This window comes from Martes martes, assembly GCF_963455335.1.
Source record: "Martes martes genome assembly, chromosome: 3".
Taxonomy (NCBI): Eukaryota; Metazoa; Chordata; class Mammalia; order Carnivora; family Mustelidae; genus Martes; species Martes martes.
Window position 1 is genome coordinate 66,766,135 of NC_137890.1, and position 54,634 is coordinate 66,820,768.

Sequence of the window (54,634 nt, forward strand, 5' to 3'; positions counted from 1 at the left end):
TAGATTAATAGTTAGACACAATCTTTATAAGTATAGCTTCTATATTAGAGTGTCCCAGAGAAACAGAACCATTAGGAGAGAGAAATAAACATGTGCATGCATGTGTGTATATAAAGAGATTACGAGGAATTGACTCACTGTTATTTCTGAATAGCTTGTTTTCATCAAAATTTTTTTCTATTCATATTTAATTTTTTTCTGTTCATATTTAAAGATATAGAAAGCTGAATATCTTTAAGAACATAGATTAGGTGAGGGGGAAAGGCCCCAAATAGTATCTTCAGATGTATTCTATGCAAAAAGTTGTCACATGTGAAGAAATAATTTGATCACCCTGAAAGCTGTTCATTAGAGGAAACAGTGACTAATGGCAAGTGTCCTCTACACAGGCACATACACACACACACCCCAGTCTGTTTTGGAAGCCAGCTGAGGAGCAAATTGCTAGAGTGTGCTGTAAGGAAGCAAGATCTCTGTGAAAAGGGGGAGGGTCCTAGGGGTGCCTGGGTGGCTCAGGGGTTAAAGCCTCTGCCTTCAGCTCAGGTCGTGATCTCAGGGTCCTGGGATCGAGTCCCACATCGGGCTTTCTGCTCAGCGGGGAGCCTGCTTCCCTTCCTCTCTCTCTGCCTGCCTCTCTGTCTACTTGTGATCTCTGTCTGTCAAATAAATAAATAAAATCTTTAAAAAAAAAAAAAAAGGGAGGGGGTAGGGTCCCAACATTTACAGATTTAAGAAGCTCCACAGACAATTAGTTAATAAAACATTGCTCTTTAGGGAGTAACCGAATTGGGAGCTGAAAGAATGAGGTTTTTGAACTTAGCAGTTTTTGAACTTAAGTTTTCTCACATAAAGCCACTCTGGTGACAGGATTCAGAGTATTTATAGCTATGGAAGTGGAGTGGAGATTAAAGCGATGAGAGTTGCAAGTTGAAGGGCAAGGTTATGGGAAGACTTTCCATGGAAAGACACTTTTAATGTCAAAGTCAGTAGATAAGGAATGACTGTGAAGTCTCTGGGTAGAAACAAGGAGAAGGAGTAGAAGGTTGTTACATCAGGAATGCATGCTATTTATAGTTGCGCCAAAAATATAATACCTAGGAAATCACTTAACCAAAGAGGTGGAAAGGTCTTTACTCTGAAAACTGTAACATTGAAAGAAATTGAAGACACAAACAAATGGAAAGATACTGCTTGCCCATGGATTGGAAGAACAAATACTGTTAAAATGTCCATACTACCGAAACTAATCTACAGATTTGATGCAATCCCTATCAAAATACCAACAGCATTTTTCACAGAACCAGATCAAATAATCCTAAAGTTTGTATGGAACCACAAAAGACCCTAAATAGCCAGACAATGTTGAAAAAGAACAAAATTGGTATCACAATCTCAGATTTCAAGGTATATCACAAAGCTATAGTAATCAAAATAGTGGGGTACTGATACAAAAATCAACACATAATGGGATAGAGAGCCCAGAAATAAACTCATGATTACATTGTCAATTAATATTTGACAAAAGAAGCAAGAATATGCAACGGGGAAAAGAACAGTCTCTTCAACAAATGGTGCTGGGAAAATTGGACAGCCATAATGCAGAAGAATGGAACTGAACCACTTGTACACAAAAATAAACTCAAAATTGATCAACCTAAAATGGATCTAACCTAAATGTGAGAACTGAAACCATAAAAACTCTATTATACCAAAATAAAAAAGCTTCTGCACTGCAAAGGGAACAAAACTAAAAGACAACTTGCTGAATAGGAAAAGATATTTGTAAATGATATCCAATAAAGGATTAGTATCCAAAATATATAAAGAACTTCTAAAAAAAAAAACAAACTTCTATAACAACACCAGAAAGCCAAATGATCCAATTAAAAATGGGCAGAAGACATGACATTTCTTCAAAGAAGACACACAGATGGCCAAGATGAGATACCACCTCACACCTGTCAGAATGGCTAAACTCAAAAACACAAGTGTTGGCAAGGATGTGGAGAAAAGAGAACACTTGTGCACTGTTGTTGGGAATGCAAACTGGTAGAGCCAGCATGGAGATTACTTAAAAAAAAAAAAAAAAATAGAACTACCATATGATCCAGTAATTCAATTACTGTGTATTTACCCAAAGAATACAAAAACACTAATTCAAAAGATTTATGTACCCCTATGTTTACTGCAGCATTATTGACAATAGCCAAATTATGGAAGCAGCCCACAAGTCCTACAGATGAGTGGATAAAGAAGACATTATATAATACATGTAATGGAAAGTTACTCGGAAAAAAAAATGAAACTTCGCCATTTTCAACTGGATGGATGGTTGTAAAGAATACCATGCTAAGTGAAGGAAGTCAGAGAAAGAACAAATACCATATGATTTCACTTATATGTGGAATTTAAGAAAAAAAAATGAACAAAAAAGACCAACCAAAACAAAAGAAACCCACCAGATTCTTAAGTATAAACAAACTGATAGTTGCCAGAGGAAAGGTAGGAGGGCAGATGGGTGAAATAGATGAAAGGGATTAAGAGTACACTTATGATGAGCACTGAGTAATGAATAGAATTGTTGAATATCCCTGAAACTAATATAACACTATGTTAACTATTCTGGAATTATTTTTCTTTTAATTAAAAAGGGATGCACATCGGAGGACTGGGTTTTTACATGAGGATGGAAGAGTAGTGATCTAGAAGTGACATTAGAGGTGGAGTGAATTCTTGACACTTCCAACCCAAAGAGGCAGGGGGTTCTGTAAAGAAACCAGAAAACAAAAACCATCCCCAGCTCACTTCCATCCCCACCCCTTCAGTCTGTGAGAGACAGAAACTAAGAATTCTGGCTGGGAAAGAACAAAGAAAGCTACCAAGGCAGGGAATAGACACTGGTGAGTGTCTGAGACCTGCAACTTGCTCCCCACAACCTGACTTAGGCTGAGCACAAAAGTGGGAGTAAAGAACTTGCCATACTACATGACTTAATTGACGGAATTCTTCCATATTAAACTTTTTAAATTAACTATAGGGTTTTTTGAAAGCGATGAATGTATTTAGCATTTCTTACAAATCAGTTTGTACATAATAAACCCTCAATTGTTATCAATTGAATTAATTCCTCAAAATGCTTCAAATTCTCTTTTCACCTCCTAATCTGGGTGGTTCTTGACACTAAACAGGTACCAATCAAATGTGCTACTTACTACACTTAATGTTCAATTCAAACAATTAAATTCTAAACTGTCCCCATGCTTAAAATATCTCCCAATACAGTCTTTCCAAACTTCCAGAACCTCCCTTCTCTTTTAAAACCCACTTTTTAATTGAAGACTTGTCTTACTTCCAGCATGTTATCTAATGAACCATTCTACTGTTTTATACAAACTTTAAGTGTAGCAACCATGGGTTCAAAGGATTTTTCTATTTTTCCCACAAATGATCAAGTTTCCAAAAGTATGTTGGTAAGCAGCAACCAAATGAAACAAGCATTTACCAAGTATGCTTTTGATACTTTAAAAAAAAAATCTTTGAAAGAGTATCCTACGGACATAACCTATATGTATATATTGACCACTACCATGGGTCACTCTTCTCAACACCAAAGATGAGGCAATAAGCAGAATAAAGAAATTCTTTACCAGAGTACTTGTGCTGATTTGTGTCAGAAAACGTCCCATGCTCACACTTCTCAAATTGATTCAGGATATGGAAAATGTAACAGAGAAGTCAGAGGTAAAGGCAGCCCATCTTTCTACTCAAAGATGGATGGGAGCCAGGTATAATACTAAAGCACAGACATGTCAGGAGCAGAATGCAAAATTTGTGATTACAAATATAAGCATGAAACTTCAAGCAGTTGTAAGCAGCTCTGACTGTCGACGGACAGTCCGCAGATTTGGCAAAACAAAGAATAATCTGTACTGGAAACTCAGAGTTCACGCCCTGCCTTCTCAAAGTCTGCTTCTCAGGCACTCCTAACCAGAGCCTGTAGTATGCAGTAAACTTGAAGAAAGGCACAGCCATTCTTGGGTTCAACATTTCCCTAACAAGGGCTAAGAGTAAACATCAGGCCTGGGTCAGTGTTTTAAAAAAGCACCAAGGCCAACAGTCCCTACTCCCTTACAGTCAGCCATGTAGCTGGTACACATCCTCCTTCCACCTGGAAAAAGGAACGGGGCCCCAACTTTTGGGCCTTGAGAGGCGCTTTTCTGACAACGTCTTTCCAGGACAGTAAGACCTGTTTCTGTTTTAGCTACACTCGGTGGCGGCGGAGCCTGTGTCCCGCTCCCGCACTAGGTCGGTAAGCCATTCTCCGCCCCCGGGGCGATGTCCTGTGACGTCACTGCGAGGCGCTGGGGAGGTGGCGACTGTGAGTACATCATGACAACAGCTCCTGACAATACCCGCCTTCCCAGCTTCTGGATGTCCCTTCAGGTCTTGTGGTCTTAGCTGTAAAAGGCGAAGGGCGTGGGGGCGTTTCTGATCCCACAGTATGGAGGAAGGGAGAGGCGATAACTTCGACGGTGTGAGCACCGACCGCCTTAAAATGGTGTTACTGGAAGAAATCCGTTTGAAGTGAGTTGGAGGGCGGCACGCGGGCTACCGCGCGGGTGTCTGGTTCAGGTACACGCCGCCTGAGGAGATGCCCATGTGTGTGCCCTGCTGTTGAAAGCTGCAGCCACTGAGGTCGATGTGACGCCAGCAATGTGATTAAAACCCCGGCAGTCTGGCGACTTCTAGAAACTGTTTTGTAGGAAAGATTCATTTGCCTCTTTGACTAAGTGTTTGGCAATACAATACAATACAATACAATACAATACAATACAATACAATACAATACAATAAAAATACGCAGATTATGAGGTAGGATTTTCTGTCTTTAGCATCAAGTCAAATGGAGTGTATGGTGTGCATATACGGTAATGCTAAAATATGTCTTTGATTTTCATGTTCCACTAAATTGAGCTTTTCTGTTTCAGAGAAACAAAAGTTTTGTTCAGTTATGCTTGTCTTAATATCCCTTGAGGAGAAATTATGAAACGGTGACATTTTGTAAAAATAATGCTCCTCCTATGTACTTTTAAAAAATACTCAATATCATAGTTTTTATTAAATCTTTGAGACATTTTAAGTATTTTTTTTTTTTTATACCCACAGTCTCACCAGCAGGCCCCATGAGATTTATACTCACCTCTGTGCCCCTAAAGCTTCCTGTGCTTTCCTCTGTTGTAGCTCTAACAACACTTGTTTAATTGCTTGGTTATTTCTTGGCCTAATATTAAGCTGTAAGCATTCTGCTTACATTCTGAGAATGTTCCCTGAGTCAGTAGAGTATAAAAGCAAGCACTTTAGAGGAATCCTGCATAAATTTAAATTGCAGCTCTTACCACTGAGTAACTACATGATCTTGGGCTAGTTAATGAACCACTAAGCTTCAGTTTACTCACCTCTAAGATCGGTGTGCAAATCATTATGCCCCATGTGGTTGTTGCCAGGATTGAATGAAAAGTGTGTAAAGCACTTAACATCAGCTTAAAATAAGCCCTCGATGGATATTAGCCACTGCTAGTGTCATTGTTCAGTTCATTTAGTCACTGTAGTATTTTCAGCATTTATCACAATGCCTTGACATAATAGGCAATCAAAAATACATAAATGATTCTGTCATATTTTGATAATTAATATGCTATTTTACTGATATCCTAAATAGATAATTTCTGGAATGCTATTTGTGTGTATGTGGGGTTTTAAAAATTATTATTTTTTTTAATTTTTAATTTTATATATATATATTTTTTTATTTTATTTATTTTTTTTACTAGTTTCTCTTTTACTCTTTGTTTCAGATTTTCAGTTACCTGTTGCCCTAGCTATTCCATTCTCTCATCCCAGTTAATTTTTTTTTCAAAAGGACTGTTTTAGATTTTTTTTTTTTTAAAGATTTTATTTATTTATTTGGCAGAGAGGGACACAGCGAGAGAGGGAACACAGCAGGGGGAGTGAGAGAGGCAGAAACAGGCTTCCACCGACCAGGGAGCCCGATGCGGGGCTCGATCCCAGGACTCTGGGATCATGACCTGAGCCGAAGGCAGACACTCAACAACTGAGCCACCCAGGTGCCCCCCAGTTAATTTTTTAGGCCTTGAGAAATCAGATAACAACTTCTTGCGATCATATTTAAGTTAAGAGTAAAGGGTTTCTAAAGGTCACCAGGGGGCTTCTGAGCTTTAGTGCATATTAGGGTCTCTGTGGACCTCGGTAATCAGAAGCCTCCATTTGCCTGATTTCAGATTCTCAACCATGCCTTCAATAAGTGATGTTTCATAATAAATTGTTCCTAAAGTAGTGGTGTGTTATTATGTGTTATTATTTATATATTATAATTGGATCATAACAAGATATTTTTAATAATAGGGATATAGTGCAACTATCAATGCTTGAAATAAGACACAAGATAGCGGAACTGGAAGCCAAACACAATACTGATGATGAGGGTATATAAGTAAATATTTTTATATGTGGTTCTTATATAATTATTGTTTATTTTGCCAAGATACTTATAGTGCATTAAATACATAGGAAATAATAGTACCAAGGTTTCAGTACTGGGTTTTGGCAGCATTAATAATAATTTATTATAGAGACTTTTAAAACTAATATTTCAGTGTCAAACCTGTTAATGCATAGTTATTCATCTACTTACAAGTTCAAAATGTTCATTCAACAGTTAGTAAAACCTTTATTTCATGACATCAATACATTATTGTTTTTGGTAAATAATAAAATGCCACAAGTTTTCTATTTAACTCAAGTAATACCCCTTGTATCTTAACTTCTGGATTTGGCTATAACTTGAAAATCTTTAACTAGGTTTTGGCTATTTGCGTTGGAAGAATGGTGGGGGTAGGGTGTGTGGTGAGTGTTGTGCGCACACACACACACACACACCCGTATACCCATATATCAATATAACATTAAAATTTATAATATATGTAAGATATTAATTCATTCTACAAATATCGAGACCCTGCCATATGTCAACACTTTGAATGGAAGAGCTTCCCTATTTTGAAGAGGTTCATTGACTATAGGGAGAAAGTATCAAACAAAAATGTGAATATTAGAAGAGATGTAAGGAGAAATGGAAACTTAGTTAAGGAAACCTAACACAACTTGGATGAAGACATAAAGGCAGCCTTTCCAGAGGAGGCAGTGTTTGAACTGAATGCTAAAGGAGTTTCTTAGGTTAAGGTGGTAGAGTTTTGTTTTGTTTTGTTTTAAGATTTTATTTATTTGAGGGAGAGAGAAAGACAGAGATAGCACAGAGAGCAACGAGTGGGGAGGAGAGGGAGAAGCAGCCTCCCCCACTGAGCAGGAAGTCTGATGTGGGGCTCGATCCCAGGACCCTGGCATCATGACCTGAGCTATACAGGCAGAGGCTTAATGAACTGAGGCACCCAGGTACCCCTGGACTTTGGTTCTTAAATCCATTTATACTTTTCTGTTGGGGAAGCCATGAACAAACACAGTTAGTAACCATATGATAAATAAAATGCTATTTTTCTTAAGTACCCAATGCTCTTTTAAAGCTTGATTGGAGAACACTACTTTGTCCTAAGGCTGGAGTAGCTTCCTATGTCTCCACATCTATATTTGGGGTATATATAACTGGCTTTGTGGGGGAGACTGTGAGTGCACTTACCAAATAGTTGAATTGGCAAGGCTAGCTGGAATTTTCTCATCTATCCAGTTACAGACAAAACAGGTCACATGCACAGCTATGCAGGTCACACTCACAGATACGCATGCAATTCAATAACCATGCCCATTAGTAAAATGTAAGCCCAACAAATGGTATTATCAGTAAATCTTATGGGGAGGAGCTGGTATTTGTGTATAAAAAGAAAAGGTAGAATGATGGACAAGTAAGTTATTTCCTCCACGGGCCAAAGCTAAACTCTAAGGTGAAGGAGTCAGAAATATATACCCCTTCTTTAAATAAAGCCAGGAACTATGTCAGGTGAAGGTCCTTATTATTATCCCCATTGATGGAAATATGGATTTTAGGAATTTAAGTAACTTGCTAAGATTATATAGCATATCATTTCTTCCTAAATCATCTATCCACCAGTACTACTATTGCTATGACAACTGCTATCTACCACATCAGCATTGAACAGTTCTAGTTATCTATCGCTGCAGAGCAAACCACCTAATAACTTTGAAGCTTGAATTAGCAAATTATCTCACAATTTTGTGGATTGACTGGGTTCACCTGAGAAGTTAGTAACTGGGGTCTCATGTGATTACAGTCAGATGTCTGGAGCGCAGTTATCTGAAGGTTCAACTGGGATGGACAGTCCCAGATGACTTACTCACATAGCCAACATCTGTTACTGGCTGTTGGCTGGGAGTCTGGCAGAGTACTGCCTATCAGAGATACCTACTCCTGGCTCTTGTAGCTTTTGCTTCTCACAGATGGTGCCTGGGTTCCAAGAAAATGTATCCCAACAGCAAGCATTTCAAAAGGCACAAGTGACAGAAACTGTCAGGCCAGTTAAGGGCTACTCCCAGAACCAGTACAATATCAATTCCACTGTATTCTATTGGTCAAAACAGTCACAGATTCAAGGGACTATAGAAGGAAACTCTACTTATCAAGTTGACAGTACAGAAGAATATAGGAGATGGAATATATTATTTCAGTCGTCTTTGGAAAATACAGTCTGCCACAGGGGGTATTAAACATAATGCCATTTGAGGAGAATTGTTATGTAATTGATAAAGATGGAATAGAGATTGTCCTGAGAATATGACAGGAGATGAGATTAAGGTTTATGAAGAAGACAAATGAAGAATAGTCTTTGATATGATGCTAATTAGTTTGTATTGATCCTGAAGCCAATAGGGCAATATTAAACGTGTTCTAAAATAAACTTTTTAGGGTGCCTGGGTGGCTCAGTTGGTTAAGGAGTGCTTTCAGCTCAGGTCATGATCCCAGAATCCCGGGATCGAGTCCCGCATTGGGCTCCCTGCTCAGCAAGGAGTCTGCTTCTCCCTCTGACCTTCCCCCTCTCATGTTCTCTCTCACTGTCTGTCTGTCAAATAAGTAAATAAAATCTTTAAAAAATAATAATAAAATTTTTACTTTTTTAAGACTTGATTTGAGAGAGAGATCACAAGCAGGGGGAGCAGCAGAGTGAGAGGAAGAAGCAGACTTCCTGCTGAATAGGGAGCCAGATGTGGGGCTCAATCTCAGGACCCTGGTATCATGATCTGAGCTGAAGGCAGACGCTTAATCAACTGAGCCACCCAGGTGCCCAATTTATTACTTTTCATATTATAAAAGAAACAGTGAATAAGGGGCCACTCTGGGTACATTTGTTTAGATGATTCTTTCATACTTACCACTGTCCCCAAATCTCCATCACCCCTCTCCCCATCTCTTTATCAGATAATGAGCTTACTTTCAAAGAGAAAAGAGAAACAATCAGAAGATTTCCACATGTTTCCACCAAGAAAGCTACCCATCTGTCTGTATCTTTGCACATCCTCTTCCTTCCCTCCTGTTCTTCTGCATGTTCTTATCTAAGGTGACTCCTCCACTTGTGTGACAGATCCTAACCACTCTGCCTACCAAGCACATTACTCCAAGCGTTTGTCCTCTCTCTTTGCACTGTTTTCCTGCTCCACTGGATCTTTTCCAAAAGCATACAGATGGGCTGAATTGATTTTGTTGAGAAAACAAATGACAAACCTCCTTTGGCCCCACGTTTCCTCTTCTACTGTCATCTTTCACTGCTTTATGTGCAGCAGAACTCTTCAAGAGTGGTTCCTGTTTCTACTCTGACCTGCTTATACTTCTTTAGTCTATCTGGCTTATAACTATTAATTTTTAGGCTAAATGGCAAATAAACTTGAAAGGGTATCACATTTCCATAGTGGCCTCTCGAAGCCCTTTAGGGTGCATAGGAAACTATATGCAGAAAAAGTGGTTTATATTTTAGTATATATGCTGCTGAGGTGAGCACAAAAGTGGTTTATGTTTTGATTAAATCTAAAGTTCATCTTAAAGCTCAGTGACAAGACAAAGAACAGGAAAGGATGTTCAGGTGGCTTTTTTTAAAAAGTGAGAAGAATCAGCATTTATGTAGAGCTCTAAGTGTATTTTAAAAATTGAAACTTATTATTACCCCCATTTTATAGATGAAAAGGCTGAGACTTAACGTATCTCTCTCAAGGCTACAGAAGTGGTGAGTGATCTGCATTTGAATCTAGACATTCTAGCATCAAAGCCCACACTCTTAGCCTCTTCTTGTTCCACCTCTTATGCTTGTTTGTTTCTCAATATTTTTTCATCTAGAGAAGAGAAACTTGATTTACGGAGGCTCTGGAACATTTGTTCTTCTAGGGTTAAAAATGGGCTGGATTTGCTCAGCACAGGCATGATAGTTTTGTTCTCTCTTGAACTCATGCACCCACTACTTACTTAGGTGATCTCCTCTATCACATGCTACTAAATCCCAGCTGTATACTGACAACACAAAAATTTACATCTAAATCTAAGGCCTGTCCTTTGAGCTCTTTTGAATATTTATTTGTAGGCTAGTTTCTATCCACAAGCCACTTTGGCTATTAACTAATATATTCACAAATCAAATAGTTTTCTAACTCATCTCAGTAAATGCTAAAAAATGTTTTGATAAAATTCAATTGATGTTCCTTTTTTTTTCAAACAGAAGAACAATTCTATTTATCTTAAACTAGTCTAATACTTAGTGATGAAACATTAGAAGCATTCCTATTCCTGGGGGAAAAACCAAAAAACAAAAACAAAAACAAACAAACAAACAAAACCCACAGAGACGCCAACTGCCACTATTAAAATTTAATATTTTTGAAAGTTTCAGTCAAGCAATAAAATATGAACAGACATAAGAGTTGTAGATTTTAGATAGGAAGAGATAAAATTATTATAATTTTTAGCTTTTATAATTTGATATCCAGAATTTTCCAGAGATCAGTTAAAAAACTGTATTAGTAAAGAATTAAAAAGTGGTTGAATGCAGTAATGGAAGAAATGCTTATTTAAGGGGTAAAAAAAAAAAACCACCAGCAAAAATCAGGTCAAAAATAGGGTTTTTAAATGATTATGCTCCCAATTTCAGCCCACACTATAAAATATCTGATAATATCCTTGAGAAGAAATATTCAGAACTTATATGAAGGACAGCAGAAGACTATGACTACAAGGCAGTAATAACAGTTTAACCAGAATTCTCACCTTTTTCAATATAAGAGATTTTACACTAGAAAGAAACCCAGGAATAAAATGAAATTGGGAAAGTTTGTAGCCTTAGCACATGCCTTGCTGAGTCCAAGATCAAGATATTGGCAAGGTTGGTTTCTTTTTTGTCCTCTCTCCTTGGTCTGTAGATGGCCATCATCCTGTGTCTTCTCATGGTCTTCCTTCTGTATGTTTGTTCTACTCTCTTCTTCTAAAACCAGTCATACTGGATTATGGCTATCCATACGATTCATTTTACCTTAATTACCTCTTTTTATTTTTTATTAGTAGTATTTTTTTCCTTAATTACCTCTTTTAAAGGCCCTATCCCTAATTAGGATCATATTCTGAGTCTTTGGGGTTAGGACTTTAGCATATGAATTTGGGAGGAGGAAGGAAGTGATCACAACTCAGCCCATAGCAGATAGAAGAGAAAGAGATTCTGGTTTATTAAAACCATATCATAATGCTGTGAAATTCAGGGTCAAGCTATTGTTAATTTTTAAAAACTCCCACCTTTTCAATCATCTTCCAATTACCTATGAAAAAAAGGAGAAAACTATTTTCATTTACGAGACTTGTGGGAAATAGATTATTACAAACAAAACCTGAACCATACATTGAAATAGGAAAGTACCAAATGATCCTTATTTTAGTCTGCTCTGGTTGCCATAACAATATACCATAAACTGGGTGACATAAACAACAGAAATTTATTTCCTCATAGTTCTAGAGGCTAGGAAGTCTAAGATCAAGGTCCTGGCCAATTTGGATCCCAGTGAGGGCCCACTTCCTGCCTTGCAGATGGCCACCTTCTCATTGTTTTCTTACATGGCAGAGACTGCAGATTCTTGTATCTCTTCCTCCTCTTATAAGGGTACCAGCCATTTTGACCTCATTTAACATTTAGCACTTCCTCATAGGTTCCATCTCCAAGTAAAGTCACATGGGGGTTAGGTCTTCAACACAGGAATTTTAGGGGAACACAAACATTCAGTCCACAACAACTTTCTAAATGCTATCTGGTCCTTTCTCCCACCATCAAGAAATAAGAACTTTGGCCTGCCTGCCCAAGTCTGAGAAGAGGTTTCTGGGCAGAGAATTGGAGCCAAAGAACCAATTATCAATAATGTTTTATTGGAACTTGTGTCATCACATAGACCTTTAAAGGAGCTAAAGGAAAAGGGATGAATTATTCAATAAGTTCTGTTTGGAAAATTGGTATAACATTTAGAGAAAAATCCCTTTAGATCTTCACTGCTTGCTTAATTCTAAAACCTTCCAGATGCATTATAGGGTTAAATATTTTATTAATTACAAGAAAATATTGATGAGTATGTATCTTTTTATGGCTAAAGAAGCCCTTTCTTAGTTTAAGAACAATAGATCATTGAGGAAAATATGTTTCATTTTGACAAATACCTTCCCTTAATTTAAAAAAAAAAAAAATTGGTGGGGTGCCTGGGTGGCTCAGTGGGTTAAAGCCTCTGCCTTTGGCTCAGGTCATGATCCCAGAGTCCTGGGATCAAGCCCCCGCATCATCGCATCATCAGACTCTCTGCTCAGCAGGGAGTCTGCTTCCTCCTCTCTCTGCCTGCCTCTCTGCCTACTTGTGATCTCTGTCAAATAAATAAATAAAATCTTAAAAAAAAATTGGTGTGAGAAGTGAGACAGCATTATGGGAAATATATTAGTAGCCAACATGATGGACAAAAGGTCCATATTTTTACTACATCTATATCCTCTGCAATTTGATTAGAAAATACAAAGTTCCCAGTAGATAAATATGAGTAGAACAGAGACAGTTTATGTGTATGGAAACTATCCAGTTTGTTCTTTCTTCAAAGAAACTTGAAACAGTTTGTTGCTATTGAAGAAGTAAAGGGTTTTTTTGGTGTTTTTTTTTTTTTAAGTGAAATTTTAACTTCATACATTACTGCTAACAATATAGTGCTACCCTTTTGGAGAACGATTTTGCAGTAAATTTCTGCTAGTGTTGATGATGATGATATGATGAAGAAGAAGAAGGAGAAAGAGGAAGAGGAGAAGGAGAAAAAGAAGAACAAGAAGAGGAGGAAGAGGAGGAGAAGGGGAAGAGAAAGAGGAAGAAGAAGTATTTTACATATTTTAATGAATGCTCCCAATATCCTATAATATAGGAACTTCAATTATCCTTATTTTAGAGATGAGAAATTGAGGCACAGGAAAGGTAACTTCCTCAAGATCCCATAATTAAGCTCGTAAGTGGTAGAGACATGACTCAGCTAGTCCTCCTTTGGGGATATTTTTCCTCATGAAATCTGAAAATTTTGTTGGGGACACCTTTGCCACAGGAGATTTGTTCATTTGTTCATGTTGTTCTTGTGCTTCGAAATCCTTTCTCACCTCCTCAGCTTGGAACAAATGTCATTTCCCCCAAGAGCATTTCCTGAGCCTCTTCAATCTTGACCTCCCTATCTCTCAGTGTCTCCTGCCACCTTCCAGACTGGATGTCCTTTTGTGTTTTCCATAGCATCCACTTAACCAAGTTTTCTCAAATGTTCTGGCCGTATGTCTTCCCCCACCACCATCTGTCCTACTGCTGACTGACTGCAAGGACTGTGCCTATCTTATTTTTGTATTCCTAATACCCAGTACAGTGCCACATGTTAGGCTTTTTCCTTTCCTTGTTAACATTTTCTTATGTTACAAAGTCTTTGCAAATTAACATAACTTCATCACTGTTATCCTTATAAATACAGCGATCAGCACAACTAAACATGACTGAATTATTGAAGTCTATGTAGAGTCAAGTTTCAACCAATTCAACTGTGTTGTTTTTAACACTTAAAAATGTATTATTTGGCATTGTTGCTTGGTGGGGCTTTGTTTTTGTTAACACTGCTATCTCTCTTAGGCTAAATAAATAAATAAATAAAACTCCATATCTAAAAGATGGGACTCTACCTAGTTTAATTTTTTTTATTTATTGTTTTTTTTTAGTTTATTTATTTTAGTTTAATTTTTTTAGAGATTTTATTTAATTATTAGAGAGCAAGAACAGAAGCAGGGGGAGGGGTTGAGGAAGAGGGAGAAGCAGACTCCTGTGTTGAGCAGGGAGCCCAACAATGAGGGGATTGATCCCAGGACCCTGGGATCGTGACCTGAGCTGAAGACAGCAGATCCTTAACTGACTTGAGCCACCCACGCACCCCATAATTTAATTTAATTTTCTCTTACTTTATGAACTTCCTCTTCCAAGGTCAATTCATAAAACTGGCCATGAATAAAATTTCTACAATGTTTCAAATTTTGGTTTGATTTTGCTTTTCATTGCACTAATCCTAGCCAAGATCCTTCTTTGATAATGCAAAGCAATTTGATTTTTCTTTAAAAAATTGCTGCTTTTTTTGGGCACCTGGGTGGCTCAGTCAGTTAAGCTTCATACTCTTGATTTTGGCTCAGGTCATTACCTCAAGTTGAGAGATCCAGCTGGTATGGGGCTCCGTGCTCAGTCGGGAGTCTACTGGAGACTTTCTTTCTCCCTCTCCCCCTCCCCTTACCCCATTCCCAAGCGTGTGTGCGTGCTCTCTCTCTCTCTCTCTCTCTCTCAAAATAAATCTTTTTAAAAAATTGGTGCTTATTTTTTTCTTTGTTTTTAGAATGACTGAAGGAGCAATGGTTCATGGAAGTATTGCTCAGGGTATTTTTTCCACCAAGAGACACAAATGTTTCTGTTAAATTTTTATCCTCATAATCTGTATTTTAAATAATGGCTTGTTTGTACGTTTATTGTTGGCCTTTATAGGTTGGCTGCTATTGTGCTGAAGGTCAGGTATCATCTTTTTTGGAGTCAAGTGTATTGTGGCTGTCTCAAAGGTAGCATCACATCTCTTATTTGGCTGTTCCAGATGTCTCTTACCTGCCCTTAGTATCAAGTGTATTAAAAAAAAACTTGCTGTTTTTAACTGCCACTCTTATTCCCAATTAAAAATATAATTTAAACATTATTGCATTTTAAAGACCAATAAAGAATTATACAAAAATGATATACCTTAATATTTTTGGTCCTTGGGTTATCATAGAACAAGATGTGGTAGGGAAAGAAATAATCAGTGTAGTCTTTTTTTAGGAAAAGGAAATACTTGGTAAGTAGGAAGTTGATGTGATTTGTGTGATACTTTTAGAGGCCAAAGAGATATTTTATTTTCACATCAGAAGAAAAAATGAATATGATTCAGTCTGGAGTATATTTGTCTTTATACCAACATAGTAGTAAAGTAGAATTTTTAACATTTTTTTAATAGAGGAAGAGGCCCACCAAGGCAAAAGTACCACAAGGGTCAATAAAAGTCACCCTGTGACCCCACAGCAGTATAAGTCTATTTTTTCCCTTTTTATAGACACTACTATTTTAAATTTTTCTCCTGTAATTCCGCAGTCCATATGCTTTCTCTTTGTCTTTTGTGCCCTATAATCTGGAGCAGTCTGAGTATACTGAAGGAGTTACACATTTGAGTGTGTACGTACATTTGAGGTCAGTTCATCATATTGGGGAAGGTGAATATTGACATCATTACCGCCAGGGCCTGGCACTTATTAATATTAATACATGATGGCAAACTACTAGGCTTACTTATATTTGAGGATCTCTCGATCAATAATATTTTATTTTATTTTTTAAATTTTAAGATTTTATTTATTTATTTGACAGATAGAGATCACAAGTAGGCAGAGAGGCAGGCAGAGAGAGAGAAAGGAGGAAGCAGGCTCCCTGCTGAGCAGAGAGCCCAATGTGAGGCTCAATCCCAGCCAGGACCCTGGGATCATGACCTGCGCCAAAGGCTTAACCCACTGAGCAACCCAGGCGCCCCATAGATCAATAATATTTTAAAGTGGAGGCAAACATTTCTAGACTATTGTCGGATGTGGTAAAAATAAATTACATTCTTAAATTTTTGATAGCTTCTGATTTTACTCGGAAGCCCCCGTTCCCATGGTGGGGAAAGGGGTCCAATTACAAAGAGACTAGCTAGCCAGTTATATAGATAATTGCATCTGTTTGGACTCAGTGGTATTTTTAGGATAAATGTTCAGTCTCTCAGGCTTCTCTTTCCTTCTTGTTCCTAAAGCATTTGGATTAATGACTTTCAACTTCAGTTTGGGAGGGTGTTCCTGCTTCTGTTTTTGGAACACTGTATTTGCTAGAGATGAGGGGGTTAAAGATGTGTGGCCGGGCTGAGGAGGTTGAGGCCAGTGGTATGTGCTAATACTCTTCCTACCTAGATTCCTCTGTCAACTATAATGGAGCACAAATTGTCTCATATATGTAAAGAGCATTTTTTTTTAATTTGACAGAGATCACAAGCAGGCAGAGAGGCAGGTAGAGAGAGAGGAGGAAGCAGGCTCCCTGCTGAGCAGAGAGCCCGACGAGGGGCTCGATTCTGGGATCATGACCTGAGCGGAAGGCAGAGGCTTTAACCCACTGAGCCACCCAGGCGCCCCGAGCATTTAAAGTTTAGAAGCAAGCCACCTTTTTTCTCTCTATAAACTATGACTTTCAAGATTTAAAAAAAATTAGCTTTGCGCCTTAAAGCTGACCAAAGATGTTTTAATTCTAGGCTGTATTCTCCTCCCCTCCTATAGCAATTAGACAATTGTTTGGGCCTTAAAAACCCAAGGGGCTTGGTGAAAGAAACCTGCTTAAGGATAAGAGAAGATGCCTGAATAGGCAGCTGCATGTATTAGCATAGCAGTTAAGAGGATACACTTTGAAATCAGATAAAACCAGATTCAAACCCCAGTTCCCCCATTTATTGACTTTTTCACTTTAAAAATGTTATTTGACATGTCTGAGCCATGGTTTCCTCATCTGTAGAACAGGTAACAAAGTTTTTTCAAATGAGGATTAGTTAGTATATGTGAAAGTTCGTGTACTTTATATATAGCAAACATGTAAGTGGTAGTTGTTAAACGGACTTAAGAATTTGTTTGCAAAGGAAAAAAATAATGGACATGACTTTGGATGGAAGCTAGAACTATTTAAGCTGTTATGTATGGATATTTCAAGTTCCAAGGAGAGGAACATGTTCCTGATAGTCCCTTTAATAGAATTCCTTATAAGGGTATGTGAGGAACTAACAGACAAAGGACCTAAGGAGTGAGAAAACCAGGAATCACAATAGTCTTAGTGAGGTCTGGCTGAGTGGTAATCTGCTGTGAATTTACTATCTGCAATCTGAAAGATCCTATCTAACAGAGAAATGCAAACTTAAAAATGAGTTGACTCTTGTTCATCTACATTGCTAACAAAGTAAAGTACAGTAGGATTGGGCTGATTAATGTTTTAAAGGAGATTTAAATGAGCTGATTAATGTAGATAAATGAGAGGTGACAAGATGATCTTGATTTAACCCCCTTTTCCCCTCAGGTGGTGAATGGAAAGTTGGTTATGAGACACGACTTGAACTGAATGATCAACTAGAAAAGCAAATTGTTTCTCTAGGAGATAAAATGGAAAAAAATCTGTGGAAATTCTCCAGGTACAGAAGCAACTATATATGTTTTGTAAATTGAATTAAAAGTGATAAAATATTGTTAATATTTTCATATTTGTTTTGTTGTAGATAGATTGTCTTCTATCTGTGTTTATGAACAAATGCCAGTGGTGAGTAAAAGCTAGTTAAACAAAAAGAATAATTGAAGGAAAAAAATTTTGTGCTTTTTTTTAGGCAGCTTCCAAAAAATGCTTGAAGACTGTGGCAAGTTCCAAATAAAATATTTTGTTCAGTGGAACTGTTTCTAGAAAGTAAGGAATCCTATAACAGATCCTTCAACTTCATCTCCACCTTATAAAGCCAGGCAGAGTTTCAGATGCATACCAAATGGAAGAAAAAGAATCTCAATAGTTAGTCCAGGTGGAACCTGAGTGTGTCTACTTCCTGCAACATTAAAGAGACTATTAAATACAAAAATATATTTCATAACTATCTGAAAACATTTCCATTCTATTTCCTCTGGAATATACATATACACATGTAGATATGCACACACACACATATTCACATTCACATACGCAATGTATAAAATCCAACAGAGAACCCATAAAATTACCCTATGACATGAAAGGAACCTTATTGTACTGATCAACCTACTTTTTCTTCGGGCTGGCCTAGTGACAGCCTTTCCTCCGGAAAAATTCCTTGAATTTATATGTTTTATACTTTATAAAGCACATTTATTTGTTTCTCGTTCATTTAAATGTTTTTTTTTGTTGTTGTTGTTGTTTTTTAATGTAGAGAAGACCTAAAGCATGACTTATGCCAGGTCTAGAAGTAGGCTTTTCTTTAGAACTCTTGCTGAATTTTAATTTCAAAAATATTCAGAAAAACATGGAAATCTTATAAAAAACCATGGGTACTTTATATGAAAATGAAAATACAATACTCTGCCAAATTGGAAGGACGACACAGGCCAATGAGATAAAATTTAATATTATTTCCTTTAATGCATGTGACACTGAACTTAAAAAAATTAAGTGATTTGCTCAGAATCACACAGTCTGGAAATGTGGAGGTCGATTCCCTTTTTTAAAAAAATCTATGCCCAGGGCACCTGGGTGGCTCAGTGGGTTAGGCCTCTGCCTTCGGCTCAGGTTGTGATCTCAGGGTCCTGGGATCGGGTCCTGCATCGGGCTCTCTGCTGGGCAGGGAGCCTGCTTCCTCCTCTCTTTCTCTCTGCCTGCCTCTCTGCCTACTTGTGTTCTCTCTCTGTCAAATAAATAAATGAAATCTTTTAAAAAAAAAATTTATGCCCATTTGACTAGACTGTGCTATAACAACAGCCATTCTATACAGCCTATCAGAAATAACATGTTTTTTAATAGCTTTAATGTAGAGCACTAACTGCTATATTCAGAGGTCCTGAGGACCAAAGCATTATAGAGATTGCTCTTTGAATAACTGCAGACCTTTAGTGAAAAATACAGAAAAATATTATATTTTTTAAAATAATTAATCAGGGGAGAAATAACCTAATTTGTACACCTCTGTTATTTTCAACCCAGAAATACCTTTATTTCTCTGTCTTGGAAAGTCAGGAAAAATCATGGAGTCATATCTCCATCTTGTGGTGGTTAGAAGTTACTGCAAGGACCATTTTAAGCCTTGTATTTACTAAACTGTGGATAGAATTTTAATTCCACCTATAGAATATAAAATATAATACTAGCTACAGAATATAAAATATTCTGACTCCCAGCTTCTTGATAACTCATCATCAGTGCTATCTCAAGAAATTGGGTATTGCCAGAATAGCAGCAAGTGCTGGTGGGACCCGCTGTGATCATTTACAGCATATGTAAGAAGCAGTCGATTGACTTTCTAACTGCTACCTCAGACTCTGTAACATACTCATGTTGGCAAAAAAAATTTCTTTCCTTTGATGAGTTTGTGTTATTCTTGGAAAAAAATGTGGTTCTCTAAGAGGTTGGGGATCTGGATGCAGAGAATTATATTTCTCTTCACTAAAGGACTAAAAAAATGGTAGAAATACCAAGAGTGGGACCATGTACTAAGTAGAAAAGGAAGATGATGAAAGTTCAGGCGCTTAAGGAACTGGTTCTTTCTATTTTGTGGGCAGAGGCATGCATGAGTATTTTGGGGTTTTCTTACACAGTGGAATCCGGGAGGAGTTTGTTAACAGCAGGTGTTAGGAATCTTGCCAAGGAGCTGGTGGTGGAAGTAGCCAAATATTGAGCAAAAAGCGCTGGGGCCCAAGAATCCTATATCTAATGATGAAATCTTTTATTCAAGGACAAAAGATAGTATACTAAGTCTTATTCTTTATATAAAAACAATATTTATGAAATTCAGATACATACTCTAAATGAAATGCAGACATTTTTGGTTTTCTATTAGGTTGATATTTAGAGAAAAGGGTTTAAATTGTTTGGGGGGGATAGAATATGAATTAAAACACTATCTGTAAATTTACTAATTCTTTATCCTTAAAAATTGTTTGGTCTTTAAGAGTAACCTATACAGACATACTTAAGAAATTGATGTCAGTTTGAATACTAATTTTGAGTAACTTCAAATTTCAAGTTTGCTTATGGGCAGAAACAGGGATGAATACAAATTTTTACCAGTAAGGATGGAATTTTTTTTAAAAATGTTACCATTTGGGGGCACCTGGGTGTCTCAGTTGCTTAAGCTACCGCCTTCAGCTCAGGTCATGATCCTGGAGTTCCAGGATGAGCCCTGCACCAGACTCCCTGCTCAGCTTGGAGTCTGCTTCTCCCTTTGACCCTCCCCCCACACTCAAGCATGCTGTCTCTCTCTCTCTCTCAAATTAAAAAAAAAAATTACCTTTTGAGAAAGAAACATGAAATACGAAATAAGTAATTTACAAACTGGATCATTAAAGTGGACTTGATTTTAACATTTTAGAACAAGGATTCACTTAAGTGAGGGTGAATTTCTGGTCTTGTTCTGATACAGACTGGTTTCAAGCCTTCAATCTTTTTGAAGATTATTTTTCTGATCTTCAGGTACTATAGGTTAGGCAATCTTTAAAGTGCCTTTCAACAGTATAATTTATTAATATTTAATTTTAGCAAGATATTTCAGTAAAGGTTTACATTTGGCTGCATGTAAAAGAAAGGCTTAAAGGGAGTAAGGTGTTCGGTTTTGTTTTCTCATGTACAGGAAGTGTTAGAGGAAAGCAGTCCAGGTTGGCACAGCAGCTCCTCCAGGCTCCTAACTTGACTTTCCACTCTGTCATTCTTTAATGAATGACCTTTGTTCGCCATGCTCATAAGGTGGCTGCTTCACTTTCTCACCTGCTTCACCTTCTCTTTCAATAGAAAGAAGTAGGTGAAGGGAAAAGGGAAAAGTAAAGGCCAGTCAAGTTTGTTTTCTTTCAAAGCATTTCCCAATATGCTGCACGCAGAGTCTCCGCTTACATCTCATTGGCTAGAACTGCATCATATGGCCTCCTGTATTTGCAAGAAAGGCTGCGAAATTTAGTGTTTTACTGAGTACAGTAGCAGGAAGAAGGGTAGAATGAGTATCTGTTATGCAATTAGCTCTACTTGCCACACAAGGTCACTTTCAATGAGTACCATTTCATTTCTTTTTTTTTTTTTCAAAGATTTTATTTATTTGAGAGAGAGCTCACACAAGTCGGGGAGGGGGTTTGAGTTGGGTGGAGGGGCAGGGGCAGAGGGAAAGGGAGAAGCAGACTTCCCACTGAGCAGGTAGCCTGACTGTCCACTGGGGGCTCTATCCCAGGATCCTGAGATCATGACCTGAGCCAAAGTCAGACGCTTAGATAACTGAGTCACCCACGTGCCCTAAGTATCATTTCATTTTAAAGTAATATATATTCATTTAATACTATTTGGAAAATAAAAGACAAAGATAAATATTAAGTCAAATATATCTGCTGTTGACCTCTTTTTTAAAGTTTTGCATGCATGTTATATTGATTAAAAAATACAACCCAATAAATAAATGAACCCCAAAAAGGAACAAATAAGGATAACCCTTTAAAAAATATATATATATATATAATTTTAACCTTATTTCATGGATAATTAAACCAATAATTTCTCATGTTATATTTTCTTCATGTGTATTTTTAAGAGCTACATTATATTTCATTGCATTGGATTATTAATATTCAATTCCTTTTCCCTATAGTTGAATATTTTGGGTTATTTGTGGCTTTAATTTTGAATAAAATAAAACCCACAGAGGATAATATGGCAAACCATATATTCTAGTATTAGCAAATCTTTAATTTTTGTCACTTTTTGATTTCAAATGTTTTAATGAAGTCTGTAGATTTGAGGCCTATCTATAGAGTTCAGGACCCTTTTATTCCCTTTTCTGTCTCTTTCCCTTTTATAGGCAAGTATGATCATGGCTTTGGTATATACCATTCTCATTTATTTTAAAATTCCTTTTAACAGATATTGTGTCTAAAAATGCATGTAAAAATATATTGTATGTATCATCCTTTTTTATTCTCTCCATGTTAATGCATAAAGATCTGATAAATTTTATTTACTACTATATTTTATTTATATACTATGTATATAGTAGAATATGTAGATATATACACACAGAGAGATATCTTTATTTATTTATTCCCCTATTTACGTACATTGAGGATTTTTCAAAATCTCACTGTGACAAACATTGCCACAGGGAACATACTTATACACGTCTCCTGATATGAAGTGTTCCTCCAGAATTGGCTAATTTTTCTGTAGAGGGCTAGATACTTAATACTTTTGACTTTGCAGGCCATTTGATCTCTCCTGCAACTATTTGATACTGCTGTTAGAGTGTAAAAGGAGCCATAGATAATACCTAAATGAATAGCTAGGGTTTTATTCTAACAAATCTTGGCTTATAAAAACAGCCTGAGGCTGGATTTGGTCTTCAGGCTGTAGCTTGCTGACCCTTCCTTTAGGGCAGTGGTCCTCAAACTTTGGTAGGTAACAGAATCACGTAGGGAACTTCATAAAAATACAAAGGCCAGCCCTATCCTTCAACCAGCTTGCCACTTCTGAGTTCTTTATTAACTCTCTGGATAATTCAGATATACACCAGAGTTTGAGAACCACTGCTCTAGTGCACATGGAATGAAATTTTTAGATCACGGGATATGAACATTTTCAAATAATGATAGAATCCCTCCGGATCCATCGAAAGACACCCCAGGTCTGCGGTTAGTTCAGTAGGTCTGCAATAAACAAAAGAGGTGATGAGAGATAAGACTGAAAATATAAGCAGGGCCTTGAAAGCAAAGGATTTTGTATGTGTGTGAACCTTTCTATATGTGGTGGGAAGCTTTTGAAGTATTTAATATATAGTTTAAAAGCCTTTTCCCCCGTGGAGAAAGGCTTTCCCAGGGTGGGTGGGATTTGAGGCAGGGAAACCAGATAGGACGTGTCTGTAGCAGTCCAAGTAAGGGAAAGTGAGTTGTTCAGCTTGGGCAGTAGTATATGAGGATGGAAGCAAGGTGACAGTTTGAAGAGATATTTATAGGAATGTAGATTTTGTGAGTGCATGGACACTCAGGTGAGACTGGGAGCAGATTGGAGAAAGATTAAGGACTCTCCTTTGAACAACAATTACAGTGAACAGCACTGTAGGGATCAGAAGCAGGTGGAGTTTAGGAAATGAGTTTAGTTTTGTGTGTATTACACAGATGATAGTGATCAGCAAGCACCTGGACATGGTTTTAGACTATGGAAAGCTGTCTCTCTGGATAGAGAATCTTGGAGTCATCAGTGTCACCTGCAGTCATGAAAGTATGAGATTGTTCGGAAAGAAATATGACATCTGAAAAGAAGGGTTAAAGATGGAACACTTAAGGTGTTAGCTGAGGAGGCGATTGAGCGAAGGTAACTGAGAAGGAAAATTATTGAGAAAGGGAGCAGGGAGAACTGGAAAAGAGTGGTATCACAGCAGCCAAGGGAGGAGAAGAGTTTAATGAATGCTCAGCAGAAGAATGTTCTCCAAGTAATTTCAGGTGCAGGGTAGGATAAAGAACATGGTCCGAAGTTCCAGCACATTATTGATTCAAAGGGAAAGACAGTAAGCAGGTTAGAAGCAAGTTGGAAGGTAGGCTATTGAAAGAAAATGTGGTGTAGTGGAAAAAGAAGGGGCAGGATAGTGGAGTGGGTGTAACCCACTTTACCCAGAAACTTGGCTTTTAGAATTAGACTGTCCTGGTTCAAATTCAGACTATGGGGTACTAAGGAAATTATTTCATCTCTCTGAGGCTTAATTTCCTCATCTGTAAAATGGAGTTAATTAAGCACTCTTGCAAGATTGTCATAAAGATTATTAGAGAAATGTATAAAGCAAATAGCATAGTGCCTAACACAGTAAGCATGTCTCTTGATAAAGTGTTAGTTCCCTTCTTCCCTTTCCTTAATAATGGGAACTTTAGAGGGAGCTCTAAGTTTCATTAGAACAAGTCTGTTGTGAAATTAACCTTAACCCATTTCAAGGAAATAAGGGCAAGTGTAAGTTGTGCAATATATTTTCACTTATTCAGCTGTGCCGTTATATAAGTTGTGAATCTTCTGGTACCTCTTAAAAGTGTAGAAGAATTCTGTGGCTTTTTAGTACCCTTCCAGAAAGCAGGGGCTTCTTCAAGGATATAATAAAATGCACTGAACTTTTACTTCTCTTGGGGTTACTGGGTGGACATTTTCTAACCCTTCATATTTACATTCACCAGAAGAACCTACTGCCTACCTCCAAGAATTTCCTGGTGTATTGAGCAAAGATCTATAGTCATTCACTGGAAGACTAGAATCTGTTTTAACCATTCCAGATGACTGCAAGTTAAGGATAATTAGGCCATGTTGTCTCTAATGAGCAGTAGCTATTTTTCAGGTTCTGATATGGCACTCCAGGCTTCTTTTATCTCCAGTTAGAATACGAAGCTGAGAATCCAGCTAAACTCTTTTTTTTTTTAATATTTTATTTATTGGACAGACGGAGATCACAAGTAGGCAGAGAGGCAGGCAGAGAGAGAGGAAGGGAAGCAGGCTCCCCGCTGAGCAGAGAGCCCGACTTGGGGCTCGATCTCAGGACCCTGAGATCATGACCTGAGCCGAAGGCAGAGGCTTTAACCCACTGAGCCACCCAGGTGCCCCAGAATCCAGCTAAACTCTTTGTCAGAACTTTATGGCTCCTGGTAGACAGGCCCATAGGTGGTTCCCCAGCAACGTTTCGAGTAATCATCAGTGCTTTACTGTCACCGTTAGCATACTGGTAGTTGATGTCTTCTCTCTTTGATTAGTTTTTTTAGGCCCACTCAAGCTTAGTACCTATGACACTGTGCCGCAAACAGGAACAGTATTTGACCCTTCTACTTCCCTACTTTCCTTTACTGTCCAGCACTGCCTTGTCCCTAGTTGCTTGTCAATATGTAGAGTTGTGGTCCTTTAATTTTCAAACTGTCTAAGAATCATGTGAATAACTTGCCAAAAGTGCACATTCTTGGGCTTATGCCCAGAAACCCTTATTTACTAGGTCTGGGATAAGGCCTGGACATTTGTATTTTTTAGCATACATTTCAATAGGTTTTATTGCAAAGCGCTATTATATATAAAATAACAACAACAACAACAATAGATTTAGGGGATCTCTATCCCTCAGAGAAAGATAGCCTCTCTTGTGAAAAGATACTCTAAAGTCTTTATCAAAAACTTCTACGATATCCCTGTGGTCAACTCTATTTCATGGTGGAAGTCCTCTTCCTTGATTTATTAGGAGTCAGAAAATTGATGACCCCTTACTTAAAGTCTGTTTCGGCTGCTATAAAAAAATAAAAAATAAAAAAAATAACCACAGACTGGGTGTCTTACAAATGATAGAAATTTATTTCTCACGGTTTTGGAGTCTGGAAGTCCAGGATCATAGTACCAGCAGATATGGTGTTTGGTACCAACTTGATTTCTGGCTCAGAAATGGCTCCTTCTTATTGTGTCCTCACATCATGGGAGTGGACTAAGGACTTCTGAAGGGTCTTTTTTTTTTTTTTAAGATTTTATTTATTTATTTGACAGAGATCACAAGTAGGCAGAGAGGCAGGCAGAGAGCCTGATGCGGGGCTCCATCCCAGGGCCCTGGAATCATGACCTGAGCCAAAGGCAGAGGCCTTAACCCACTGAGCCACCCAGGCGCCCCATATAAGAGCATTAATTCTATTCATGAGGCCTCTACTCTCATGACCTGAGCATCTCCCAAAGTCCGCACCTCCTAATACCATCATATGAGTCATTAGGATTTCAACATTTGAATTTGGGGAGGACACAGACATTCAGACCATAGCACTTCTATTTCTCTCTGCTTCTTTTTCCAATCAGTGCATTCCCTTGTTTCTCATTACATGCAGACAGCTTGATCCCTTAAGGGAAACCTCTCACCAGAACACACACTCTGTCAGTCAGACAGAGATAGCACAGAAGATCCTGCTCCCAAAGCCAATAAGGCTATCTGGTGATGGGAGACATAAGGGAGAAAGTATGGAAACAGAGAAACATTATTTAGGAAAACATTGAGTTTGACATTAAATGTTCTCTGGAAGACTCTTGATCAATTTGTAGAAAACTCATTGGGAAATTAACTTGCTGAAATCTAAATCTTTGAATACATTCCTATGATTATAACCCTAGCATTTTAAAGAATGTTCAATTTGTTAAAAACTAAAACTTAATGAAAATGGCTTAGCATTTAGTATCATCATGGAAAAATGTATTTGGAAAAAGAATGTGTTTTGGTTATAAGTTCACATGCATGGAAGACTCTCCTAAAAGCAAGATTTGGATAAATTGGTAAATTTAGAATCCTAGGTGAATTGGCCTCTTTATAAGTTAATCCTTTGGTCAGTCGACTTCTTGAAATAATAACTTTTGGATATTTACCTAGCTTCACTTCTGAAGTATGTTTCAGCTTTCCTTAGGACGAACCATAAAATCTCTCTCCTTGACCTGCTTAGCAGGAAAAGCATGAAGGAAGAGATGGTTTTAAGTCTTACAAATTCTTTCAAACAGCCAGACTAGTCTCTTCATCATGCACTTTGAGCCTTTAAAGAAACAAGACTCTCCCCTCATATCGTTTTCTATTTTGGTCCATTTATGTTCTACCTGCTGATTTCTGATGTCCTTAATCATCACCCTGCTCTTTTTTTTTTTTTTTTAAGATTTTTATTTATTTATTTGACAGACAGAGATCACAGATAGGCAGAGAGGCAGGCAGAGAGAGAGGAAGGGAAGCAGGCTCCCTGCTGAGCAGAGAGCCCCATGTGGGGCTCAATCCCAGGACCCTGAGATCATGACCTGAGCTGAAGGCAGAGGCTTTAACCCACTGGGCCACCCAGGCACCCCTCACCCTGTTCTTTTATTCATCCTGATGCCCCATACCATTTTCCTGAATGTGATTCCCTTATTGTGAGTCAGATTCTTCTTTTAGTTATGCTGCTTCATGGGGCCTGGAAACATCCAGCCCAGTTTGGATCTTCCAAGAAACTATTACCTCACTACAGTATCCAGTCATGATTCCAGTGGGTTCGTGCTGGTCATTTCTACCTTCAGAACATTCTTAGAAATTTTGTTTTAAAATTCATAAGTATACAGTTAGAACCTAATAACCAGGCATTAATAGTAGTGAGCCTAAAGCACTATTGACACCCCTAAATATATTTGTGTTTAAGTGATATATCAGCCACATAGTGAAAGGCCTACTGAAGGGATCTTGGATTCTCAAGAATGTGATAGAAACAAAGCAAGAAGAGGAATTCCCACTAGCCATCTGGCTAGTGGTAGATCTGTAGAACCCATCTGAGACTTCTTCCTGATGTATTCTTTCCCAGATATCACCAGATTTGTGTTCTCCCCAAAGATCATATGTCAGTTTGGACACAGTGTGTAGCCTCTAAACACAAAACCAGTGACACGGATTTTATATAGAAATCTAATAACAATGTTGTCCACAAGGGGGCACTTGGTATTTAAGCATGCGGAAGGCTGTATTCATTCATTACAATTGCCTTCATTGAAAAAAGTACAGCATATCTAGGAGCTGTGATTAATTGTATTATATTTTTCTTTTGTAAGCATTCAGTAGAGTGATTTTTTACTTGTAGTTTTTATATGTTCTTTAGTACAGTATAGCAATTTCCATCGCTTAAAAGATAGGTGGCTAATACAGCTTTGTTTTTACTTAGGATAGAAGAAAAGGGCTTAAAAAAAAAATAACAAAGAATGTTTGATTTCACGTATGTAAAAGTATCCTGAAATTTCTTATTCTTACTCTTTTGTTTCAATGTACTGTTGGGAAGTGACCTTTTCCAAGCAAATTAAGACATGAGTGTAGGTGAAATATTTAGGACTGATTAGCATCAGAAACAAAACAAAGCAACCCCTGTATGATAAGAGAAGAATTAATTTTTATGTATCTAATTTATTTTTGGTTAATTTCCAGTGGAATCTTCAATTGAGCTATGGCTTTAGTATGTCTTTTCAGGCTATACTTTTCTAGTATGTGACCATTGATTATATAATTAGCTAAAACAAGCTCCTTGGAAAGATGAAGAATATTAAGTTATGGGTCTTCTAATGGATTATAAGTGATGGGATGAGAGAATATGTGCCCTTGATAAAACCATTTTTAAAGAATAGTTCATTTTGGAGTCAGTAAAATAAAGAAGCAAAATCTAGAATGAACGTTGAAGTTACCATAGTATAATATTTTAATTTTAGAGGATTTCTGATGTTTATAATAATTTTTTAAAAGGATAATTACAAATATCTTGCTTTTAATGACCCATGGCACTTAATGACTAATACAGTTTTTACAAAATCCAGAATGTATTCTCATTTTCTCTCCAGGACAATTTTTAAAATTAATTAATTAATTAATACCTTTTTTTAGAGCAGTTTTAGGTTCTTAACAAAATTGGAAGGAAGGTGCAGAGATTTCTCACATACTCCCTACCCCTACACATGCATAGCTTTCCAATTATCAACATTATTCATTCCATTACTAGAATGAACCTACACTGACTCATCATAATCACCCAAAGTCCATAGTTTACCTTAGGGTTTACTCTTGTTGTACATTCTATGGGTTTGGAAAATGTATAATAACATATATCCATCCTTGTAATATAATAAGGAGTATTTTTAGTGCCCTAAAAATCCTCTGTGCTCCACGTGTTCCTTCCCCCTATCCACCCCCAACCTCTGGCAACCACTAATCTTTTTATTGTCTGCATAGTTTTGTCTCTTCCAGAATGTCATATAGATGCAGTCATATGGTATATAACCTTTTCAGATCGGCTTCTTTCATTTAGTAATATGCATTTAAGATTCCTCCATGTTTTTTCATACCTTTATAGTTCATTTGTTTTTAGTGCTGAATAATATTTCACTATCTGGGTGTATCACAGTTCATTTATCCATCTACCTACTGAAGGGCATCTTGGTTACTTCCAAGTTTTAGCTATGAATAAAGCTTCTATACACATCCATATGCAGGTTTTTGTAGGGACATAAGTTTCAACTCCTTTGAGCAAATACCAAGGAGTGCAATCACAGGATCATATGGTAAGAGTATGTTTAGTTTTGTAAGAAATTGCCAGACTGTCGTCTTCTTCTTCTTCTTCTTCTTCTTTTTTTTTTTTTTTGAAAGATTTTCTTTATTTATTTGAGAGCGAGAACAAGCCAGGGGGAGGAGCAGAGGGAGAGGGACAAGCAGACTCCATGCAGAGCCTGACTCAGGGCTTGATCCCTTAACCCTGAGATCATGACCTGAGCAGAAATCAAGAGTCCTACCCTTAACCAACCGAGCCACCCAGGCGCCCCTGCCAGACTGTCTTCTAAAGAAGCTGTACCATTTTGTGTTCCCACCAGCATTATATGAAAGTTTTTATTGCTCCACATCCTCATTGGCATTTGGTACTTTCACTGTTGTGGATTTTGGCCATTTTTATAGATGAGTAGTGGTATCTCCTTGTTGTTTTAATTTGCATTTCCCTGATGACATATGATGTGGAGCATTTTCTCATATGCTTCTTTTTCTTTTCTTTTTTTTTTTAAAGATTTTATTTATTTATTTGACAGACAGAGATCAAAAGTAGGCAAAGAGGCAGGCAGAGAGAGAGGGGGAAGCAGACTCCCTGCCAAGCAAGAGCCCGATGCAGGACTCTGGGATCATGATCTGAGCTGAAGGCAGAGGCTTTAATGCACCGAGCCACCCGGGCACCCCTCATGTGCTTATTTTTCATCTGTATATCTTCTTTGATGTATTTGCTAAGAGCTTTGGCCCATTTTTAAATCAGATTGTTTGTTGTTGAGTTTTAAGAGTTCTTTGTGTATTTTAGGTAACAGTCCATTATCAGATGTGTGTTTTGCAAGTATTTTCTCCCAGTATGTGGCTTATCTTCTAATTCTCTTGGCATTGTCTTTCACAGAGCAGAGTTTTTAATTTTAATGAAGATCAGCTTATTTATTATTTCTTTTATGAATAGTGCATTTGGTGTTGTATCTAAAAAATATCACCATACCAAAGATGATTTAAGTTTTCTCTTATGTCATCTTATGATGTTATATATCAGGAGTTATATATTTTTGCATTTCATTATTTTTTAAGATTTCATTTATTTATTTATCTGAGAGAGTGAGAGCACATGAGTGGGGGCATGGAGAAGTAGGCTTCCCACTGAGCAGAGAGCCTGATGGCTGGGCTTGATCCTAGGATCCTGGGATCATGACCTGAGCTGAAGGCCAGCACTTAACCAACTGAGCCAGCCATGCCCCCCTAGTTTTGCATTTTACATTTAGGTCTGTGATCCACTTTGGATTAATTTTTATGAAGGGCGTGGCTTAGATTCGTTTGTTTGCATGTGGATGTCCAATTGTTCTGGCACCATTTGTTGAAGAAACTATCTTTGCTCTGTGGCATTGCCTTTGTTCCTTTGCGAAAAAACAGTTGAAAAAAGATCTATTTGTTCTGGGTGGTCTATTTCTGGGCTTTCTGTTCTATTTATATATCTATCCTTTTGTTAATACCAATCTTGATTACTGTAGCTTTTTGGTAAGTCTTGAAGTTGGTAAACATCAGTCCTCCAATTTTTTCCTTTTTCAATGTCATATTGGCTCTTTGAGTTTTTTACTTCTATAAACTTTAGAATAAGTTCATCAATATCCATAACATGTTGGAATTTTGATTGAGATTGCACTGAATCTATATATTATGTTGGGAAGAACTGACATCTTGATAATACTGAGTCTTCCTATCCATGAACATGGAATATCTTTTCCATTTATTTAGTTCTTTGATTTTGTTCATCATAGTTTTTTGGTTATCCTTATCCAGATCTTACCCATATCTTTTTAGATTTATATCTAAGTATTTCCTTTTGGGGGTGCTAATGTAAATGGTATTGTGTTTTTTTAATTTCAAAATTCTACTTGTTCATTGCCAGTATATAGGAAAATAATTGATTTTCATATATTAACCTTGTTATATATTCCATATATAACAAGGTTGTCATTTGGCAACCTTGTTATAATCACTTATTAGTTCCAGAGTTTGTTGTTCATTATTTTGGGTATTCCACATGGATGATCATGTTATCTGCAAACATAGTTTTTTTTTTTAATCTTCCTTCCCAGTCTATACACATTTTATTTCCTTTTCTTGCCATATTATATTAGCAAGGACTTTCAGTGTGATGTTGTAAGAAGTGGTGAGAAGGGTCATCCTTGCCTTGTACCATCTGATCTCAGTGGGAAAGCTTCACGATTCTAACCATTAAGTGTGGTATTATAGTTGTTGTTGTTCTTCTTCTTTAAGATATTCTTTATCAAGTCAAGAAATTTCCTCTCTATTCCTAGTTTACTGCAAGTTTTTGGTATAACTGGGGTTAGATTTTGTCAATTACCTTTTCTGCATCTATTGATATGATCACGTGATTTTTTTTAGTCCATTGATATGATAAATTCCATTAATTGAGGCCTTTTTTTTTATGCTTGCCTTATTACCATGAGGTTGCCCCAATGAACCACCCTACTTTCCTGAGTTATGGCATAATACTAAAGTATAGTGCAAGGAATTCAATGAGGAAGCAGGCTCAAGGAAGAAAAGTGAGAGGGGTCCCAGGAATTCTACTTGTGGGAGTAGTCCAAAGGCTAACCAGGGAAAATAAAATACTTTGTGTTTCTATACTGAGTCTAGGGGAAACAAACAAGCACAAAGCTAGGAGATGGTGTGTTATAGGCCGGAAGGATAAGAAATCAAGATGTTAAAGGTGAGGGTGGTTATGAAGAAAGTCAGAAGAACAAGCAAGGGGTCAACATCTGATATGAAGTTTCAGCTTAATAACATTTTCCATATTTATCTATAAGTTTATGAAATTAGTATGTTGCCATTTTTTGTTGGATGGATTTACAATTTTATTTATTTATAAAGATTTATTTATTTATTTATTTGACAGAGAGAGAGAGAGAGAGAGATAGAGAGAGATCACAAGTAGGCAGAGAGGCAGGCAAAGAGGGAGGGGGAAGCAGACTCCCCACCGAACAGGGAGCCCGAAGTGGGGCTCTATCCCAGGACCCTGAGATCATGACCTGAGCTGAAGGCAGAGGCTTAAGACACTGAGCCACCCAGGTGCCCCCAATTTTATTTATTTAGAAATAACTTCAAACTTACAGAAAAAAATGCAAGAATAGTGCAAGAAACTTCTGTTTTCAAGAACCATTTTAGAGTAAGTGCTATCACTTCTGACTACAATACACAAGGACTTTCTCCTACACAATCATATTGTAGCCATCAAAATCAAGACATTAGCACGGATTCTTCACTGCTCATACAGTTTCATCAGTTGTCCCAATAACATTCTTTATACAAATAGGCCCTATTCAGGATCATATATTGCATTTAGTTGTCATGTGCTTTAGTGACCTAAATCAAAATAATTTTTCATTGATGGGGAACAAACTTTCACCATATCTATCTATCTAACTATCTATCTCAAATCATTACATTGTGCATTTTACGTCCTACGTTGTACTTTATGTCTTTTAAGTTGTAATTATACATCTTACAATTTTAATTGTTAGACCTCAGTAAAGCTGGGGAAAAAACAGTTTTTCAGATTTTCTTTGACTTTCAACCTTGACACTTTCAAAGATTACTTGCTAAACATTTTGTAGAATATCCTAGTATGTGTGTTTAATGAGTCCTTATGATTAAATGTTAATTATACATTTTTTTGTAAGAATGCCACATAAGTCAAATTGTGTTCTTATTTCATCCAGTCAATTGAGAGGTTATTTCAACTTGCCTCATAATTGTTAACATTAACTTTGATCACTTAATTAAGAAGATGTCTGTCAGGCATCTCCATTGCAGTTATTCTTTTTCCCTTTGTAATTAGAAGGCATTTTATGGGGAAGTATTTTGACAGTATGTAAATATCCCATTCCATATTGACTTTCATCCACTATTTTAGCATCTGTTGATATTTTTGGTTGATAATTACTATCATGTTCATGACTTTCACTATTTGTTCGTCTCTACTATGGAGAAAATCTTTCTTTTCTCTTTATTTATTTATTTGAAAAATTTAGATCAGGATTAACTCATGGATTTTTATAATATAATTTTATGTTATATACTTTTATATAATTCTTAGCATTATTATCTAATTTGATACTCAGATTTTCTCAGCTTTTGTACGTTGCCATTTTTAACTTAACACTTTTTAATTTAGGGATTCCTAGTAAAAGTACCAGGACAGGTAGCTGACATCTTGTATACAGTCTATTTTATAATTCATAGTGTTTGAGTACAAAATTATTGAAGAACTATTAGTGAAGTAGAATGATGCTTTAAAAAATGTGCTTAATTATAATGGTTCTCATTTTGGTCAAGATTTTTTTGGTTATAGAATTAAGAAGGGAGATAGTGTATGTAGAAGGCTCTCAGGCCTGAGCTCTGTTAGTAAAAAATTGTTTGACATATTCACTCTTACATGACCCTATCTTACAAACCCATACTCTTCTTCCCATGTACAAAATTCCTAAAATACTCCCACTTAATGAAATCCAAATGTCCCTTGCAAAATTAGAAATCTATGCTTGGTACCATTAAGCATTGAGTTTATTGGGATATAAGTTGTGTAAAGTTGTAGAAAGTGGTTTTGGAAAAACTGAGCTTGAGGTGTCAAACAAATGTTAAGGATAGGCACACAGATTTAGATTTGGATGTGATATTTATTATCAGAGAATTGATAGCTTATAATTGAAGTGAATGGATAAGATGTATATAGAAGGAGATCTCAGGAGGTGGCAGATTGATTGAGTGATTGATTTTAAAGATTTTATTTATTTGACAGAGAGATAGAGCAGGAACACAAGCAGGGAGAATGGGAGAGGGAAAAGCAGGCCTCCTGCCTGAATTTTACCCATTTCGTATGATTTCTTCTATGAGTTTCTAGAGTTTGGGGTCCTATCTCACTCAGGTCATCTTTAATATAAAAATAACTTGTATCCCAGTAGTTTGTTGATAAGCTAATTTCTTTTAAAACTTAGAGTGCATTTTCCCATTGAAACAATATTAAAATGAGTAGGTTCTTTCTCTTTTACATTTATAAAAATGTATTTAACAAGTGATATAACTAAACCATATTACTATGGTTATAGTATATACCATATATGGTAGACTAAGCTAGAAATTCTCCTAGCAAAGGTCTATACAGCAAAATTTTGGACTACTTTCATCACTCCTTGATTATTTCTTCAAAAACCGTTCATACTTGAGCAGTGATTTATTTCATAAGGGTTTAATTTTCTATAAGATAGCTCAGTTTAACCTCTTAAATTTGTGGGGCTTTCATGGACTTTTTTCGGGAGCAGGTTTTTATTTGGGGAGTGAGACTGAAAGCCATTTATGACACCAGTGCATGGTTTTCAAAGACAAATAAGGCCTGCCTGTGAAATATCACCCAGTTATGTTTTAATGGTAATCAAATATGCATAGTGGAGAGTTGTCATAACCAAGAGATTTGTATTATCACTGATGTTCTTTTTAGAGACAAGAACTTGCCTGTTTCAGCTGACCTTATTATCCTATTGATACAGTTTTTTATATTCTAATAAGTATTAACAAGTATCTAGGAGAGAATAAGTTTTTAGAGAATTAGCTGTTTTTTAGGAGGAGGGTATGAGCTCTAAAATATCTTGCAATTTTGCTTTGTGGAGATTTAAATCAGATGCTTCTGTTTTTCTTTAAATGTTTCCTTTAATAATTTGAGTGACCTAAATCATGACCAACAAGGGTTATGTAGAATTCAATCTGGAGGTTTTTTTTAATGTTAATGTGGTAATGTGTAAGAATAAGAAAAAATTGAAGTTACTGCAAATAATTTGTTATTGGTTTAGGGATTAAAATTTTAAACCAAATTGCTATAATGCAGTATTTTTCTGGCACTTGGCTAAACCTCTACTCAGCTCCAGCTATTTGTGATGAATGACATTTGGCTTGAGGTCTTTGTTTCCAGAACTGTCCTACTCTGCAATATTTTCTCAATTTTCCTGGTCATCGACTATTTGTCTGTTCTTTTCTATTGTACTGTTGTTACACTGGTACCAGTCATGTGAAAAATACATAATAATATTGTTTAGCATGTGTGGCCTTTGGAGTCAGATTACCTGGGTTCTTTTTCTTTTTCCTTAAGATTTCATTTTTGAGTAATCTCTACATCCAACGTGGGGCTTGAGATCCAGACTGTCATGGTCCAATGACTGAGCCAGCCAGGTACCCCAAAATACCTGGGTTCTAATTCCAGTTCTACCATTTATTAGCTGTGTGTCTTTGGACCAGTTACTTAACATCAATAGATGCAAATTTCTCAACAGTAAAATGGAAATAAATATACTAGCCATCTTCATGGCTTTTATAAGCATTAAATGAAATCATCTGTGGAAAGCACTTAGCACAAGTACTGACTTGGAATATTGTTAGGGTTAAATAAATATTGTAATTATTATTATTGTTATTACTTAAAAAGTACATTTTATAGAAATTGAAGTCACGGAATGTTATGAGGTAAAGGCATTTGCCAGTGAAGAAATTTCTTACTATTATTTAGAATATGAGTTCATGTAAAAATTTACTATTTATACTTTCAGGAATACTTAAATACATTACTTAAACAGCTAGAAAAAGAGAAAAGAAGCCTTGAAAATCAACTGAAAGACTGTGCACTGAGACTGGAACAAGAATCAAGGGTTTGTTTTTATTCTATACTAGACATTTCTTTGTAACTGCCATTACTTTTAGTATGTTATCTACAAACCTACTATATTATTATCACAAAATACTTACAAAACTATTTCCTATACTATTTTTAAAAACAGTGTAGAGACATACACTTGATTTAGTAATAGCCTTGCTAGTAATGCAAATCCTCTCTGATGTTGGATTCTTTACTTTTGTATTTTTTCCTGTAGGCTTACCACAAGACCAACAATGAGCGTTGTAGGTATCTAGCTGAAATGTCTCGGGTAACTTTTCTTGTCTTACTTCTAAATTTTAAGAGTTTTCTCCTACTGTAAATTACATTTTCCACTTTTCTAGGCTTTTGATTGGTTTGGTTTGGTATACAAACATACATTGGAATTATGGGAAAAAATCTATCAAGTTTCTAAATATGAAAGGTAAAAGGAAAATTTATGGGTTTTATAAAAGGAGAAAGAGGAGATAAAATTTGCTCAGATTAAGGGAATATTTTGCATACTTGCTTCCTTAGTTATCCTTTTAGTTTGATCTATAATTTCTAGAATTCAAACAAATAAGCAGTTATCCCTCTGCTATCATGAAATTCATGGTATTTTATGTCACAATTATGCACATAATTGTGTATCTGTCTTAGATACAGCACTGCTATTACTAGAAAGGTTGTATTTATGATACAGGATAGGAAAGTGTGCACATACATATGACAGGACAGGAAAGTGATCAGTAAATTATGGATGATGTACATATTTTCCATAGTTTTTCATTTGCCTTTCAGTTTTATTTATGATGATGTTAGTATTACTGAGTTTTTGTTTTGATGTTATCAGAGCTATCTTTTATTTATGGCTTCTGATATCATAGTTTAAAAGTCTTCATTGCAATATTTCATAACATTTACCACATCTCTTTTTAGTACTTGGCTAAATATTTTACATTTATTTAATCCTTGTTAACTTTATTTTGACATATGTTTTAAAATCAGTATATGAGTTTAATTTTCAATGCACACTATCTATATGGAAGTGTCCAGAGAGCAGTTGGATATATGAATCTCGGGGTAGAAAAGAAAAAAAATGGGAGATACAGACGTATCTCCCATTATTAGCATATAGATAGTAAATGAAGCCATTTGAATGAATGAAATGCTTCAGGGAGAGTATACAGGGTGAAAAGAAAAGATAGTTTAGAATAGCTTTGAAGAGTTTCGACAGTGATAGTCAGGGGAGATAGACCCCAAAAGAAGGTTGGAGTCTTCAGGACATTAACTAGGTGAGGCAAGGAAGTAGAAGACCTGAGGGCTTGGTTTGCCATAAAGAAAGTCTGCTAATTACTAATCTGGCATTTCCAGCAGATTCATGAGAGGATTGAGAGGAAGGGAGTTAGGATTGGGCTTGGAGCTGATAAGGAGATGTATAGAACAATTTGGGAATGAAAGTCAGGGCAGTGGTGAATAAAGGGAGGCCTGGACTTCTAGTAGTGACTAAGATTAAGTTAGGAAATTGAGACAAAATAGAATCAATCCTTGTAGTCTCTTACTTGTAAAACAGTCAGTTCACACTTGATGGTTCCTGGATACTCAGTTGACATCACTGCTTTCTCCTACAGCACAGGCACCCTCATGCCTTTCCTCAGACCATGACTCCGCCTGGAATTTGCTGCTTTTCATACATGCTAATTCTGCTTCCTTCCAGTTCTAGCATAAATGCTAACTGCTTTACAAGACGTGATTTGAGGAAAGACCACAGATTTTGGAGTCATTTAAATTTGGATTTAAATCCCAGCTTGGTACTTAATTGTAATGTGACCTTTTGGGGCCTAATTTCTTTCCTTCTTGGTAGAATGGGAAATAATAGTATTGTCTTGCAGGGGATTTGTGAGCATTTAGAGATGTAATATATGTAAAGTGCTGAGTAAAATGCCTAGCCCATAAATATGTTCTAAATTCTAGGAAATGGTGAACATTATTTTCCTGTTTTTTTTTCCTGATCTCCCTAGCCTCTCCCTCTCTGACAGGGGCATTAGAATTTCTAGTTGACTCGGCCTTCCTCCTTTGCCTTTGTTTGTCTGAAAAATTCACTAAGGTGGAGTAGGTTCTACTCTGATTATACAGGATCACTCAGCATATAATCAAAGCCTATTTTAACAGCTTCCCAGGAAGATGTTAATCCTGTTCCCCAGTATAAATGTTAATAAGGATTTTCACTCTAGAATGAATTGTTAATCTTTGTAGTCAAAGATGGTTCTGACCATGTGGGTATTAGGATGACCGGAAAGGTCAACAGATGATCTGCAGTTCTCTCCATGCTGAATACATAAATAATTGATTCTTAGGTAGATAACTAGAGCTATTTGCTGAGACTGCTGTTTATACTTCTGCTGTCTTCACTGTTTTGAACGAAATTGTATGTTTCCATATCTCAGGGTTTTTCTAACTTATGCAGTATGTATATAGTACAGACATTGAGTTTTAAGATATATAGGTTTATTGCATTAAAGTCAGGCACAAAGGCTGCATAGAACTTGTAACACAATAAACTTAAGTTCTGTTTCCATAAACATAGAACTTTGTCAGTAGATCTGAGATATTGTTGAATATAATGTTTTGGTTTACAGATAATGAACCTGAGGCTGTTCTGTTTCATTGTCAGGCAATTCTAATTATTAGAATTGTTAAAGCATCATATGATGCTCCTTATTCTCCTTCCTTAAAACATATTGGTTTTGGTTTCTTCCTCTGAAGAACACAGAACAATTCTATACATCTCCTATGTGACAACTTCTCAAAGATATGAAACCAACTCTTAAGTGTTTCCATAGTTTTTTTCCCCTAAGCTAAAATATTAAATTACCACAGAAGTTACACTAGCAATTCCTTACATCATAGGTTCCAGACTGTCAGGCTGTTTCTGTTGTCTTTTTGGACAATTCTATTTTATTATTTTTGTATGAAAATAGAGTTCCCCAGATTTATTTTTATTTTCTTTTTAAAAGATTTTATTTATTTGAGAGAGAGTGGGAAAGAGAGAGAGAGCATGAACAGGGGGAGGGGCAGAAGGAGAAGCAGACTTCTTGACGAGCAGGGCTTCAGATGGGGGGCTCAATCCGGGGACTCTAGGATCATAATCCAAGCCGAAGGCAGACGCTTAACTGACGGAGCCACCCAGGAACACTAGAGCTCCCCAGATTTAAATTTAGACTTTAAATATAATCTCAACAGCATAACAATTAAAATCTTGCCCTCACCATACTCAATTATTTTTTCCTCTGCTGCCTGAGCAATCATTCTGAAATATAGATATGGTGATGTTCCCTATTTTTTTAAAGGTTTATTTATTTATTTGAGGGAGAGAGGGGTAGAGAGAGAGAGAGAATTCCCAAGCAGACTCCCCACTGAGCATGGACCTGACTTGGGGCTGGATCCCAGGGACCCTGAGATCATGACCTGAGCCAAAATCAAGAGTTGGACGCTTAACTGACTGAGCAACCCAGGCACCCCAGTGATGTTTCCTATTTAAAGCCTTCAGTGACTTTGCATTGTCCAGGAGATTTCAACAAAGTTCAGTGTAGTCTACAAGGTCCTTTCCAACACCCAGTGCCTGCCTTTCCAGCTGTGTCCATACTCACACCCTGTACTGCAGCCAGACCAATGATATATGTGTTTCCTGCATATGCCATGCTGTCTTATTCTTGTAGGCCCTTCCTGTTTTTTCTGCCTGGAATGTCCTTTCCTTAGCTCTTAATTGGCTACTCTTCCAGGCCTCTGATGGCTTGAACTAGCATCTGCTTTATGCTTACAAAGCACCTGTGCAAACCTCTGCCAAAGCAGTGAATTGTATAATCTATTTATCATGCTCCAATAGACTGTAAGAACTATGACTTATCTTTGTGCCCTGGTGCTAAACTAGAGGTGGCACCTAGTGGATGCTCACTAGTGTTTGCTGAGTGAATAAATGAATGAATTCCATCTTCTGGTCCACTGTGCCCAAAATTGTCCCAATTAGCAAAGATGCTCTAACATCTTCACAAAGATCCTCATCCCTTCCACCAAAATAAAACAGAAACCAACTTTTATTTTACCCCCTCTTAATAAAACAACTACCTCAGCTTTCCTTTTCTCAGTCAAACTTCATGCAAGGGTGGATATACTCACTGCCTTGCTTTTAATCTTTGACCTCTTTCAACTTTCTGACCCCCAGCACTGGGCTCTGGCACAGTTTACTTTTTAATAGCCAAACATAATGACTCCTTTTCAAGCCTCCTGGTAGTGTAGGCATCTCTTAGGAATTTCATATTGCTAACCATGCTCACTTTTTGAATATCACCCACCTCTTGACTTCCATGAAGTATTTTTTTCCTGGGTTTTCCTATTCTTTAAAGGATGGCCTTTAGTAATTCTCCTGCCCATTAAAAGTTGCTTTCTCAAGTTTATATCCTCAACTCTCTTATTCCTCTGTGTGTTCTTACAGAGTGATCTCATTTACTCATGTCTTCAATTGCTGTCTCTAAGGTCACCAGCCTCAACTCTTCCTGTACTGGAAATTTTATTTACACCACTTATAGGAAGTCTCCACTTCTGTATCACAGAAGTATCTCAAAACAGACGAGAATGAAAATATGATCTTGTTTTTCCATTTCAGTATACATACAGCTCCTATTGTTATGTCTTTCTTAATGACAGAATATACGTATTATTTATATTCAGTATCTATTACTAAAAACTTTTAATGGTCTTTATGCTACAAAGATGATATGATTGTCAAAATTTCCTCTAATTTATTTTAAAAATCACATGGAATGTGGGGTTGAGATGAAGGAGTTTACATAATCTTTAGAAACCTTTTAATACTGGAGAAAGCCAGGGGTGCCTGGGTGGCTCAGTGGGTTGAGCCTCTGCTTTCGGCTCAGATTATGATCTCAGGGTCCTGGGATCGAGCACCACATCAGGCTCTCTGCTCGGCGGGGAGCCTGCTTCCCCCTCTCTCTCTGCCTGCCTCTCTGCCTACTTGTGATCTCTCTCTCTCTGTCAAATAAATAAATAAAATCTTAAAAAAAAAAAAAAGTACTGGAGAAAGCCAGAATTTCCCATTATTCTTTAGCATACCACTTAAGGGCCTGTTTATAAAAGAGTTAGTTGAGAATGGACTGTTCCTCTTATCTCCAAAATCAGTCATGAAATAAGAGGACAAATTCTCAAATGTTTGTATTTCAGGTCTCTGACTCATACCAAGTTTTTAAAAGGCAACAGATGGATCAACTGCCTAGAATGAAAGAGAATCTAGTGAAAATGTAAGTCTAACTATATCTTTCCTTTCTAATTAATTATATTTGCATGTGAATGATACTGAGAAAACAGGTGTCCATTATATTTTGGAAGTTGAACTTCTAGATTTTATAGCAATGATATAAAATAACAAACAGATGGTAAAAGAACCTAAAGAAATTTGTGCTCCCTGCTCACTACTTATATACATTTTTGTAGATCCCAAGAATATGTTTTGTCTTCCAACATGATAAGCTCTTATTTTCTAGGCTAAAACAATACCCTACCCAAGAGGAGCCTAAATCTATACCATGAACAACATAAATACAATTAAACTACCAGCCTTAACTTCTTTACTGACAAAATATTGACAATGAAATTAGTGTAAGAAAACAGTGCAGTTTAAACTGTGTTTTCCAATGCAAACAAAAAGAATTTAGGATGAATAAAGAAGAGAGGAATGTTTTATGGGTTTAGGAGGTTATGTCTACACATAATTTTTCCTGTTCTGTACTAAGTAAAGAATAATTTGTCAGGCAATTCTTGTCTTATATAACCTTTTCTATGTAGGGGAATATATTCATATATAACTTAACAATACCAAAAAAGTAAACCAGGATATAAATTAGCTATCAATTAGAATTCTTTTGAAATACAGGCATTCAAGATATATGCAACATATCAAGTGTTTTTGGTAGAGATTCATGGGGTAGGAACATTTTGTCCAATATGTGGCTAGATGGATAAAAGTGTATTCTTCCTTGAGTAGTCATAAATATTATAAGTTATAACTTATTATCCTATACATTTATATCAATAGAAATATAATGTAGTTAAAGCATTAAATTCTGGAAAATGACTTCCCTATGAAAAATATTATACGTCTGTGCTGGGGAGCCTCAAGACCAGTCCCGTATTCAGTGATTTGCTTGAACAACTCACAAGACTCAGCATATATTTGTGCATACAACTAAAATGTATTGCAGCCAAAGGATACAAAGAAAACTCATCAGAGGAAAAAGGTGTATGGGGAAGTTTGGAGGAAACTAGGTACAAGCTTCTAGAAGTCCTGTAGTACGATACAGAGGACACACTTCGTTCCTCCAGCTGTAGGTCAAGGAACATGTGTGACAATGCATGAAATTTTATCTTCTGGGGAAATTCATTAGATACTTAGTGCCCACATTTTTTCCTGGGTCCAGTCATGTAGGTACTCTCTGCTTACTTAGCACATAAGAAATTCCAGACTTCCAGAAGGAAACATATTCACAGAAACCACATTGTTTGTACAGTTTAAGTGCAGAAAGCCATTCTTTTTCATTTAAGGAAAGTTTTCTATCAGTGTAGGGAAATTTTTACCACTAAGTTCCCAGACACCAGCCAAGGGCCAGCCTGACAAGAAGGCCTTTCTAAGGAGAGAAGTTTCAGACCTGCTACAGTAACTCTTTCTGCACGATCACCCTACATATATATATATATATATTTTTTTTTTACCCTTTATCTTCCAATTCATATTTTTTTAATTTTTACATTTATCTTCCAATTATCTTTTAGAAAGATAACACTTCTTTTATTCAAATTTACTTAAATAATGGAGAAATATTTTGAAAATACAAATAAAACTCATTCTATTAATCTATATACACATTCTATACACATCTATTATCACTAGACTATAGGTCTATTAGGGCAGTTTAGTTTTCCACTGATACTGTTGTAGGTTGGATCTCTCAGGGAGTAGACTCTGAAATGGAAATCAGCACGTAGGAAGTTTACTCGTGAACATTCTTAGAATGAGTACCTTGAGGGGAAGGGAAAGAAATAGATTTGGGCAGAGAGAATAGGGCTGCGGTGTAGCTGTAATCTCATGTATCAAGCTGATTCATCAGTAAACGAAGTGTGGGCTTTCTCTTCTTCTGATGGGGTTACCTACTGTGAGAATTGGAACCCTGTTTGTCACATTCTTTCCAGGCCATGTATAAATGGTTCTCACCCACTTAACTGTCAAATTGGGCAAAGTAGTACTAAAAGACACTCAAGTAGATGACCTGGATATCAAACCCATTTCTTTTTGCCCCCCACTATATCATCCTGATTATCGGTTTCTCTTTGGGGCCCTTCCCACCATAGGTTTGAACTGAGCTGCAGGTGCTGGTGCATTAGAGGTGGATGACCTGGTCTGGGATACCTGCTCAGTAAGCTTGTCTGTGCCCTCTGGCAATGCACATGCTCCATCTCAGATATATCTCTTCCATCTTTGGTAGAGCCTAATGTTGAATACAGTGCCTGGCATAAATAAATGTTTACCAATTTTTTAATGAATGTACAAGTGAATAAATGGTCATACAAATAGGAAAAAAGTTATTCACTTTCTGGAAATATTAATAAACCAAATAACTCAAATGATAGAAACATTTCTATATACCTATAATCTTCTAAATTAGGTATATGTAATTGGTACTACTTTAAAGTATTGTTGTTTTGAGTTATTGCCTCAACTTTGGAATTTAATATACTTTTTGATTCAAGTTTTAGTCTTTAAACCAAGTTTTAGTGTTAAGAACCTCACAGAGGAGGATATCCTAATGGCCAATGAACTCAACACCATTACTTATTCAGTAGAATGCAAGTTAAAATTATGAGAGGCCACTACAGATTTTAAAGGTTGGTGATTCCAAGTGTTGTCAAAGATATGAAGTGTAAATTTATGCAACCATTTTGGAATAGTGTTTAGTATTACTTCCTACACTTAACTGATCATACACCAATACACCAACAATTACACTCTTAGTTGTACACCTAACAGAATGGTACATATATTACACCAAAAAAACCTGTGCCAGAATATTCATAACAGCTTTATTCATAACAGCCATAAACTGAACTCAAATATTTATCAGTAGTAGATTGGATAAAATTTTTAAGAGATATGTATTCATAATATCTATTATTATTATATAAAAATAAATATTCATATATTTATGAATAATAACATGAATATATTATATATATGAATAATAACAACAATAAAAATAAATTACAGCTCACACAACATCATGGATAAGTATTATAGTTTTGGGAAAGAGAGACCAGAAATAAAAGAATACATATAATATGATTCTATTTATATGATGTTCAAAGACAGGCACAATTAAACTGTGGTGTCAGAAGACAGGACAGTGGTTACCAATGGGAAGGAGAAGGGGAATGATAATTGGGAGGAGCACAAGGTCTTCCAGTGTGATGGCAATGTTCTGTTCTGTTGACCTGGGTGGTGGTTATATGAGTATTTGCATTATTATAATTCATGGCACTTACATATCTATTTTGTGCACTCTTCTATTATGTGTTACACTTAAAGCGGTGTTTTGGAAATCAGTTTTTAGTAGCTTTTAAGGTTTGCTTTGGTTAATATTCTTACATATGCTAATGTTAAATACTGACTTTTGGATTTTTCCTAATGTTCGGAATAAATGAGAGCATTAGAAAATACCCATAATGGGGTACCTGCGTGGCTCAGTAGGTTGAGTGTCCGACTCTTGATTTCAGCTCAGATCATGATCTCAGGTTCATGAGATCAAGCCTCATATTGGACTATGCACTGGGCACGGAGACTGCTTAAAATTCTCTCTCTCCCTCTCTCTGCCCTTCCCCCCACCCCACCCATGCACACCCTCTTCGTTCTCTTTTTCCTTCTCTTGAAAGAAGAAAGGAGGGAAGGAAGGAGAGAAGAGAGGAAGGAAAGAAAATAAGAAAATACTTAAATAAGGAAAGAAAATAAGAAAATTTGACTGTGATATACTATTAAAAGAAATCTTTCAAAGAGGGATACTGAATATTATCTATTACATATAGTACTATGGAGTCTGCTTGTCCCTCTGTCTCTTGTCCTCCCCCAACTCATGCATGTTCTCTCTCTATCTCAAATAAATAAATAAAATCTTTTTTTTTTTTAAAAAAAAAGGACAAAAATCAAGAGGTGACTGGCTGGCTCACTGGTGAAGCGTGCAACACTTGATTTGGGGTTATGAGTTCAAACCCCATATCGGTGTAGAGTTTACTTAAAAATTTTAAAAAAAATAGAAAAAAAATTAAAAAAACAAAAAACAAAAAAGCATAAATATTCAATAAAATAGAAAAATAGAGAAAGTTCATCTACTAGAATGACTATAGAATACCTCAAGTCAAAATACAAGTGTAGGGGCGCCTGGGTGGCTTGGTGAGTTAAGCCGCTGCCTTTGGCTCAGGTCATGGTCTCAGGGTCCTGGGATCGAGTCCCGCATCGGGCTCTCTGCTCAGTGGGGAGCCTGCTTCCCTCTCTCTTTCTCTCTCTGCCTGCCTCTCTGCCTACTTGTGATGTCTCTCTGTCGAATAAATGAATAAAATCTTTAAAAAAAAATACAAGTGTAAATATTTGTGTAGGTAATGCAGTCTGATATTTTTAAAAATAGTGAGTGTGGGAAAAGTAAGGTGGTAAATGAAAATTTGCACTGTGTTTGGAGCAGACAGATGAATCAATTTTTGCCTCTGTCACTTATTATTTAATGTGGCTTTATGTAAGTAACCTGCTTCAAATTCAGTTTACTCACCTATAAAATGGGGATGACAAAATCCAAATTAAATGGTTAATATGAGAATTAGAGATCACTGAAAAATCCCTAGTTCAGTAAATATCAGCTATTATTATTCCTCTACAATGTATAGTATTTTGTTGCATATAAAGAATTAATAAAGTAACAAAGAATTTATTTGTGGGAAGAGATAAAACATATGACAGTAATTTGAAACTGCAAGTGACAAAGCTACAACACTGTTAAGCTAGCATAATCTTGCAAGGGTCTTAGCTACTATCATGTATGTAAAAACTACATACATGAATGGAATGGAATGGAAATGGTTCAATTTACAGGAATGGAAAATGGTTTCCAAATGTTGTTGACCATGACTGATCACATATTGTGACTCAGGATACCCATATATATTTTCATATATAACTGAAAAATATTATGAAACAGTACTTAGCCTTATTATTTGTGATGCATGCTGGTATTTTCTATTTTGTTCTTTTTTTTATACTGCTGTTATAATTCACTAAATCAATCTACTGTTGAGTTGCATTCTGCGGTTTGAAAAACACTGTTCTAAAAGAGGTCTAGGAAATTAAACATTTTTAGAGTTATGTACCTCACTTTGATGATTAGTGTCATAATCATGTCAGTTAGATCTTATAGAACTGATTGATATTAAGGAAGCTATTTAAAATACCCTTAACAGGGAACCTGGGTGGCTCAGTGGGTTAAAGCCTCTGCTTTCGGCTCAGGTCATCATCCCAGGGTCCTGGGATCGAGTCCCGCATCAGGCTCTCTGCTCAGCAGGGAGCCTGCTTCCTCCTCTCTCTCTCTCTCTCTCTCTCTCTCTCTCGGCCTGCCTCTCTGCCTACTTGTGATCTCTGTCTGTCAAATAAATAAATAAAATCTTAAAAAAAATAAAAAAATAAAATACCCTTAACATAATATAAAAGCATTTAGTATAGTAAACAGTAAATATCTAGAATGAGCTTTTAATTGAATATGATATAATTGAATGCTTTTGGTTAATTCTGTATTACACCAGAAGATGAAATTATTCTAAAACATTGTTATTTGATTAAGGAAACTCTTTGCACAGGAAATGGTTTCCCAAATACAACATTCCCAAATGGTTCCCAAAATACAACATTTAAAAATATTTATATTGAGTTATAATTGACATAACCCAAAATTTACCCTTTTTTTTCTTTCAAGATTTTATTTAAATTCAGATTAGTTCACATATAGTGTGCTATTAGTTTCAGGGGCAGAATTTAGTGATTCATCAGTTCCATATAATATCCAGTGCTCATTACAGCAAGTGACCTCCTTAATGCCCCTCACCCAATTGCCCTATCCCCCTACACACCTCCCCTCCAGCAACCTTCATTTTGTTCCCTGTAGTTAAGAGTCTCTTATGGTTTGCCTCCCTGTCTTTATTTTACTTTTCCTTCCCTTCCCCTATGTTTATCTGTTTCATTTCTTAAATTCCACATATGAGTGAAATCATATGGTATTTGTCTCTCTCAGACTGACTTATTTGGCTTAGTGTACTACTCTCTAGTTCCATCCACATCATTGCAAATGGTAAGATTTCATTCTTTTTAATGACTAAGTAATATTCTCTTGTGTATATACATATACCACATCTTCTTTACCCATTGATAAGTTGATGAACATTTGGGCTCTTTTCATGTTTTGGCTATTGTGGATAGTGCTGCTATAAACATTGAAGTGCTTGTGGTACTTTGAATCACTATTTTTGTATCCTTTAGATAAATACCTAATAGTACAATTGCTGCGTTGAAGGGTAGTTGTATTTTTAACTTTTTAAGGAACCTCCATACTGCTTTCTAGGGTGGCTGCACCTATTTGCATTCCCTCCACAATCCAAGAGGGTTCCCTTTTAGCTGTACCCTCACTGATGTCTGTTGTTTCCTGAGTTGATAATTTTAGCCATTCGGACTGGTGTGAGGTGGTATCTCGTGGTTTTGATTTGTATTTCCCTAGTGATCAGTGATTTTGAGCATTTTTTTATGTGTCTGTTAGCCATTTGTATGTCTTCTTTGGAGAAATGTCTATTCCTGTCTTACACCCATTTCTTAACTGTATGATTTGTTTTTTAGGTGTTGAGTTTGATAAGTTCTTTTTTTTTTTTTTTTTTATTAAAAGATTTTATTTTTATTTATTTGACAGATAGAAATCACAAGTAGGAAGAGAGGCAGGCAGAGAGAGAAGAGGAAGCAGGCTCCCTGCTGAGCAGAGGGTCCCATGCGGGGCTCCATCCCAGGACCCTGGGATCATGACCTGAGCCGAAGGCAGAGGCTTTAACCCACTGAGCCACCCAGGCGCCCCTGATAAGTTCTTTATAGATTTTGGATACTAGCTCTTCATCCAATCTGTCATTTTTAAGTGTCTTCTTCCATTGTACAGGTTGCCTTTTAATATTGTGGATTGTTTCCTTTGCTGTGCAGAAGATATTTATCTTTTTTTTTTAAATTTTATTTATTTATTTGACAGAGAGAGATCACAAGTAGGCAGAGAGGCAGGCAGAGAGAGAGGAGGAAGCAGGCTCCCTGCTGAGCAGAGAGCCCGATGCGAGCCTCGATCCCAGGACCCTGGGATCATGTCCTGAGCCGAAGGCGGAGGCTTAACCCACTGAGCCACCCAGGTGCCCAGAAGCTTTTTATCTTGATGAAGTCCTAATAATTCATTTTTGATTTTGTTTCCCTTGTCTATGGAGATACATCTGGCAGAATCTATTGCGGCTAAGGTCAAAGAGATTGCTGTCTATGTTCTCCTCTAGGATTTTGATGGATTCCCATCTCATATTTAGGTCTTTCATTACATTTTTAATTTATTTTTGTATATGGTGTAAGAAAGTGGTCCAGCTTTATTCTTCTACATGTTGTTATTCAAAATTTACCCTTTTAAAGTGAAACTCATTGCTTTTTGGTATATGCACAATGTTGTACAGCCATCACCACTATGTGCTTAAAAGAACATTTTTATCTCCTCCGAAAACCCTTTTACCCATTAGCATCCACTCTCCATTCCTCCCTCACCCTAGCTTCTGGCAATCACTAATCTACTTTCTGTCTCTATAGATTTATTTATTCTTGTTATTTCATATAAATGGAAGCAAACAGTATGTGTTCTTATGTGCCTGACATTGTCACTTAGCATAATTTTTCAAGGTTCATTCATGTAGGAGCATATATCAGTACTTTATTACTTTTTGTGGCGAATAATATTCCATTTCTTAGATCTGTCACATTTTGTTTGTCCATTAATCAGTTGATGGACATTTGGGTTGTTTATACCTTTTGTCTGTTCTAAATAATGCTGCTATGAACATTCTTACACAAGGTTTTGTGCATATATGTTTTTAGTTCTGTTGGATATATGCCTTGGAGTGGAATTGCTGAGTCAATTGATAGCTGTTTCATCTTTTTAAGGAATTGCCAAACTATTTTCCAGAGCAACTGCACTATTTTATATTCCCACTAGCAATGTATGCGGGTTCCAATTTCTCCACATCTTTATCAACATTTGTAATTGTCCTTTTTTTTTAAAGCCATTCCAGTACTTGTGAATTGTAGTTTTGATTTGTACTCTTATTATAGTTTTGATTTGTATTTCCCCAAAGACTAATGATGTTAAGCATCTTTTTGTGTCCTTCCTTGCCATTTGTATATCTTCTTTGGAGAAATGCCTATTGAAGTCTTTTGTCCATTTTAAAAAAGATTTTATTTATTTAATTATTTGAGAGAGAGAGCACATGAGAGTACAAGCAGGGGGAGTGGCAGTGGGAGAGGGAGAAGTAGGCTCCCTGCTGAGCAGGGAACCCAACACAGGGCTTGATCCTGACCTGAGGTAAAGGCAAACACTTAACCTACCAAGCCATCTACTTGCCCCCATTTGCCCATTTTTAAATTGGGTTGTTGTCTTGTTGTGTTATAAAAGTACTTTATATATTCTGGTTACTAGACCTTATCAGATACATGTTTTGCAAATATTTTCTTACATTCTTCATTGTTATTTTTTCTTTGTTGATGATGCCCTTTGAAGCACAAAAGTTTTTATTTGGATGAAAGCCAATGACCTTGGCTTCCTAGGATTTTTTTTTCTTGGTTACTTGTGCTTTAGATATCATATCTAAGAGATTTTTGCCTAATCCAAGAGCACAAAGATTTATACATATGTTTTCTTCTTAGAGTTTTATAGTTTAAGTCCTTTTTTATTCATTTTTGAGTCAATTTTTATATATACTGTGAGACTGGCATCTAGTTTCAATCTTTTGCACATGTCTATCCCATTGTCCTCCACCATTTATTTTATTTTTATTGAAAAAAATTTTTTACTGTGTTGTTTTAGTCATCATAAAATACATCATTTGTTTTTGATGCAGTGTTCCAAAATTCATTGTTTATGTACAACACCCAGTGCTCCATGCAATACATGCCTTCCTAATACCCACTGCCAGGCTCACTCATCCCCCCACTCCCTCCTCTCTCAAACTCTCAGTTTGTTTCTCAGAGTCCACAGTCTCTCATGGTCCAGCTGTCCCTCCTATTTCCCCCAATTCACTTTTCCTCTCCTCCTAAAGTGCTCCCTGTTACTCCTTATGTTCCACAAGTAAGTGAAACTATATGATAATTGACTTTCTCTGCTTGACTTATTTCACTCAGCATAATCTCCTTCAGTCCCATCCATGTTGATGCAAAAGTTGGGTATTCATCATTTCTGATGGCTGAGTAATACTCCATTGTACATATGGACCACATCTTCTTTATCCATTCATCTATTGAAAGGCATCTTGGCTCTTTCCACAATTTGGCTATTGTGGACATTGCTACTATATAAGCATTGGGGTACATACGGCCCTTCTTTTCACTACACCTGTTTTAAAAACTATTCTTCCCCATTTGATTGTCAGTACACCCTTTTTAAAAAAAAAATCAACCATAAACATTTGAGTTTATTTCCAGACTCTAAGTTCTACTCCATTGATCTACAAATCCTGACATGCTATCTTCATGACTAAGTTTTCAGTAAGTTTTGAGATAAATAATTGTGATTCCTCCAACTTAATTCTTTTTCAAGATTGTTTTGGAGGGTGCCTGGTTGGCTCAGTCGTTGAACGTCTGCCTTCAGCTCAGGTCATGATCCCAGGGTCCTGAGATCGAGCTCTGCATTGGGCTCCCTGCCTGGTGGGAAGCCTGCTTCTCCCTCTTCTACTTCTTTGCTGTGTTCCCTCTCTCTCGCTGTGTCTCTCTCTGTCAAATAAATAAATAAAATCTTAAAAAAAAAAAAAGATTGTTTTGGTTGTCCAGAGTCCCTTTAATTTCCATATGAATTTTAGGGTCAGTTTTTCAATTTTTTCATAGGGATACCACAAAGCTGGGGAAAGGGGTCTAGGGTGAGTTAAAATGCTACAAAGTTCAGTGTTTTTGCTGAGTTTCAGCTGTGTGTGTGTGTTGTATGTGGTGTGTATTGTGTTTAATAAATTCTCTAGGATTGCTTCAAGTCCTTGGTTAATTTCCAGAGCTCTGAAGAAGTTGCTTCTCACCATTTTTGCCAATTTTCCCATTGTTTTTATGGAGGAACGAATTTTCTAAAGTCATTCTGTCATTTTTCTTGACATCACTCCCTGAGTAAAACATTTTTGAAAAGCACCTTGCAGGGAATTGAAGCTGACTCTACTCTTAAGTAAGAGGGTGGAAAGTTGGCTTTATGAAGATATGTAAATCAATAAAGGAAAGATGGCCCCATGGAAATCCAAGAACAGGAATTCCAATATAACTGGGCCCACAGATATTAAAATTAGAGTTCAAGGAAGCTTTAAAAGTCTGAGCAGAACTTCATAGATCTTCACTTTAGTTGTCTGCCGTACAGAAAAGTAGTTAAAGGCATAGACATTGAACTCAGCCTTTCTGGATTCAAATCCTAGATCCGCATACAAACTATATAACCTTGTTTTCTCACCTATCCAGCAGGGCTAATAATCATACATACATCGTAGGGATTTTGTGAGGTTAATATGAATCAATTAATAATAGAATTTAGAAGTTCCTGATATAAGTTATGTGCTTTAAAAATGTTGCTGTTATTATTTCAACTAATTCAGTCTTCTACTTCACTTTTCTTCTCATTACCAACTGCCATCTTCACACTCTATATCTTTTTAATATCACAGACCTTGGTATACCTTAGTTTCAATTTTATTATAATCTTAGGTAACATACCTTTGGCTTACTCATGGATCTTATTTCTTTATTCTCCCTGCCCTACTTAATGACTACTCTCTATTTTCTTAGCTTTAATTCATATTTCCAGAGGCAATATCAGAATGTCCCCTCTTATGCCTCTTTGGTCAGAGCTTTCTACATTAGGACACCTCATGGACTCCTTCCTGGCCTTTGGTTTATCTGCCCTCGAGCTGGTTTCCTTTCTATCTGTAATGAGATATTATGGTATAACATATGGCTGTTTACGATGGTACTATAAGCATATGTTTTTGTGATACACAATGATGACTTTAAAATAATGATTAACACTTCTTTTATTTCAGGGGAAGATATAAGCCAGTTAATCAAAAGACAATGAATGCCAAGAGAGGACCAGTAAAAAAGATTACAAGATCAAACCATCTCCCAAAACTCAATCTGTAATTCTAGAACTGGGTGGATTTCTATTTCTTTCCTCTTTTCATCTATAATATTCAACTTGTGAAGTTAATGTTTAACACATTTTTCAGGGAATGAAATAGATAAGAAAGAGCTATCAGACTTCTTTTTAGCTCCTTTTCCAGAAGTTTGTTCCTTTGTCTATATGAAAGTAATTTTCTAAGTGATCTTAAAATATCTAATAGCATTGCTTATGATTTTAAAAATATCCTAGAAAACCTGAAGGTTGGCATTATTACACTTACTTTTAATAATATATCCATAATCTGTGCTGATAGTAACATTGCTATTTTATATTTGGTTTCTAGTTGACTGTCAGGTAATACTGTGAATTCATGAACACATTTTGCTGTTACAGGCCATATCACGTTCAGGTCTTTTAAACTTTTGGTTTAAACAAAGCTATAAATCAGATGGATTTTAAAATTTGATTTGAACTTTCGTGGTGTTATGGAAATAGCCTTCAATAAGTAATCAGCTTGGTTATAATTCCCAACCTTCCATGAACTTAGAAGATCTTGGACAGGTTCCTCTTTCTCATCTTTATTTCCCACATCTATAAAATGATGGCGGCAAATGATACAACCGCTAAGGTCTGTAATTTGCTAGAAAACCAGTATTTATTCAACTACAAGGTCCTACTACTTAGCACATAGTGATTTAAATCATTTTATGGTGTTTCTTAATTCATAGTGATGGCCTAATTCTTTAGACCAAACATTGCAAGCGTTCACAATACTTCAGTCTCAATGTGGATATAGACTGAGAAGAGGAGAGAGGTTTAAGGGATTAATACAGTTTATTGAATTTTTCTATATATGTTTAAGTTGTTTTATAACTTTTACCTAGGTTTGGAACATACCTATGATTTATTTGCCCAACTTAATAAGTAAAATTATTGGTACTTTATATTTCTAGGAATAACTCACAGCTAACTTAGTTTCCCACTAATGGTATTCTCACCTTATATCTGGAACTAAAACTTCTACTCAATATCAACAGTAATGAATACTAAATGCATTTCTATAATAACTTTTATAGATATTCACTTTCTTTAAGGAAGCATTCATAAATTTCATATAGGCAATTCTTTTATGTGACTTTATAAAGTAATACAGAAAAACAAAGAGTAACTTTCTATAAATTGTTCCAAATAGGAACTGTTTGGAAATATCTCCCCTGATTTTTTTTTTTTTGTTTTGTTTTTTTGAGGGAGAGAGTGAGTGAGAGAGGGGGGAGGGATGAAGCAGATCCCTTACTGAGCAGGGAACCTGATGTGGGGCTTGATTCTGGGATTCCAGGATCATGACCTGAGCAGAAGGTAGATGCTTAACCAGCTGAGCCACACAGGCACCCCATCTCCCCTGTCCTTAAGCTAACTGCAGAGATCAGATACCATAACCCATAATATCAAACAAATAATAGATTTTTAAATCTTATACAATCTCTCTTAGCATTAGTAGCAAACTGATGACTTAAATTTTCATAATTATCATCACAGAGTCAACACTGAAAAATAAATTTATTTCTATCATACAGAGCAAGCCATTGTGGGGATTGGATTTGGAATATTTAAATTTATCTCCATCACTAGGACAGGATATTAATTGAAGGTCTTTTTATGGGGACTCTGTTATGTTTAAGCATTAGCTCTGTAGGAGCTACTCTGGGATACTTTCCAATGGCAGAAAAGGCCTGTCTTAAACAGAGGGATGGGGTAGCATAAAGAACTGATAGGGGGACTGTCTACCAGCTTGCCACCTCTAAGCTTCTGACATTGAGTAAGTCACTTTTCATTGCCTCACTTTCATTTATAAAATTGGGAATAAATTTCTGTGCAGATCAAGGATACTTACACATATTTATTTGTTTACTTTTTTATACCCTCTTTCTAAAAAATATTGTGTTAGCTTTTACTAAATGTAGAGGTATAAAAACAATGATCATAATAGATAACAGTTAATGTTTTGTGAGAATTCCCAACTAAGAAAGCTTTTAAGATTTTA

At 36.4% G+C, this 54,634-nt stretch overlaps 1 protein-coding gene across 1 annotated transcript; it reads left to right on the forward strand.

The window, feature by feature from the left end:
• Positions 1-4,501: 4,501 nt before the first annotated feature.
• CCDC169 (coiled-coil domain containing 169) lies at positions 4,502-52,613 on the forward strand (the record flags this gene model as incomplete). Its single annotated transcript, XM_080799392.1, is given in 9 exon segments — positions 4,502-4,584; positions 6,424-6,503; positions 17,706-17,794; positions 17,796-17,817; positions 17,902-17,942; positions 36,003-36,101; positions 36,324-36,377; positions 41,321-41,397; positions 52,514-52,613. Coding segments are annotated over 9 exon segments (645 nt in total).
• Between the last annotated feature and the right edge of the window lie 2,021 nt (positions 52,614-54,634).